Genomic DNA, 72,089 nt, shown 5'->3' with positions numbered 1-72,089 from the left:
TCCGCATCCTGAACATTGGGGAAAAAGAAGTCCATTTGCCCCAGTACGCAACCCTGGCTAAACTATTCACCGTCAGCCAGAATGCTATAAAGGCAGTGGAACCCTTACCTCCATCCCAACAGGCGGAGGGTAATGGCTCCAAGGGACAGTTGGAGGACTGGTGCCAGAAGCTGCATGTGGGCACCGACTCCACCCCTCAACACCAAAAACAAGGAGTATACCGGGTGGTACAGGAGTATGAGAGGGTCTTCAGTAAACACCCACTCGACTTCGGGCAGGTAAAAGGGGTTCAACACCATATCCCCACGGGAGACCGTCCATCCATTAAAGAAAGGTACCGGCCTGTACCTCCAGCACGCTACCAAAATGCCAAAGGGATGTTAAGAGAGATGAAGGAGGCTGGGGTAATAAGAGACAGTTGTAGCCCCTGGGCAGCTCCATTAGTTCTTGTAAAGAAAAAGGATGGCACGATGAGAATGTGTGTAGACTGCAGGCAAATTAACCGCATAACACATAAAGATGCATACCCGCTACCCAGGGTAGAGGAGTCACTGGCTGCATTAAAATCTGCTAACTACTTCTCTACTTTTGATCTTACAAGTGGGTACTGGCAGGTTCCTGTAGCAGAGGCGGATAAGGAAAAGACCGCATTCACCACCCCAATGGGACTCAGCGAGTTCAACTGCATGCCGTTCGGGCTCTGCAGCGCCCCAGGAACCTTCCAGCGGTTGATGGAGTGCTGCCTGGGACATAAGAATTTCGAGACGGTCCTGCTGTACCTGGATGACATCATAGTATACTCCAAGACGTATGAGGATCATCTGGAGCACCTGGCGGAAGTGTTTGAAGCCCTGGCCGGCTTTGGCCTCAAGGTGAAGCCGTCAAAGTGCCACCTGCTGAAGCCCAAAGTACAGTACTTGGGACATGTGGTAAGCGCTGACGGTGTAGCGCCAGACCCCTACAAGATCACAGCAATCAAGGACTGGCCGAGACCCTCCACCATCAAAGAAGTGTGGCAGTTCCTCGGGTTAGTAGGCTACTACCGAAGGTTTATACCAGGCTTCACCAAGATGGCGGCACCCATGCAGGATCTCCTGATAGGCCAGTCCAGGAAGGCCAAGAGCCAGAAACCACCATTCAAATGGGACAAGCTAGAAGATGAGTCCTTCGCCAGGTTGAAGATTGCTCTCACAGGAGACGAGGTCCTGGCCTACCCTGATTATGGCCAGCCCTTCATCCTTCACACGGACGCGAGCAACGTGGGACTAGGAGCGGTGCGGTCCCAGATCCAACAAAGCAGAGAAAGGGTGATAGCCTACGCCAGTAGGAAGCTCCGGCCTACAGAAAGGAACCCAGAAAACGACAGCTCCTTCAAGTTGGAGTTCCTTGCCATCGTGTGGGCCATGACAGAACGCTTCAAACATTATCTTGCCTCCTCAAAATTCACCATGTTCACGGATAATAACCCGCTGACACACCTGGACACTGCAAAACTTGGTGCCCTGGAACAAAGATGAATGGCCCGACTGTCTAACTATGAATTCACTATCAAGTACCGGGCTAGGCACAAGAATTCAAACGCAGATGCACTGTCCAGAATGCCTCATTTGCCAGACGGGGAAGAAGACCCAGAAGAATTGGCAGAGATAGAGATCCCCGCTTTCCACCGCCATGGAAAAAAGCAGTGCTCCCATTGCGTGAAGAACAGATGCTCTGCCAACAGGGAGGCCACCTTCAATCCACTGCCCCACCACGGATGGGCAGAAAAGCAAGACAGTGACACGGCTGTCCGCCTAGTCAAAGAATTGCTGACACAAGCGGACTCATACCCTGATTCAGATGCTCCTGAAGAGACCAAACAGCTGTGGAAAGAAAAGAGCAAGCTGTTCATCTATGAAGGGAAGCTGTGTCGAAGAACTGTCAACTCCCGGACACATGAGCTGGTCTGGCAGGTGGTAGTTCCGAGGCGCGATGCGTCTATGGTCCTAGAAGCGTACCATGAAGGCGCAGGGCATTTTGGGTGGAAGAAGCTGGAAGTCCTGCTACGTGAATGGTTCTATTGGGTTGGCATGAGGACAGCAATCAAGAGGTGGTGTCGAGAATGCGGACCATGCAACCTGAGAAGGAAAGACCGTGACAGCCAGAGGGCTCCCCTGCAACCCATCATCACCAAGCAGCCACTCGAACTGGTAGCCCTGGACCATGTGAAGCTAACCCCGAGCAGGTCAGGCTATGTCTACGCCCTCACCATCGTAGACCACTACTCCCGGTTCCTGGTAGTAGTGCCAGTCAAGGACCAAACGGCTCAGACAGCAGCCAGAGCTTTCCAGCAGCACTTCTGCCCCCCCATGGTTACCCAGAACGCGTGCTAACTGACCAAGGTCCGGCCTTCGAAGCGGAGGTATTCTAGGAATTCTGAAACCTGTACGGCTGCAAGAAGATCCGGACAACGCCTTACCACCCCCAGAGCAATGGGATGTGTGAAAAGATGAACCAGGTGGTGATAGACCTACTGAAGACGTTGCCCCTGGAGGAACGCAGCCTGCGGCCAGAAAAGTTGCCAGACCTGGTAGATCTCTACAATCACATGCCAGTGTATTCCACCAACTGCACACCTGCTTACCTGATGAGGGCAAGACCTGGTAAGCTGCCCGTCGACCTGGATATGGGAGTTCTGAAACCAGAGAATGCCTCATCAGATGCAGATTGGGATATTGAGCGGCAACAGCAATACCGCAAGGTACAGGAAAGTGTTGAAAGAAGTCTGTCCCAAGCAAGAGAAAGGCAAGAGAAGACTTACAATCAACATGCACCTGCTGTTCCCCTGTCACCTTGAGTGCAAGTGCTAAAGAGGAAGAGGCGGCTCCACAAGTTGGATGACCAGTGGGAAAAAGAGCCGTATACCGTTCTACCCTCAAACCATGATAACCCTAAGGTGTACCTCATAAGTAAGGACGGAGGAGAAACAACAGCTACAGTTTCCAGAGACCACCTGAAGAAATGTCCCGAGCAGCTGCAGCATGCTAAAGAAGACCAAGATATCCCTCAACCCGCAGAGGAAAAGGAAGAAATGGTCAGCACGGTACTCGGAGAATTTCCACGGTCATGGACACAGGTGAATAACGCCATTGTTGTACCAGTCCTTACATTCCTCCAGCCAGCCCCTCGAGAAGCTGAAGAAGCCCCAGTAGAGTTGGAAGAATCATTGGCCCCGGAGACAGAAGATTCCTCATCAGCAGACCAGGAGAATCTACCCTCTGCTAGTAGTGAAACTGTCACGCCCACGGTAAGCCAAAGGATCCGTAGGAAGCTGCCCAACCTACCAGAGACACCTTCACACACCTGTAGTGCAGTCCATGCAGAGCCCACCACACCAGGGGTAAATACAGGGGACCAAGGTAGAACACAGTTAGACAGTGTGTTACGCAGGTCTACCAGAAGCACCAGAGGTCAAATTCCTGCTCGCTGGAGAAACTAAATGTAGCTATAACTGTAATGTTGAATTGTTTTATGTGTGTGTTAACCATGTTTTCCCAGTTAACCGACAGGTTTCAAAGACTTTCAGGTTATGGACGATGGGTAACCAAAATCTTACCTTGTAAACAGTTGCACCTGTAAAGTGCCCCTTTTCAGCAGACCACGGAACAAAAACCTGTCTGGCGTGGTCCCCTTGTGGTCCAACGGGACTGCCTAAGCCTTGCAGCCACGCCCAAGGCCAACGTTTGGGGTTTGCTTTTGACAGGTCCCCATATCTACTAAAGTACAGTGCCAAGGAAAATGGACACCTGGTTGAGGATGATACCGTGCCCTATAGAGACTCTAATGGTTGTAAATATGTTAATGTATTGTTACCTGTTGTATTTTTGAAAAATCTGCTCAGTCCCGGAGTACTGAAATTTACTAGGGGGGAATGTGGCACCCCACAGGGTCTGGTTGCCACAGTGGTAGTAATACCATGTCTGGGAGCAAAACAGGGGTTTCCTGGTCAGGGAACACACTACATACAACACCTCCTGCCCAGTCCAGAAAGGGGAGGATCCTGTCCTTTATAACTGGATCTGGAGGCGGGGTTAGACAGTCTAGTGTGAGGAGTGAAGCAGGACACACAGGAACTAGAAGCCAGGGACTGGAGCTGGAGAGAGCTCGCCCTGGATAGTTCACACAGAGAACTGGACACCGGAGTCCAAGGCTGTGGGGATTGTATACCCAGCAGCAGATACCGCAAGGCAGGAGATTGCAGGTCTCCTGGCCCCATCAGAAGCCCGGAGGCTCAGCCACACGAAAGGACCAGTACCGCCACAGAGGAGCGAGGAATACACAGGGTCCGAGTCGCCAGCCATACGGGTGAGCACAGCACATTACACTCAGGGACGTGGGCTACAACACGACTATAAACGGGATAGCCAAAGAGTACAGTTAGAACGGAAGGCCTACAACTCTACCTGGCCAGGAGGACTCTAGGATTGCTCCCAGACTGACCAGGCCTTTATCACTAGCCAGTACTCCCGTTGGTGCCTATATCATTGCCAACAGTAAAGACCCTGGGACTGCACTGCAAAGACTCTGTGTTGTTATTACCGATGCCTTGCACTACTACCATCATCATCCCTACACGCTGCCCTGAAGCTACACTCCACCTGTGGGGAGTCACATCACCTTGCTGCACACACCACCAGCTTCAGCGGACTGCTCCGCAGCGGCGGTTAACAATAACCGCAATCCACAGGTGGCATAGTCGGACATTGACCTTTGTACACATAAACTACCCCCTTGGTTTGACCGCCCTGGGTCAAGGACCGGGTCACTGCCACGGTGACTACAACCCCCAGCATCTACATAGGCCCGGCTCCGGGTACCCCACGGCCCAGGGGGCGCGTCACTAGCCTGGGCCTGTCCTTGTATGAGAGCAGGTGACTCCCACAGGTAACTGGCAGGAGCCTTCGGGTAGGCACGGCAGGTAACACACAGGAGCCTCCAGGTAGGCTGACTGATAGGCACGGCAGGTAACTGGTAGGAGGCTCCAGGTAGGCAGACAGATAGGCACATCAGGTAACTGGTAGGAGCCTCCAGGTAAGTTGACAGATAGGCACAGCAGGTAACTGGTACGTTCTCCGGGTAGGCAGGCAAGCCAGGCCATAGACAGACTGGTGGGTTTGGATCGTAGTCAGATCGTCGGGCTGGAAAGTACACTTGGTAGGCGGAGACAAGTAGTCAGGCTGGCGGACTGGACTGGTAGTCAGGCTGGCGGACAGGACTGGTAGTCAGGCTGGCGGACAGGACTGGTAATCAGGCTGGCGGACTGGACTGGTAGTCAGGCTGGCGGACTGGACTGGTAGTCGGGCTGGCGGACTGGACTTGTAGTCAAGCTGGCGGACTGGACTGGTAATCATTCAAGCTGGCGGACTGGACTGGTAATCAGACAAGCAGCGGGACCTGAGGGCTGAAGCGGAGTTTAGGGCACAAAGCTACAACCTTGCCATTGGCCGTGGACTCCTTAGGACGGCACGCGCGGCCCCTTCAAGAGGGAGGGAGCCAGCAGCAGGAGAGCCGGAAGACGCCGGGCCGGGAGCTCGGCGGTAAGAGGGACGGCGTCTCTGCCTGTCAGGGGGCAGAGACGGCGATACTGCACTATTATTTTGAACACTACTGTATATAATGATATGTCCGCTGATGGAGGATGGGAAAGCTTTTTTTCTGATGGATGGGCTGATGGACTGGTCTTCTGGTCAGTTGCTGCCCCATCAGCAATCAATTTATATCTAACATGAGAGGACTATGTAATAAAAAAGGGTGCTGTACATGACAAGAGATGATACTATGTAATAATGGGACGGCGCTGACCATAACAGAGGATGTCACATAATAAAAGACCTCCCTATACATACTGTAACTAGTCAGGATGCTACTTAATAAGGGAATATGTTATATGAGGAAATCATTAAAGATGGCGCTATATATAACAAGAATGTACACTATATACTAAGGAACGGTACTATATATAACAAGTCAGTGCACTATATACTATGGCACTGTGCTATTCATAATAAGGCTTCATTCCTTGTAACAATGTGAAGTGTCGTGTGCTTCCCGATTTTTTTCTCGGACAGCACACAGACCCATTGAGTTTCTCCTATTTTGATCCTCAAAATCGTATCAGAAATGGACATGCTATGAGTCTCGCAAATCTCATTCTGTGATTTTTATGGATATGTGAATAGATCTATGAAACTCTGAGTCCATGTGCCATCCGATAAAAAAAATCTGTCAGCACACGGACATATCACATAAATGTGTGTCACCTGCATGTTTATCAGATGTATGGGCCCTTATAGTGTCCTATAAAGCCATATGTGTTCACCCCCCATATAATGATATCCCTCATTCTGGCCCCTCCCTGGTATAATGTCCCCCTTCCTGGGCCTCTTCCAGTAATAATGTCCTCCTTCCTGGTCTCCTTCTTGATATAATGTCCTTCATCCTGGGTCCTTTCCAGTAATAATATCCCCCATACTGGACCCCTTCCTGGGATAATGTCTCCCAACCTGGACTCCTTCTTGGCATAATGTGCTCCGTCTTGGTCCCATTCGTTGTATAATGTGCCCCATCCTGGCCCCTTCCTGGGATAATGGGCCCCATGTTGGTCCCCTTCCTAGGATAAAGTGCTTCATCCTGGGGTAATCTGCCCCATCATGGGTAATGTGTTACATCCTGAGCCCCTTCCTGGGATTAATGTGCCCCATCCTGGTCCCTTTATTGGGGTAATGTGCCCCATCCTGGTATAATATGTCCCATCCTGGTTCCCTTCTTGGGATAATGTGCCCCTTCCTGGGGTAATCTGCTACATCTTAATCTTTTTCTTGGATTAATGTGCCACATCCTGGATCCCTTCCTGGGATAATGTGCCCCATCCGGATCCCTTCCTGGGATTATGTGCCCCATCCTGGATCCCTTCCTGGGATAATGTGCCCCTTCTTGGGATAATGTGCCCCATCCTGGATCCCTTCCTGGGATAATGTGCCCCATCCTGGATCCCTTCCTGGGATAATGTGCTCCATCCTGGATCCCTTCCTGGGATAATGTGCCCCTTTCTGGGGTAATGTGCTCCATCTTGGGCCTCTTCCTGATATAATGTGTCCTGTTCTGTTCTTTTCCAACACATAAAAAACCTGATTCTTCCCTTCCTCCGCTCCCAGGTGACGTGGTGTCCTCTTCTATATCCAGAGTAGGAGTCGGCAGCTGACTTCGTCGTCCTAGCCATGGCGAATCACGTCACTGCCACGTGCCCATAGTCACAGGCGCCAATGTCAGCTGCCGGCCTCTGACTGGCCAGCGGGTCTCTGCGTCCCAATACATTTCAGCAGAATGTGCGTCCTCTAATGTACATCCATCTGGAATAGTCATTAGTGTCGGCGGGCCCCCCTCCACCCCGGGACCCTGATGCAGCTGCACCGGCAATATGTCCCCCCTGCATTACTGAATCCTTTACACTCAAGTGGTGTCAATAATGGCCGTTATCCGGGCTGCAGTTTCTGATGCAACACCTCTATTACATCTCTGGATAGTTTGTGCTAATTTCAAATCAATCACTAAATCATTTGTAATACTTCTAATGTGATTTACTGCTACATGTGATTGTCCAAACATATGGGCCTGACATCTGGAGAACGAAAAGTCCTCACACGGGAACATGTAGGAGATATTAGAGCAGGTAAGACAATCCCATAACATTTTAGGATGCACCATGGGTGTAAATCCCAAATCCTTCATGGTTACACAAAGTGATAAAAGTTACTGTAACATTAGAGGGGTGGATATAAAGCAGCATGATTGTAGATGGACGGTGACTCTGGACACATTAGCCCCCCATCATCTTAGTGAACCAATTACTTTTACTTTTCAGTTTTTCAATCCTGTCTTTTACTCTAATTTTTTTTTCCCTATTTGTGGTCGTCTGTCCTTTCCTGAAGTTCATCTCATACATATTATTCTCATCTTATACCACTGGCTCTTTATGGATAATCATGGACAATTCTATCAACCAAAGAATAAAAAAGTATGAGCTCTGGGAAAACAAGAAGGAAAAAGTAAAAATAATCAAAGAAGGCAAGAAGCAAAACTCAAAAGCCAAAAGGACCCAACAAGAATCCAAGAGTCGGAATAAAGCTGGAGCTGAGCTGGCCCTGGTGGCAGAGGTCCGAGTCCTACCCCGGCCATCAGCAATATGTCATCACTTCTCATGGAAATGTTCCTCTGACAAAGTCTATCCCCCATCTAATAGCCGGTATGAGGACATGTGGTCCTGGTGATGGTCGACCTGGAATCAGATGATGACACAGTTCCCAGAACACTGCCCCCTATCAGTGGAAATGTGAGACAATCCAATGACGCCAACAAATGTTTAAAGACGTTCTCCTGAGCACTAGATTATATAGCTCAATGTATCTTTCTACTCAGAATGAGAAGATAAAGGAAACTGTCAGAAAAAGATGAAATGTGATATAATGTCCATATGAAGAGAGCTGGAAATAGGAGAAGCTCAGCCAAACCTCTGTAACCACCGGCTGTCATCTATTAACTGGAGAACGGCCAGGATTTTATTTCATCCATCCCTCTTTGTGCCACCATCATTATCAGCTGCCTTATAAGGGGCAGGTAGTGGGAGAAAATGATTGGTTATTACACTGCATTGTGACATCATCACTTACCTTATATGGAAGCTGGCAGTGATGTCACACAGGTGAGTGATGTCACAATAGAGCGGCACCTTTAAACACTCCGTCCCGTCTCATAGAGGTCAGACTTGGTATTTGTCTGTCTCTTGATAGCACTTACCTAGATCTTCTACTTGTGGATTAGCGATTTACTTGCGAATTACTTGTGGACTAGCGAATTACTTGCGAATCACTTGCGGATTAGCAGATTATTTCTGGATTTTTCTGAAGATCATTGACGAGGAGTCTTCTCCATTTGGAGGTAAGTCTATTGTGTGCTGTTATGTATAAAACTAGATGTTTTTTCCCAACATTATTTTTCATGTATTCTGATCTATGGGAAGCTGACAACCATTTTTTCCTCGTCTGTTTTTCATCCGTTTTCGGTCAGAATGGTCGTTTTTACCCTCCAGGTGTCATCAATTTTTTCTCATATACAAAAAAAAGAAAAAAATTGATGGAGGCCAATTTTTGTTTTTCCATTTTCATTTTTTTCTCCACTTTTTTAAAGAGACATGAATTCTTATTTTCCCATTTTATTTATTTGTCATAATTTTCCGAAATTGGAATTTTTATGTCCTTAAACCATTAGTCATAGCACACAAATAGTTAATAAAGAACATTTACCACATGTTCAATGGAAGGGGGCAATAATACAAAATGTGCCCCCATCTGTTTGCAAGGGGAGGGGTGATAGATAGCTGCACATTATAAGGTGGGAGGGGGATAATGTGCAAAAAGTGCATCCAGCTATTAACAAGGGGGGGGGGGTGTGCACCCAGTTATTTACATAGGGAAGGGGGTGATAATGTGTGCCATCAGCTATTTACGAGGGGTGGGGATTAATATCACAGGTACATCCAGCTCTTGCTGAACTTTATATATAATGTGAACCCTCTTCACATGTACGGCTCTCTGGAATTAAAGGGGTTGTCCGGTCTTAATCTACAAGTCTGCAGTCACCCTATGATCCTCCGGCGGTGGGCATGATTTGTAAACCTGTGGTCACATGCCGACTAGATGACCATGGCCTCTCTTAATGCAAGTTTACTGAGCGAGGTCAGATATAGTCTAGTCGGAATGTGGCCGGAGATATGTAAGTCACATACTTGCAGGCACATGACCACCTGCTTCCGGCACCAGTGTGTGTGATGTGAGGATTCATAAGTTTGCACTCACATAGAGTGCCTGCAGACTCCTACCTTAAGACCAGACAACCCCTTTACTGGTGCTTACCTGATTCATGCTGCCTAAGTCACAGCGATCATAAATCCATCTGCACCATCAGTGTGACACATATCAGCATCTGGGAAAAGCAGTACAGTTTGCATTGTTCCCAATCACCAGGCACTGAATCCACCTCTCATCATTGTCGCATGGTCTCCCTGCGATCAGCGAGACCAGGCGACGCTGATGATGTTGTGAGTATTAAATAAATAAATGTAATAAAAAACAGCCTGGGGTCCCCCTTATTTTCTTAACCTGCTGAGGGAAAGCAGACAGCTGGGGGCTGGTGTTAATATTCTGGGAAGAGGCCAATAGCCATAAAGGTTCCCAACCTATTAATAACAGCTCACAGCTGTTTGCTTAGCCTTTACTGGTTAGTAAAAAGGGAGACCCAAAAAAATTCATGTGGGGATACCCCTCCATTTTTACTGAACAGACAACTGCAATAGGCTGGGTAGGGGCCATGGATATTGACCCCCTCCCAGATTAAGAGCATTAGCTCTCAGCTGACCCTGAAATGGTCCATCCATTAGATGCCCAATACTAGTGCTTAGCCTCGGCTTTTCCCACTTGTCCTGGTGTGTTGACAAGAGGGGTAATAGATTTGGGGTTGATTTTAGCTGTTTTATGACAGCTGACATCAAGCACAGAGGTTAGTAATGGAGAGGTAACAGCTTCCCTTTAGAAATAAATAATAGTAACAATAATGGACAGCCGGCGATCTAATTATTACAGGGGCATGGCAAGCTGCCCAAGGTATTATGGCACGATGTATTATGGCACGATGTATTATGGCACGATGTATTATGGCACGATGTATTATGGCACGGTGTATTATGGCACGATGTATTATGGCACGATGTATTATGGCACGGTGTATTATGGCACGATGTATTATGGCACGATGTATTATGGCACGATGTATTATGGCACGATGTATTATGGCACGATGTATTATGGCACGGTGTATTATGGCACGATGTATTATAGCACGATGTATTATGGCACGATGCATTATGGTACAAGGTATTATGGCACGATGTATTATGGCACGATGTATTATAGCACGATGTATTATGGCACGATGTATTATGGTACAATGTATTATGGTACAATATATTATGGCACGATGTATTATGGCACGATGTATTATGGCACGATGTATTATAGCACGATGTATTATGGCACGATGTATTATAGCACGGTGTATTATAGCACGGTGTATTATAGCATGATGTATTATAGCATGATGTATTATAGCACGGTGTATTATAGCACGGTGTATTATAGCACGATGTATTATAGCACGATGTATTATGGTACAAGGTATTATGGCACGATGTATTATGGCACGGTGTATTATAGCATGATGTATTATGGCACTATGTATTATAGCACGATATATTATGGCACGATGTATTATGGTACAATGTATTATGGTACAATATATTATAGCACGATGTATTATGGCACGGTGTATTATGGCACGATGTATTATAGCACGATGTATTATGGCACGGTGTATTATGGTAAAATGTATTATAGCACGGTGTATTATAGCACGGTGTATTATAGCACGATGTATTATAGCGAGATGTATTATAGCACGGTGTATTATAGCACGGTGTATTATAGCATGATGTATTATAGCATGATGTATTATAGCACGGTGTATTATAGCACGGTGTATTATAGCACGATGTATTATAGCACGATGTATTATGGTACAAGGTATTATGGCACGATGTATTATGGCACGGTGTATTATAGCATGATGTATTATGGCACTATGTATTATAGCACGATATATTATGGCACGATGTATTATGGTACAATGTATTATGGTACAATATATTATAGCACGATGTATTATGGCACGGTGTATTATGGCACGATGTATTATAGCACGATGTATTATGGCACGGTGTATTATGGTAAAATGTATTATAGCACGGTGTATTATAGCACGGTGTATTATAGCACGATGTATTATAGCGAGATGTATTATAGCACGGTGTATTATAGCACGGTGTATTATAGCATGATCTATTATAGCATGATGTATTATAGCACGGTGTATTATAGCACAATGTATTATAGCACGGTGTATTATAGCACGGTGTATTATAGCACGATGTATTATAGCATGATGTATTATAGCACGGTGTATTATAGCACGGTGTATTATAGCACGATGTATTATAGCACGGTGTATTATAGCACGGTGTATTATAGCACGGTGTATTATAGCACGATGTATTATAGCACGGTGTATTATAGCACGATGTATTATAGCACGGTGTATTATAGCACGGTGTATTATAGCACGATGTATTATAGCATGATGTATTATAGCACGGTGTATTATAGCACGATGTATTATAGCACGATGTATTATAGCACGGTGTATTATAGCACGATGTATTATAGCACGGTGTATTATAGCACGATGGATTATAGCACGGTGTATTATAGCACGATGTATTATAGCACGGTGTATTATAGCACGATGTATTATAGCATGATGTATTATAGCACGGTGTATTATAGCACGGTGTATTATAGCATGATGTATTATAGCACGGTGTATTATAGCACGATGTATTATAGCACGGTGTATTATAGCACGATGTATTATGGCACGATGTATTATGGCACGATGTATTATGGCACGATGTATTATAGCACGATGTATTATAGCACGATGTATTATGGCACGATGTATTATGGCATGATGTATTATAGCACGATGTATTATGGCATGATGTATTATGGCACGATGTATTATGGCACGATGTATTATGGCACGGTGTATTATGGTACAATGTATTATAGTGAGATGTATTATGACATCAATATTTTTCATCTCCTTCAGTTCTCACTCCTGACTCTGTCTGGTCAAGGACCACAGAGGGGACGTCAGTCACCACCGTACATAGACTGAGAAGAGACCTTCAGCGTGTACAGGACACAGCAGAGAGCCGGACATCTTTCCAGTGAGTATAATGGCGGAGGTGCTGGGCTCCGGGGTCCTTCTTCCTTAGACTAATTAGATAAGTGGAGGCGGCCGGACCACGGCTGTTGGCACCGACCACTGAGTGAGGCCAGAATTGCATCTGACAACTTGCGCCATTTATCGACTATCAATCCCCTACTTGTTGGCCGATTGTTGGATCTTTAAAAGCCCTTTTAGGCATTTCTTACTGCTGTAAAATACTGACCAAATACTGAACGTGTGAACGTGGCCTAAAGATGAACATTATTTGGTTTAGATCTAATATAAAACCTGACTCAATTAAGTGGTGTGTGGTGATCGGGTCTACCATCGCTGTACACACAGAACTGGGGAAAATAAAATGCCAAAAACTAATCTGTTACTTATATTATAGGTTGGAATAACACTCTACTCTTGGAAAGTTATCAAAGTTTTGCTTGTTGAGTGTTGAAAACTCAAGTTTAAACTTTGGTTTTGTCTAACAAATCTGATTTACATTGGGGAATTCACCAGCTATTACTGTAAGTATTCTGAGGATAATATAAGAAACATTTCCTGATTAAAAATAAAAGAATAAAATCTGACCGATCTATTGTTCATTTTAGGGTTGATAAACTATTCCCTGTCTATTACTTAGATACTAGCTACATTCTCTAGTATTACTATTGACAACGACTTTCTTGGATCGACTATTAGGGTAAAGCAGTTAGAGGGTAACTATACTTTTATGTAATATTTAAGCATAATTTGCAATATGTGCACATGATGTGAGGAATAGCGTTATTTCTGGCCATTATTTGGCTTTCAGGGTATTTTGCATTGTTCTCCAGTTATCAACCTACTGGCACTATCTCTAATTTGCAATTGGCTTTGAACTAGTGTCTCCCATGCAAAAAGTATTTTAGATTTGTCCTCAGGTAGCACAAAGAAAATTATATAGCAGTAGTGAGCATTGTAGCTGTGAATCCTGCTCTAGTATAATCTAATACACCTGCAGGACAATGATTTTGTGCTTCCTCCTCGCTGTTCTCCTTCTCTTTTTCCTAATTTGTGAAATCTTTGAGCAAGACGGATTTGTGCAGTTTATTTAGAGTTAATAAGTTCAGGAGACGGGGGAGAGGAAGAATTGACTCATAAGAATAGAATGAAGCCAATTCTTCTGATATGAGATGTTACAAAATTTCTTATATTCACTTATACTGTTGATTTATACAATTTGTTGAAGGTTAATTTCTTATGAAAACTAAATACTTTCTATATGTGTTGCGGTTTCAGGTTGTCCGCCTGCTTTATCTTCTCATCTTGAGATACTACTTATTTGACTGTTACAAGGAACATATCTTGTTGGATGTAAGTGTTTTATTTTACTCAAATGAGAAAAAAAATCAAATCCCAGCTCTACAATTTACATTGCCTTCTATTCCGGACAATCTGTGACTTATACAATGTTTGGCCTATAACTAATACATGCCTGGATTTAAGAGCATCTGCTGATTATTTTAGTTTTTTCCTTTTTTGGGGGGATGGTGTAAGGGCCCATTCAGACTTTTGCTATGGGGTCCCATGATTTCTATGTACGCCCCTGCACATGTCTACTTTACATCCTCATCATTCTTGAAAAATGTTCTTTTCTTTGCTAGAACTAGTGATGGGCGAGCGTCCGACCTCCTCGTTAGCAGTAACGAACACTCCAGCATTTTAGCGCTCGATCATCACTATTCCTTACACCATTACACATCATTGCAAGAAATTTCTGAAATTTAGGTCGAATAATGACAACACCTGCGATGTGATATATCATTTTATTATTTACATTTATATTGCATAAATAGTTGTAATTATAATGGGTATTAATTCCATTGACTATTTACATGTCGTTTCCTCTAATATCATATTCCATTCTTGGCAGATTTCCTCTTCTTATATGATGAAGCATTCCAGCATGGCATCCAGCCATCACTATAAGGACCTGTTGGCCTCGTTGGACCGGCTCGCTGTCCCGCTCCTGGAGGACACTATTCCAGGCATTGTCACATCATTTCAGCCTGGAGAAATGAAGACCATGACCAGCGTGCTTATAGAACATCTGCACCATCTGGATGGACAGGATTTGGTGAATGCCCTCCTGTTCTTGACAACCGTAACATCTGCCAGAGCGGACGCTGACAACTTTCTGAATAACGAGCTGATTGATAAGACCTATCAACACCTGCTGAAAGCAGAGAGTGAGAAACATCAGGGAATAACTGGTGCAGCTATGACGCTCCTGGCTAACATTGCTGTATACCGCTCCGAAGAAGTCATGGAGCGCTTGGAAATCGATGAGGAACATCCACAGAGCAGCGCGCTGAAAACAATGGATCTCATTTCCACCAAAACCATGGGAGTTTGTAAAGAGAAAAGTGCAGCGCAGAAAATACTGACCGTGGATCACTTGATTTCCCCTACACAATACCAAGCTGGACCATCTGAAAGCTTTGGTTTTTGTTACCATCTTTTGCACCCTAGCTATGGGTTCACAAACCATCTGGAAGAGTCTGATGTCCTCCATGACACAGACACAACCCAGACTGCGATGTGTCGTTATATTACATCTGTCTTAACTGATGAGGAAAGAAGAAAGGTCATCCATTACCTGCTTATAGCAATGAGATCTGCTGTCAGAACAAGCAAACTCATCAGTGTCATGTTCTTCTCGGAGCTCCTACTCCACCCTGAGCTCCTGGAAGGGAATATGGCAAGAGATTTAATCTTATCAATGGCTTCAAAGATGGACAGCTCGGACGAGCTTGAGGTCTGTCTTGCTGTAGAAGCTTTTGGAAGTGCCTGTAAAGGAGCACCAAGACAGGTGCATCAACTGAAAGACGTCATCTATGACTGCCTTTACAGAAAATTATCCGGTCATCGGAAGATAAAAGTGGTCATCAAAAGCTTACAAGCCCTGTCAAAATTTGTTACCCTGCTGAAAAAATCAAAACTTGGCAGGACATTTGGGAGGATTGTTAGTCTTTGTGCTGACTACCTAAACGAACAGAACCTTGTGATCCGGACATACTCCACTTCATTATTTGCAGATCTCGCCCAGAACTGCAACCGGAACAAGAGAGGCTTCAGCGGACACGTCAGGAGATGCCTACCTGACTTACTGATATCGTTACACAGCACAGATCAGCAGGTTAGGGCATCCGGGACTGCAGCCCTATTGCATTGTCTACCTTACATCGGATGTAACAACGTAGAAGAGCTGTTAAGTGCTGATGGCGAAAAGTCCTGCAAAATATACGAACAACTCGGGCAAAAAGAACCTGCACTTCTGGTACAGATGATGATCCACTGTACTGAAATGCTGTATTTGGTAGACGACGTAGAGGCTGTTCTGAAACACCTCACTATGATAAGAGATGCTTTACCCTATGAAGAACTCTACCCAATGGATTTATGTGACGTGTTTAAGGGTTTGAGGAGACTCATTACTCAATCCTATAATCCAAAGGTGCAGGAGGCAAGTAACCGTGCCACGGACATCCTGGGCACCAAGTGGAAAAGCATTGGAACTGCTAAAGTTGTGAAAGTTGGAACACGCAGTAACTTAATCTATGAAAAAGTGAAAAGAGTGGAAGAAATATTTTACGAGACTTCATTGTGAAATATCCATCAATAGAAGTCTAAGTAAACCTAATGAAACCTACAAAATGAAGATACGTAGCCATGCACTGAACATCCTGGATGGCGAAAACGTGACATTTCCCAAATTTATAAAAACTTAATATAAAGATTATAAAAAAACTCTTATTTTGTTTTTATACAGATAGTTAGTAGCCATAAGTTTTCCACATTTCCAAATTGTACCCATATACTAGAGTTGAGCAAATTAATTATAGTGGAATTCTACTTTAAATTTACAAAAAAATCAATATTCACCGAAATGCGGATTTTTTGTAATTTGCTTCCATGCGGATTCAGCAAAATGGACGGCCGGTTATTTTACAGAACCAAAAAAGGTCATCAAAATGTAAGAAAAAAAATTCTCACCTTACTGCTCACCTCTCCGGCCCCTCCGCTCCTCGCCACAATCTGTTCTCGTTGAATTCCCTGGAGTCTTCAGTGCATGCATACAAAGTCATGGCGCATGCCATAACCTCGTGACTCTTGGCACGAGCTTCGTCTGATGAGTCCTTCCCGAAACTCATCTGACCAGAAAGTCCGGGCCCAACATTGAAGGCCCAAGGAATTCAATGAGATCTGAAGATGCAATGAGGGCCAGATGGGTGACGGTGAGGTGGGACAGTCTGGAGATGTGAGCGGTGAGGGGAGTCTAAGTATTTTATCTTTTTTACATATTACGTTTATTATGTTCTCAAGGATTTAAATTCTCTGAAAATAACTTCTTGAATCAAATTTCCTGAGAAAATGCACAAAAACAGGCTTATTTGTAATATTGCCTGATCCACTCATGTCTACCAGATACAGATGTTTTGACGATAAACATCTAGGGAGATTGATCCTGCACTGTCTTGATTATTCTGCCTATGTATGTTAAGTCCTAAAATAGAGGCCCAGGAACTAGGATATTGATGACATATAAGATAAAAAAATCGATTTCAGATCACTTGGGGTTCGAAGACCGATACTACTAGAGATCAGATGTTAGCAGGTTCCTGGTAGCAGAATTCATTCAGCGTACAGAGCTGGAACAGCACAACTCCATACATTGTGTAGTGGCTGTTCAAATGCTGAGGGTCCTGATAACAACTAATCCGGTTTTGCATGTGAATTAGGTATTGCAATACTGCCAAAAATACTATAGTTATAAGTTCTTATCTTATTAGTACTATTATTATTTTGATCAAATTGTCTATCAATGACAAGCTGACCTAGACCTAATTTCAGCCTAAACCTAATCAGATGTAGGTCTAATAACGTAGCTCTATCACTAGCCCTATATCTGACCATGCACCTTGGTGTAACAATAACTCTAGCTAGGGTTGGAAAAGGTGTGTAAAAACGACAACACACTGCAGTATCACACATTTTATGTTACCTAAATTGTGTAAACAGTCTAAAAATTATCCTTTTTTTCTTGGAGGGGGTGGCCACTGCATGCATTGCTGCAGTTCATAGACAGGTGGTGCACACGGAAGTAGCCGTGGCATTTTCACTTGGTTGACTGTAATAATTATCCCTGTTTGGGTGGCTTTGTACTTTGCTAAATGAAGAAGTGATAGTTTTTTTAAGAGCTGTCCAAATATTATCTGTTTAACAGGGAAACAAAACAGGTGTACTGTACTGCTTTAATTGTGAATAAAAAAATGGCCTCTCAACCAGAAGTGACAAGAATATCCTTTTTTCGTGGCCTGCAATTGGTTTGCTAGTCACAAAATCATTTGGTAATTACAAAGGCTTTTTATCAAGTCATCCAAAAATTATAGAGAAAGTATTGTGAGACCCGTCGGGGTCCACAGAAAATCAGCTCACCCATGGATAAATGGATCCATATTGCCCGGATGATCTTGTATTGCAAGGTTCCACCATGAAGAAAACGTGTAAATCCAGCAAAGGGTCCAATAAAAAGTGATTCTTTATTTAAAGTCCATTAAAATCCATCATCATTAATAACCGCAGACACGTTTCTGACTGATGTCCTTATTCATTGCAATGGATGTTAAAGGAAGAAGAATTTTTTATTGGATCCTTTGATGGATTTACACGTTTTATCCAAAAATTATCCTCTTATTTCTGGAGACATAACAGTGGCACTATTTTGAGTATGAAAAAAAGCCATTTTAAATATTAGCGCTATTTTCCGAACTGTTTCTTGAGGGTAAAAACACATGAGGGTACGTTTCCCAGTATCAGTAGTACAGTCAAGCACTATGAAACACAGTGGGCAGCCAGGAGGTATACGCACCTATAGCTTGTATCTCCTAAACTCCCACCTGCCTATTTTCGGTTACACCTCAGTATGCAGGCCTCATAGCTCAGCTTCAGCTGTGGCCCCATATCGAAATGAATGAGGGGAGAATCTGACTCTCACCCCAAATTTCGCAATCACCACTGAAAACTGATACCGGGACAAAAAGAACTATCCCTATGTGTTACTAGTGCGCCTGTATGTGCCCTTCCTAAACCCAAGTATCATTTAGAGCAAGCCAATGGACATATAATGGACCCTTCTCAACGCACCCAAAATGAGTCTTTAGCCATCTTCTGCTCCTTTTTGGAATGGCGCAACCAAAATTCAACAAAATCTCCAACCACCACAGCATCTTCATGCAATAGAGCCTCCTATATATCTGAAGATGTTGACACCAATTCTCCTTACCCTATGTTATTAAATTATTAATTATTGAATTATCGATGATATCCTGGCTACATCACATGCAACAAAGTGCACGAAATTCAGCAGCTCTTAGAAAGGCACCTATCCACAAAATAAGCACTTCAAGGGGCTCACTGGGAGAGGTGGATCCTATATGCCAAAGGTCCACGTGGGCACATGGGTTACGGGCATCAGTGCAGCATGTTGGTGAGTAGAGGGTCTGGAAACAGTAGGTAGATAGGTGGAATGCTGGAAACCACAGGCAGGCAGGTGGAGGACATCAGGAAATCGCAGGCAGGTGGAGGACATCAGGAGACAGCAGGCAAGCAGGCCGAGGATGTCAGAAAACCACAGGCAGGCAAGAGGAGGCAGTCAGGAGACCGCAGGCAGACTAAAAAATGCCCAGGCCCAGGCCGGATCTACAACGCCTGCACCCATCATATGGCAGTATGGACACAAGTTGTAGGAGTTACTATTCACCTTATTCAGAAGCTCTGTGTAATATAGGCTACGAACTCATTTAACCCTTTCACAACCTTGGATGTATCTATACGTCCAGGTCGTTAAGTACTTACCAATCTTGGACGTATGGACATGTTTAGGCGATTTTGCGTACATAGGAGCTGTGTGCGTGATCACCTGATTCTGACAGCTGACATTCGGCTCTCAGTGCCAGGAGTGGTGCTGACACGCCCCCTGGGCCGTGGGGTACTCGGCAGCCGGGCCTTGTGGCTGCTTTTGGGGGAATATCACGGTGGCTGGCCCGGTCCGTGACCCAGGGCGGTCAGTAAAAAGACAAAAGGGAAAAGTTTATATGGGATAGGGGAAATGTTCATGACGCCACCTGTAGATTCTGGTGAGGTTCACCAGTGCTGCGGCAGTCCTCTGAGGCCGGTGTTCTGGCAGCGTAGTTGGTACAGCTCCACACAGGTGGACAGAGGGGACCCAGCCGGGTCGGAGGAAGGATAGGCAGACACACAACGGTTCACTTCAGTACCTTTACTGGACATATTCAGGCGATTTTGCATGCATAGGAGCTGTGTGCGCGATCACCTGATTCTGACAGCTGACACTCGGCTCTCAGTGCCAGGAGTGGTGCCTGCACTGCTTCCAGCACTTTAACCCCCTAAATGCTGCCATCAATATCGATCACAGCATTCAAAAGGCAGACAGAGGGAGGTAGCCCCCTCTGCCCAACCTAAGACTTCGCGGGGACCCGATCGTTGCCATGGTGACCCGATGTCGTCATGGCAACATCCGGGTTACCAGGCACTAGCAAGTTAGTTAGATCATGTGCAGTGCATGATCTAACTAACCTGTTTCTGCAGGGCTGACAGGTTATAAAAGCTCGTGCATTGCTATGCTGTATAACTGCAATCTGACTGCAGAAAGTGAAAGTCCCATCGTGTGACAAAGTAAAACATAAAAAAGGTAAAAAAAAGTTGTAAAAATATTTTTTTTAAAAAATCACAAAATAATAATAATAAAATATATATATATTGTACCCATAAATAAAGATTTTTATGAAGAAAAAAAAACAAAAGTACACGTTTGGTGTACCTATAAAACTGTCCTACTAGATACACCTTCAGTGAACACTGTAAAAAAAAAAGAAAAAAAAAATAAGACAAAAATTGATGCTTTATCATCATAACACCAAACAAAAAGTGGAATAAAACGTGATCAAAAAGATGAATCTAGATAATAATGGTCTCTCTAAACACATCATATTGTCCGGCAAAAATCAAGCCACCAAACAGCTCCATAAGTAGAAAAATAAAAAAAGTTATAGCTCTCAGAATAAAACAATGCAAAAATATGTTTTTCTATAAAATAGTTTTTATTGCGTAAAAGCGCCAAAACATAAGAAAGTTATAAATGTTGTATCGCTGTAATCGTACTGTTCATCAATTTTACCACACGTGGAACGGCATAAAAAAAAATCCTGAATTGTTGGTTTTTGTTCATTCTGGCTCCCAAAAATCAGAATAGAAAGTGATCAAAAAATGATATGTGACCGAAAATGGTACCAATAAAAACATCAACTCAACCTACTGTCTCCTCCCCATTCCCGTAGAATGTAAGCCCGCAAGGGAAGGGTCCTCTTCCCTCCGTACCAGTCTATCTTTGTTAGTTTGTTTACTGTAGTGATATTCTTATTTTCTATGTAACCCTTATGTACAGCACCATGGAATCAATGGCGCTTTATAAATTAATAATAATAATAATAATAATAATCATCAACTCATCCCGCAAAAAAACAGCCCTTACATGACTCTGTCAGCAGAAATATGGAAAAATTATAGCTCTCAAAATATGGTAATGCAAAAACTAGTTTTTGCAATAAAAAGCGTCTTTTAGTGTGTGACAGCTGCCAAACATAAAAACCTGATATGAAACTGGTATCGCTGTAATAGCACAGACCCGAAGAAAAAAGTCGTCGAATCCTTTACATCACACGAGGAACGGCATAAAAAATAAATAAAACCAATTCTTCACCTCCTGTTGATTTGTTCATTCTGCCTCCCTAAGATTGCAGTAAGGCTCGGTTCACATTTATTCTGTGCTCTACGCTGAGCGCTAACACCAGGATTTCTGTGTAAATCTTTGAAAGTCCATCTTTTTATTAGGTCGCGCCATTAGCCACAGTTTTCTTCACTTCTGAAAAGAAGGACAATGCTGAACAGAGGCCAGACGGAGTCCAGAGTAACTCTGTTGCCTCACTATAGTGAATGGATCCCTAGGGGGTTTTATCTGAGTCATGTCATTAGAGTCACATAGAGTGCCAGATAATTGTGATTCAAAATATTATGTAAAATGTTCCTAACAAAAGCTTCAACTCAATCCACAAAAAAAGCCCCCACTCACGTATGTCATCTGTTAACAGAAATATAGGGGCTTCCACATTACTGATAATACAAAGGCTCTGGAAAAGTGAAATGGCTCCTCATCCCCCAAAAGAAATTCAGCAAATTCTGTGCGCCCAAATACCCCCCTCCTTTCTGAGGCTCACAGTGTGCCTAAACCACATTTAGCATCCACAAGTTTGGCATTTCTGTAGTAATGAGAGCCCGCATGTCTCCAAAAGCATGAGCTGGGCACAAGGCACTGGTCACCACAATGTACTGGTCACTACAACGTACTGGGCTCTACAATGTACCAGTCACTACAATGTGCTGTTCACTAGTGAGTGAACATGCTAGCCACTGTTAGGTACTCGCCCGGGCTGCTCGGGCGGGAACTCGGGTCCCCTCCCTGCATGTTTGGTGCTCTTTAGAGAGCCAATGAACATGCAGGGATGGCCTGCCATGCACTGTAATGCCGTAGCCATGTTGGTTGTGGCATTACAGTGATTGGCTGGCCACAAAGCGTCATCAGGTCTATATAAGACCTGGCGCCGATATTCTCATCACAGTGTGGCGCCCAGGGGATGGGGACTACTCAGCGCCCGGGCCTTAATGCCTGGTCCTGCGGGATGTCGCAGTGGTCGGCTCCCGGGCCCGTACCATGGGGTCTCTCTTAAAAAAGGGCAAAATGAAATGTCAAAGTTCGTGACGCCACTTGTGCTGTCTGGTGAGGATCACCAGTTCTGCGGCAGTCCACTGAGGCTGGTGTTGTGGCAGCTTAGATGGTATCGCTCCCCACAGGTGGAGCAGGCCTCAGGGCAGTGATGTTTAACGAGGTGCACGATATGGCGGTGACCCAGCCGGGTCCAAGGAAGAACAGGGGACACACACACGGTTTGCTTCTGCACCTTTTACTGGTGGAAATGCAGGTACCGTCTGGAGCACTGTAGGGTGAGGGGTGCACTGCAGGACTCTCCCCAGTGAGCAGGTGTAGGGCCTCCTGTTTCTTCACCGCTTAGTGTTAGTCTCTGGCCTGCCTGGAGCTAGGCCTAACTTAGTCTCTGTTCTGCACCGGCTGTCTTTGTGATAGGGCCTTCTCTTGGAGAACACTCTCCCGGTTTGCGGGGCCTCTGTGACTCCTGGCTCTGTTACGTAACAGCTCCTGGGTGGTCCTGGGACCTGAAGTCTTCCAGGAAAATCCGGTTTTCTCTACAGGGGGTGTACAGCTCTGTAGACTCGGACCCGGTGTCCGGTATATTTTCTGGGGTAAGCTTGTGAAGCTCCTCTGCCCCAATGCTACTACTCCTCTAGCCTTCGGCCTACTCTGGGCCCTAGCTAGGCTACACACACTGGCAGTTAGCTGGCTGCCTCTTCTGCCACTCTCTAGAGCGTCGGCACGCTCCTAGCTCTGTGGCCTGAGCTACTTGAGTCTAGCTTTCAGGAGCCTGGTGCTCCACTGCTGAGCTATTAGCTGTGCTCTCTCTAGACTCCCCTGCAGACTGACCTGTTTCTGTGTCTCACTCTGCAGGAACTCTTCAGCTAGACTCCCCACTTCATGCCTCCACCCTCCTTTATATATCCCTATCTGGGCTCCCTCTGGTGGTCTGAGGTCGGGTGGAGGTGTGTGTATGCTCTGAGGGCCTCTTGTGGAGAAATCCTTTAGTGCACCCCTCTAGGATCTGTGGCACTATTGCAGAGCAGGGCGCCACAACAGTCTACCCCGGAAACAGGCAGAGTAGGGAGAGATGCTGCTACGTCAGGGAGAGATTTGCTTGTTTATAGAGGTGCATCTCACAAAATTAGAATAACATAAAAAAGTAAATTTATTTCAGTTCTTCAATACAAACTGTGAAACTCATATATTCTATAGAGTCATTACACACAGAGTGATCTATTTCTGTTTAATCCTGTTAATGTTGATGATTATGGCTTACAGCCAATGAAAACACAAAAGTCATTATCTCAGTAAATTAGAATACGCTATAACAACAGCTTTAAAAATGTTTTTAAAATTTGAAATGTTGGCCTACTGAAATGTATGTTCAGTAAATGCCCTCAATACTTGGTTGGGCTCCTTTTGCATCAATTACTGCATCAATGCGGCAATGTGGCATGGAGGGATCAGCCTGTGGCACTGCTGGGTGTTATGGAAGCCCAGGTGGCTTTGATAGCAGCCTTCAGCTCGTCTGCATTGTTGGCTCTGGGGTCTCTCATCTTCCTCTTGACAATACCCCATAGATTCCCTATAATAGATTCTCTATGGGGTTAAGGTCAGGCGAGTTTGCTGGTCAATCAAGCACAGTGGTACTGTTGTGTGTAAACCAGGTATTGGTGCTTTTGGCCGTGTGGACAGGGGCCAAGTCCTGCTGGAGAATGAAATTTCCATCTCCAAAAAGCTTGTCGGCAGAGGGAAGCATGAAGTGCTCTAAAATGTCCTGGTAGACGGCTGCGCTGACTTTGGTCTTGATAAAACACAGTGGACCTACACCAGCAGATGACATGGCTCTCCAAACCATCACTGATTGTGGAAACTTCCCACTAGACCTCAAGCAGCTTGGATTGTGGCCTCTCCATGCTTCCTCCAGACTCTGGAACCTTGATTTCCAAATGAAAAGTGGAACTCTGGGACCTTGTGGAGTGTGTCAATGACTGCCTTCTGGACATCTGTCAAGTCAGCAGTCTTTCCCATGATTGTGGAGCCTACTGAAACAGACTAAGGGACCTTTGTAAATGATTAGGAAGCCTTTGCAGGTGTTTTTTGTTAATTATTTTAATTTACTGATATAAAGAATTTTGTGTTTTCATTGGCTGTAAGCCATAATCACCAACATTAACAAATAAAGTAGCACTCTGCAACGCTAAGTATGTAAATAAAAGGATTAAATATGAATAGCATTACTACTGTAAAAAATGCGATTCATATTTCATACTTCATATTTACATACTTAGCGTTTCAGAGTGCTCCTTTATTTGTTAATTGTATATGGAGGTAGCTTCTCCTAGTAAGCACCTGTTCACACCTATTTCTTGTATTGGAAGTGCCGTCAGTTTTTTCTGTTTCTATAATCATCAACATTAACAGAAATAAACACTTGAAGTAGATGACTCTGTTTGTAATGACTCTATATAATATATGAGTTTCACTTTTTATATTGAAGAACTGAAATAAATTAACTTTTTGATGATATTCTAATTTTGTGAGATGCACCTATAGTTAGTATAGGTATTCCACAACAGATATATATATCCATCTGAACTAACAGTCCTTCTGAGGACTAATCCAGCTGCATATATTCAGTGGTGATAGCAGGAGTTAGGCAGGCAGGTAGGCAGGGTATGTGGCAGACAGCAGTGCATATAGTGCAAGAGGGTCCATTGAACGTCCTGTTAGTATAGGTATTCCACAACATATATATACTGTATATATTTATATATACATATATCCATCTGAACTAACAGTCCTTCTGAGGACTAATCCAGCTGCATATAATCAGTGCTAGGCAGGAGTTATGCAGGCAGGCAGTGTATGTGGCAGACTGCAGTGCACATAGCGCAAGAGGGTCCATTGAACGTCCTGTCTGCTGCTGCTGTAATAATTACAAATATTTGTAGACATAGCCCCAGATATCAGGGGCAAGGGCAATTTTTTTTTTATCTTAATCTTCCACAAGAGCCTGAACTTAATATCTCCAAAAATGAACTTCTTCGGTTTCCTCCCTCTACTAACCTACCTATATCTGCAATTTCCTTTAGGTGCTGCCACCATATCTCCCACTCGGTACGCCTGCTCTCTTAGAGTCATATTTGACACACAACTTTCCGTTATTCAATGTGTAAAATCAATCACTCGCTCATATCACCTGCACCTTTAAAACTTCTCCAGAATTCGACCTTTTCTCACCTTTGATACTGTAGAAACTATTACTGTCGCTCTTATTCACTAGTGCAACTCTCTTCTAATCGGTCTCCCGCTAAACAAACTGTCTCCTCTCCAATCCCTTCTGAATACAGCAGCCAGGGTCGTATTTCTATCAACCGCTTCACCGACGCCTCTACCCTGTGCCAGTCATTGCACGGGTTAGGTTAAACAATCACTACAGAATACAATAAAGACATCCTCCTTAATCAGAACCTCACACCTCCATCTCCAAGAATTCTCTCGTGCCGAGCCAGTTCTCTGTAATGCCCAAAATGCGTACAACACGATGCTCACGGTAAAGGCAAGGTAACATAAAGTCGGCCTTGTGTGCCAGACTGCCAACAGCCAAGACTTCCATGATCTCACCAAGAGTATGACTGTCTATGTTCTCTTCCTCCTCCTCCTCCTCATTATCACCCAATCCGCGTTGAGATGAGATGAGGCTGGGCTTGGTAGCATCACCCTGTATAGTTCCTTGCTCCGCCTGCAACACCTCCTCTTTAATTGTGAGTAGAGAGTGTTTCAGTAGACAGAGAAGCGGGATGGTGATGCTAATTATGGCATCATCGCAGCTCACCATCTTGGTGGAGTCCTCAAAGTTTTGGAGGAGGGCACAGATCTCAGACATCCATGCCCACTCATCAGCTCTTATGTGCGGAGGCTGACCTGAATGCCGACGGACGTGTTGATGCTGGTACTCAACAACTGCTCTCCGCTGCTCAAAATCATTCCAAACATCTGCAACATTGATTTCTAATGCGTAGTTACATCGCACACCAGTCGGTGAGCTGGAAGCTGCAAATGCTGCTGTAGCACTGCAAGGGCGGCGGAAACTGTAGCTGACTTTCTGAAATGGGCACACATGCGCGTACTTTCACAAGCAGCTCTGGCAGATCCGTATATATTTTGAGATTCCGCAGAACCACTAAGTTGAGCACATGGGCCAGGCATGGTACATGTGTGAGCTTGCCTAGCTTCAGAGACGACACCAGGTTCTCTGATACAGCTTTCAACAACTCTGCAACAGTGTGTGGTTTGTTGCCTAAGCATACAGTCCTGCTTATTGTTATTGGCACACACGAAGTTTAAGTAAATAATCTGGAATATGTCCTGAAAAAATGAATCAAGTGATGGAGATGGAGGCTAAAGAAGAGGAGGAGGAGGAGGTGGTACAGGAGCTGTAGAATGTAGGGATAACCCTGATTGACCCAGGGCCCACAATCCTCTCCGTTGGGAGGACGTGTTCCCTCCTAGGGTTCCACTGGGTCTTGGCTTCCACAATATTAACCCAGTGGCATGCATCAGTGAGATGTACCATGCCTGGCCACATTCATTTGTCCACGTGTTTGTGGTTAGGCAGTCCTTCCCACTTAAGTGCACTGGGGAGGGCACGGGTAATGTTCTGGGACTCGCGCTTGTGGAAGGCGGAGACAGTTCCAGGAGAAATAGTGGCGGCTGGGGACCGAGTATGGACACCCGGCTGCTGCTGCCGCCATAAAGTTGTGGAAAGCTTCTGCCTCCTCAAGCCTAAAAGGCAACATTTCAAGTGCAAGCAGTCCAGAAATGTGGCAGTTTAGTATTGCAGCCTGTAAGTGGGTGGGTGATGGCTGCATACTTGCACTTGCATTCCAAGGACTGTGGTAGGGACTACTGAACGCTGCAAAGGGACGAGGATGTGGACGATGATGGCTGCAAGTCTGCAATGACAAGTGCAGGGCAGAAAGCATCTTCGCATGCACCATGGACAGGGGATTGGCGTGCACAGACAACAGCAGAAGAGGCAGTGGTGTCACCTGCAGACACTATTTCTGGACCCTGGTGTTCGTCCCAGATAGTCAGGTGCTTTTTCTGTCTTGTTCCTGAGCATGCTGGTGGTGGTCAGACTGGTAGATTTGGTGCTCTTGCAGAAGCTGACCTGGCAGATGTTGCAAATGGCCTTTTTGGGGTTATCTAAACAGTCTGTAAAAAATAACCAGACTCAGGAAGACCTAATAGTTGTACTGGCAACTTCTGTTGTGTTGGTGTTCCGGAGAGCATTTGCCCGCCTTGTGTCTGTGGCCACCACACTTCTTGTTCCTGCCTGTTGTGGTGCTACGCCTCCCTCCCCCTGTGTGCTGCTGTCCTCACTCTGCATGTCCCCATGCGAGGTTGGGTCAGTGACTTCATCATCCACTAGTTCGTCTTCCGCACCCTGGTCCTCCTCCTGACTTTCTCTCCATTGTGATTCATCATTATCCACCTCTTGCGACAGTAATTGCACTTTCCCTCCTTCACCTTCGGGTGACCATGGCTGCTCAAATCGCTACATGCGATCTTCTGTTGCCCTGCTCGAAGCTGGTCCATTTTCCCCAATTACCCTTGTGAAAATAGAAAAAACTGGGCCTAAATTAATATTTTTGGGAAAAAAATCTTAAATGCTATTTTCTTCCGTCCACATTGCATTAATTCCTGTGAAGCACCTAAAGGGTTAATAAACTTCTTGAATGTGCTTTTGAGAACCTTGAGGGGTGCAGTTTTTAGAATGGGTATTTTCTGTCATAAAGACCCCTCAAAGTCACTTCAAATGTGATGTGGTCCCTAAAAAAATGATTTGTAAATTTTGTAGTAAAGTTGAGAAATCGCTGGTCAACTTTTAACCCTTATAGCTCCCTAACAAAAAAAATTATGTTTCAAAGATTGTGCTGATGTAGGCTGCTGTTGGGGGTACCATCATAGTAAATGGAGAGCTGTGGAGTGGACTGGACTATCATACTATATGGGGGATTGTTGGGGGGACGATCATACTATATGGGGAGCTGTTTGGGGGGACCATAATATTATATGGGGAGCTGTTGGGGAGGCTATCATAGTTTATGGGGGGGCTGTGAGGAGACAATTATACTGTATTAAGGCTATGAGGGATCATCCTAGTGTTTGTGCTGGGGGGGTGCTGTGGGTGATGCATCATATTGTGTGAGATGACTGTGGGTGACCATCATGCTGTGTGGGGTGACTATGGTGGACTTTATACTGTGTGGGACCATCATATTGTATGGGGGGCTGTGGAGGCCATCATACTATGTGGATATCTATGGGGTCCATTATACTGTGTGGGGGGTTGTGGATGCCATCATACTATGTGGATATCTATGGGGTCCATTATACTGTGTGGGGGGCTGTGGATGCCATCATACTATGTGGATGCCTATGGGTTCCATTATACTGTGTGGGGGGCTGTGTTGACCATCATACAGTATGGAGTGGTTATGGTTGAAATCATACTGTATGGGGGGACGTTGCTGGACATCATACTTTATATAGGGGCCTGTGGTGGACATCATACTGTGTGGGGGTCTGCTGTGCACCTCATGCTGTATATTAGGGGCTGTGGTGAATACCATAATGTGAGGGAGGGCTTTGGTGACCATTTTACTGTGTGGGGTGTTGTGTGACATCATGTGTTGAGTGGGGTTTGTGGGACAATCATACTGTTGGGGTCATCCTACTGTGTGGGGGAATAACACTAAATGGTGGTCATGAAAGGGGTATCATAGTGGGCGAAGCCACTTAGGGGCCTCAGTAGGGGCCAAATAATTGTGTAAATGCTGCAATTTATATCCTTCTCTCTTTCTTAAAAATTGTGAGATATGCCCTTTTTTGATTGTGACGCAAAAGGACTTTTCCTATAGGACGCCTATTCTTTCTATCTACATCCATGTTCAGGAGCATTATTACATTAAAGAGACACTGAGGATCAGGGGAAGACACTGACAGCTTGAGGCCCCTGGTGACCAAGCTGTAAATTTTATATACAGTACAGACCAAAAGTTTGGACACACCTTCTCATTTAAAGATTTTTCTGTATTTTCATGACTATGAAAATTGTACATTCACACTGAAGGCATCAAAACTATGAATTAACACATGTGGAATTATATACTTAACAAAAAAGTGTGAAACAACTGAAAATATGTCTTATATTCTAGGTTCTTCAAAGTAGCCACCTTTTGCTTTGATGACTGCTTTGCACACTCTTGGCATTCTCTTGATGAGCTTCAAGAGGTAGTAACCAGAAATGGTTTTCACTTCACAGGTGTGCCCTGTCAGGTTTAATAAGTGGGATTTCTTGCCTTATAAATGGGGTTGGGACCATCAGTTGTGTTGTGCAGTCTGGTGGATACACGGCTGATAGTCCTCCTGAATAGACTGTTAGAATTTGTATTATGGCAAGAAAAAAGCAGTTACTGTAAGTAAAGAAAAACGAGTGGCCATCATTACTTTAAGAAATGAAGGTCAGTCAGTCCGAAAAATTGGGAAAACTTTGAAAGTGTCCCCAAGTGGAGTTGCAATAACCATCAAGCGCTACAAAGAAACTGGCTCACATGAGGACCGCCCCAGGAAAAGAAGACCAAGAGTCACCTCTGCTTCTGAGGATAAGTTTATCCGAGTCACCAGCCTCAGAAATCGCAGGTTAACAGCAGCTCAGATTAGAGACCAGGTCAATAAAAAACAGAGTTCTAGCAGCACACACATCTCTACAACAACTGTTAAGAGGAGACTTTGTGCAGCAGGCCTTCATGGTAAAATAGCTGCTAGTAAACCACTGCTAAGGACAGGTGTGGCGCCCCTGAGGGTTCGGTCGCCACAGGGGTACTGCATCTCTTTAATGAGGTGCGGTATCTCCTCTCCGAGGTAAGGATGGAGTGCCTTTCAGGACCCCACCTCTGCATTCAACACTACACCTCTCCCACCTGTAGGGGGCCTAATATGCACCAGAGTGCTGCCCCAGCCGGGATAAGAGGAGATGGGGGAACCAAAGATAGGGGGAACCTAGTAGTGGGTGAGGGTGGAGGACACACTTAGAGGTTACACTTGCTAATTCATATTTAATTAACGGCCATCTTGGGTTCAAGGTCTTTGATTGTGATCTTCATCACTGAACGTGGCTTTCTTTGTGAACCTGCAGTTGATGGGGACACGGTCCTCGTGTTCTGGCCTTGAGGCGAGGAGCAGGCGGGAGTTAACTGTTGTCTCTACCCGGTCAAGGTTCCTACCTAAGAAGGCCTGGAGGGGAATAGAGGAGAAAAGCTCCACAGGCAAAAGGATCCCAGGAGGATGCAGACGGAGCGGCATACGCCACCTGTCCTCGCTATTCTGGCCTAGCCAGAGGGACTCCTGCTGCAAAAGGGGTACCAGCCCCCGATATCTGACTCTGTCACTTCAAGTCTTAGTCGGAGAAGCCCGGAGGCTCAGTGGATCCCAACGGGTAACGGACGAAGCGGAGTCGCCACCCGTACCTTTGTTCTGTGCAAAGTCCAGAGGGAGACCCGGCCTTAGTACACGCATCACACACGGACAGGATAGGACCTAGTGGAACATTCTAGGAACACCTGGGTGCTTGGGATCCTGATTAGCGCACCTGAATTATCCGGAGTGTGCCAAACGCCCTTTCCTGGTGGCCGCAGCACACCGTGAGGAGCAGGGAGAAGCCTTGCAGCTGTGCATTCTATCGTGAGTAAAGCTTGGAAGTCTACCCCTATGGCCTCCGGTCCTATATTTCTGCGCTGCACTGCACTACACCGCACCTCATCTCCCACTACTACTCAAATCCTCCACCAGTCCTTTCCTCTGCCCGGAGGCCCTGCTCCGCCTGTGGGGAGTAGTACCATCTTCTGCTCCACTACATCCCGCCTCAGAGGACTGAACGCAGCGCTGGTGGTGGATCACCAGAAACCACAGGTGGCGTAGTCAACACTACCACTCGATTAACACCAACTCTGAAAGCCCATTACATCTTTTAATGTGACCGCCCTGGGCACGGAACGGGTCCAGGCCACGGCTACAACCCACCAAACATCTGACCCGGCTCCGAGTAACCCCACTTCCCAGGGTGAGGGCTGTGAGCGTCACACAGGCAACAAGCAGAAGAGACTTGTTTGGGCTAAAGAACACAAGGAATTGACATTAGACCAGTGGAAATCTGTGCTTTGGTCTGATGAGTCCAAATTTGAGATCTTTGGTTCCAACCACCGTGTCTTTGTGCGACGCAGAAAAGGTGAATGGATGGACTCTACATGCCTGGTTCCCACCGTGAAGCATGGAGGAGGAGGTGTGATGGTGTGGGGGGGCTTTGCTGATGACACTGTTGGGGATTTATTCAAAATTGAAGGCATGCTGAACCAGCATGGCTACCACAGCATCTTGCAGCGGCATGCTATTCCATCCGGTTTGCGTTTAGTTGGACCATCATTTATTTTTCAACAGGACAATGACCCCAAACACACCTCCAGGCTGTGTAAGGGCTATTTGACCAAGGGTGAGAGTGATGGGGTGCTACGCCAGATGACTTGGCCTCCACAGTCACCAGACCTGAACCCAATCGAGATGGTTTGGGGTGAGCTGGACCACAGAGTGAAGGCAAAAGGGCCAACGAGTGCTAAGCATCTCTGGGAACTTCTTCAAGATTGTTGGAAGACCATTTCCGGTGACTACCTCTTGAAGCTCATCAAGAGAATGCCAAGAGTGTGCAAAGCAGTCATTAAAGCAAAAGGTGGCTACTTTGAAGAACCTAGAATATAAGACATATTTTCAGTTGTTTCACACTTTTTTGTTAAGTATATAATTCCTCATGTGTCAATTCATAGTTTTGATGCCTTCAGTGTAAATGTACAATTTTCATAGTCATGAAAATACAGAAAAATCTTTAAATGAGAAGGTGTGTCCAAACTTTTGGGGACACATACCTCCCGTCCACGACCTGTCCGGCAGCCACCTTACATACCTTGCACCTTCTGTCACCATACAATAAACCCTTGACAAGGCATCAGCATTCTCATGTTGTTTCCCAGGCCTATGCTGTACCCGGAAACTAAAATCTTGTAGAGCCAGGAACCACCTAGTAACTCTGGCATTGTTCCCCTTCTTTTCTTGCATCCACCTCAGTGGGGCATGGTCTGACACTAACCTGAACCTTCTACCTAACAGGTAATATCTCAGAGTGTCTAACGCCCACTTAATGGCCAAACATTCTTTTTCTACAATGGAGTAGTTCTTCTCACAAGTGGAGAGCTTCCGACTGAGGTATATTACAGGGTGTTCTTCTCCGTTAATCTCCTGGGACACGACTGGTCCCAACCCGACATCCAATGCATCCGTCTGGACCACAAACTCCTTGGAGAAGTTGGGCACCACTAAAACTGGCTGTTTACAGAGGACAAGTTTCAATTCCTGGAAGGCCTCTTCTGCTTCTGAGGACCACTTGGCCATAGCCGACTTCGTCCCTTTCAGAAGAACCGTCAGTAGGGCTGCTATCAGGGCAAAGTTAAGGACAAATCTTCGATAGTAGCCCACAATGCCTAGAAACACCCTGACCTGCTTCTTCGAGAGGGGCTGTGGCCAGTTCAAGATCGCCTCGACCTCATTTATTTGTGGTTTTATTTCCTATCTATCAACCACGTACCCTTGGTAATTGGCTTCCTCCATCCCCATGGCACATTTCTTCGGGTTGATAGAAAAGCCTGCCTTCCTTAGGGCATCGAGTATGGCTTGAACTTTGTCCAGATGACTTTCCCAGTCCTGGCTGAATATGACGATGTCATCTAGGTAGGCCGCTGCACACTTTTTGTGGGGTGCTAAGATCCGGTCCATGGCTCTCTGGAAGGTGGCCGGAGCTCCATGCAACCTAAATGGCATCCTGACGTATTGATAACATATGTCTGGCGTCAAGAAGGCTGTCTTCCCCTTGGCCTCTTTGGACAGGGGAATTTGCTAATATCCTTTGGTGAGGTCCAGAGTGATGATGTACCAAGTGGGTCCTAGCCTTTCGATAAGCTCATCTACCCTAAGCATTGGGTAGGTGTCGAACTTCGAGACCTCGTTCAGCCTCCTACAGTATAGTCGTTGCAAAACCGCCATTCCCCATCTGGTTTCGGCACTAAGACTATAGGACTGGACCATCCACTTTTGGACTCTTCAATTACTCCCAGGTTGAGCATCCGCCTCACTTCTTTTGAGATCACCTCGCTGCGGGCCTCGGGTGTCCGGTATGGTTTTAGATTGACTCGAACATGAGGCTCTGTGAGAACCTCATGCTCTATGACCTGAGTGAGTCCTGGCTACTCCGAAAACAGGTCTTTATTTCGCTGTAGCAACTCTTTGCACTGTTGCTTTTGGGCATGTGACAGTGACTCTGCCACCTTAACCTCTTTCACATCGGCCTCAGCCTCACCCGCTAAACAGGGAGCTTCTGCGGGCTCTCTATCTTGCCATGGCTTAATCAAGTTAACATGGTAAATTTGGTAGGGCTTCCTCTTCCCCTGTTGGTGGATTTTATAGTTGACTTCTCCCACTTTATCTACCACCTCATAGGGGCCCTGCCACTTGGCCATGAACTTGCTCTCCACTGTGGGTACTAGCACAAGCACTCGATCTCCTGGGTGTAACGATCTCACCCTGGCCGACCTATTATACACCCTGGACTGTCCCTTTTGTGCCTTGAGGAGGTGCTCCCCCACAATGGGCATCACGTGGGCAATCCTCTCTTGCATCTGGGCAACGTGCACCACCATGCTCCTATAGGAAGTGGCCTCAGCTTCCCAGGACTCTTCCACCACATCCAGGAGTCCTCGAGGGTGTCGTCCATAGAGTGGTTCAAACGGGGAGAAACCTGTGGAAGCTTGGGGAACTTCCCTGATGGTGAACAACAGATAGGGAAGCAGACAGTCCCAGTCTCGGCCATCCTTTTCCACTGCTTTCCTCAACATTGCTTTCAAGGTTTTGTTAAACCTCTCGACCAGTCCATCCGTCTGGGGATGGTACACAGAGGTTCTCAGTTATGCAATCTGCAATGTCTTGCACAATTCCCTCATGACCTTCAACATAAATGGAGTTCCTTGGTCTATTAGGATCTCCTTAGGCAAACCCGTTCTTGAAAACATGTGGACTAACTCCCGGTCTATACACCTGGCGGAGGAGTTTCGTAGTGGTACAACCTCCGGATACCGTGTAGCATAATCTAATACCACCAGGATATACTGATGCCCTCGGTCGGACTTGACCAGAGGCCCCACTAGATCCATTGCTATGCATTCGAATGGAACCTGTATGACGGGTAGAGGCACTAGGGGACTGCGAAAGTGGGCCAATGGGGAGGTTATCTTGCATGTGGGGTAGAAATGACAATAACTCTTTATTTCTCTATAGCAACCTGGCCAGTAGAATCTCTGGAGGACCCGTTCCTGAGTCTTGTCTGCACCCAGGTGACCACCCAACACATGAGAATGAGCCATGTCTAACATCCTGTGTCTATAGGGCCCTGGCACCAGCAACTGTTCTATTACCTCACCCCGTGGCTTGGTTACTCTGTACAGTAAATCCACATTCACAGCAAAATGAGGGAACCGAGTGTCAGCCCTTGGTTCCTGAGGCACCCCATTTAACACAGTAACATTTTCAAAGGCTCCTTTCAGAGTTAAATCCCTGAGTTGGGCAGTTCCAAAGTTTCCATCGGACACCTCCAGCTCAGGGATATTGGCCTCAGGGGATGTTGCCTCATCCTCATCGCCCACAAACACACACATGGGAAACTCATCTACCATGTTCTGCGGGTAAGTTTCCATAAGGGCGATTTGGCTGTCGTCCGAGCAACCAGGTGTCCCCGCTTTCCCCCACATTTCCCAGAATAATGCAAAGTCACGTCCAATTATTATGGGATACAATAGGTCCTTAACGACCACCACTTCGTGAGATGTGCTGCCACAGTCCGTGTTTGCATCCACCTGGGCCACAGGATAGTTCTTAGCGTCCCCATGGATACACCGAACACCCACCACCTTCCCAGGAACCAGTCGATGAGGGAGTGTGGCCCTTATCAGGGTCACCAAACTTCCTGAGTCCAATAGTCCAGAGACTTGTGCCCCGTTTACTGACACTGAGCATGCCTGAGGGCCCTCGCCATGCTGAGGAACCGCGCTGCAGGCATGGTAGGTAAAATAAGAGCAACGCCGGCCCATGTTGCAGTCCATTGGCTCAGAGTTTATGGGACACTGGGCGGCAATATGGCCAGGGGTATGACATCTCCAACACACTATATTATGGGGTGGGACTTGGGCATCAACTCAGACCCCTCTTGAACTCTAGGACGCCCCGCAGGTGTGGCTTTAGCTCCCTTTTTTTGGGTGTCCGCCGCCTTTTGGGAACCCCAGTATTGAGAGGCTATGACCCCTTGTTTTTCCAACGGACTTTCAACCGCCTGGTATCTTTCCACCAACCCCACCAAGTCATCGGCATTATGGGGATCTCCCTGGGCAACCCAGGATTTCACCAACTTCGGGAGAGAGTGTGTAAACCTGTCTATAACGACCTTCTCCACCATCTGTGCTGGGGAGGAAGATTCAGGTTGCAACCACTTTTGGACCAGGTGCAGGAGGTCAAACATCTGGGTCCAGGGAGGTTTGTCACTGCAATAGGCCCAGTGGTGCACCCGTTGCGCCCTGACAGTCAGAGTCACTCCCAAGCTTGCCAAAATCTCAGTTTTCAACTCAGTGCCTACAAGGCTAAGTCATAATAGGCCTTCTGCGGCTCGCCTGTCAAATATGGCGCCAGTACCTCCGCCCACTGCTCTTGAGGCAATTTCTCCCTCTCTGCCACCCTCTCAAAGACCGTCAGGAATGCCTTAACGTCATCACTCGGGGTCATCTTTTGTAATGCTCTTCTTACTTGTTCCTGACGTGTGAGTCATCACCTGGATCTGAGGATGTGGCGGTCGTCCTGCCACGGATCTGCTCTGCCAAGATTTCCATTTGTCTTTGCTGCTGTTGGATCTGCTGCATCAGAACTTTATTTGTTTCCTGCTGCTGCTGCTGCTGCATGCTCTGCTGGCTCTGCAGGTACTGCTGCTGGTGCCGCGCTTGCTGCTGCTGGTGCTGCGCTTGTTGCGCCTGCTGTGCTTGCAACAGATGTTTAAGCAGGTCCTCCATTTTGTCCGGTGACACTTGCTGGCTTATGGCTGACTTCACCCAGGATATATACATCTTCTTGTAGCAGTCACACTGCCGCTTGGGATCTGTGCCCGTGCTTCTAGCACCAATTGTAGGGATTTGTACTCACTGAGCCACGTTGGAGGTAGGCACAGGTTCACACAGTGATGCAGTCCACGGGTTCAAACAAACTGGTGGTTTATTTAGGGTCCATACACCAGTGAGGAAACAAAAGTAACAGCCTTTTCCTGGGACAAAAAGGAATAACAGAACAAAGCTCAAAATAACAAGTCCATGCGGCACGGCCTCAGCCGTTTAAACAAAGTGCTTTTTCTCTGCCTCCAGCAGAGTCTGAGAAGCACATGTGTGTCACCCCAGGTCTGGGTCCCACAAATGTCTTTTAATGTTGTGTCTGAGAGCAGGAGGGAGGTTCCCTGGTCAGAGACAATTAGCATACAGCACCTCCTGTCCCAGGCCAGCAGGGGGAGCTGGCTGCCCCTATAAAAGCTGGAACTGGGGGCAGGGTTAGAGAGAACTGGACGACCTAGCTCTGGAGTGAGCTGTGCCCCAGAGAAGGAGGGACAGTTCAGCTGCAGCTGAGGAGTCCGTGAGGCAGAGGAGAAACTGCAAGCCAGGGACAGAGGCGACGAGAGCCGGTCCTGGCAGAGAACCAATCCAACCGGACATTTTGGTCCGAGGCTGTCAGGGTTACAAGCCCAGCAGCAGAGAACCAACCCGCGAGGGATTTCAGGTCCCTTGGCCTAAGAAGCCTGGAGGCTCCGCCACACAGAGGGACCGGTACAGCGAGGAGCAAGCAACAGGTACCCAAGGCCCGAGTCGCAAGCCATTCAGGCGAGAAGTACACGGCCAGCTCAGGGACGTGGGCTATTACACCACGAAAAGGGGGATAGTCAGAAAGAGCATATAGAGAACGGTAGGCCTACACACTCACCCTGACCAGTGGGGTTCCCCGAATGCTCTCAGACACCCAGGCCCATTCCTAACCGGTACTGCTGGGTCATTAACAACAACTGTGAGTAAAAGACCCTGGACTGCATCATTGGACTCTGTGTGATTTCTGCTGCGCCTGCACCATCACCCCCAGCATCCACCTACACTGCCCTGAGGCTACACTCTTCCCGTGGGGAGTTATCCTACCCCTGTGCTGCACACCAACACCAGTCTCAGCGGTCTGCCTCGCAGCGGCGGTTACCTCTGACCGCAATCCACGGGTGGCGTAGTCGGACATTTAAAGCAATGATTGATAGACTGCCACAACTTGGTCTGACCAACCTGAGCCATGGGATCGGGTTGCCACTACTACCCCCATCAGCACCGTACACTAGAAGGCCCGGTTCCGGGTACCCCACGGCCCAGGGGGCGAGTCAGCTTTGGCGTAGTCGGCAGTATTGTGACCAACCCGCCACAAACGGGTATTGCGTGCCTGAAAAAGACTCTATACCATACCTGAGTGAAGTTTCCCGCCATTCGGGGCCATTTCCCGCCAATCGGAGCCGTTTCCTGCCATCGGGCGCCATCTTCGGGACGCCGCCCGGGAAGAAGAGGGGCGTGGACGTCAAAAACGCGCGAGAACTGAAGCCCCGCCCTACGCTGAGACGCTGCGCAAGGTCCTGGAAGGAGATCCAGCGGACGCCGACGTCATCACCGAGCGACGCAAGGTCCTTGCCCAGAGCATCGCGAGCGGAGCTGCGGCCTACAGAAGAGGATCGCCGGAAGGTAGGCCACAGTTAACTAGGGGGGAGGAAGATGTCGGACGCGGAGGGACCCTCTACCACCAGCGTAGCCGCTGCAGCTGTGATGCCGTTTTCCATGCCCTATATCCCCGGAGCGGCCTGGCTGCCACAGTATGCCGGCGAGTCGCATACCTTGGGCGACTTTAAAGAAAGGCTGTATAGCCTGTTCAAAGTTTATCCCCTGACAGAAGAACAGAAAGTAAGCATACTGATAGGGCAGCTAACTGGTGCGGCCCAGCGGGAGGTAAAGTCTTGGACAGCTGAGGAGAAAAAGACTGTAAGGGGGGTTCTGACCCGTCTACGGGACACCTTTGATACCCGTACCTCAGCAGAAATCAAAATGCGGTTCTATGGATGTAAGCAGCGAGCTCAAGATAGCATCAGAGATTATGCCCTAAATTTACAGGAAGCCTTGGGAGCAATTAAGCAAGCTGACCCTGGCAGCGTGCAGGATACGGATAAACTATTGACTGACCAGTTCATAGAAGGTCTGCTGTCCAGCGCCCACAGAACCCAGCTGCGCCTCATGGCCCTACAGAACCCCGATTTTACTTTTGCACAGTTCAAAGATAGGGCCATCCGGGTGCTCCGAGAACCTGCACCGGGTGGCGCTGTAGCTTCCCGGCGCCCTGCCATCACTTACCATCACTTACCACCAGGGGGCAGCGCCCCATCCCGCAGACCATGTGGGGGCTGATGCGCAGGCCCTAAATCCATCCCCGTCTGCAAACCTGCACCATCAGGTCCAAGAACTAACAAAGAGTGTTGCTGCATTGACCAGGACCGTACAGTCGTTACAGGTGGACCCGTCAGGACCAATCAAGCTGGATTCCAGTCCGGAGGATGTCCCATGGCGTCGACAGAGGAGGATCCCGTCGTTCAGAGGGAGGCCCACCGACCGTTACACTGAGGATGGACAGCCGATTTGCCGCCGTTGCAGCCAGCCGGGACACGTAGCCAGGTACTATACTTTAAATGGGTCCGACCTGGGGCAAAGGGCCAACTCCCAGGCATAAGGTCATCAGGCCCGTCTAATTGGCATGATAAGTACGTAGGGGGATGCCCGGTTTTACCCGTAGTGCTGGACGGTGTCCCCATGTGTGCACTGCTGGACACCGGGTCCCAAGTGACTAACATCCCCTATGTACTTTTCAAGCAGTACTGGAGTGACACTGATATAACTCGTTATCCAGACGATGACTTGAACCCTTGCCTCCATCTCCCCAGGCGGAGGGTAATGGCTCCCAGAAAACCAAGGAGGACTGGTGCCAGAAACTCCACGTGGGTGCTGACTTCACTCCCTTGCACCAAAAACAAGGAGTCTACCGGGTGGTTCAAGAGTACGAGAGAATCTTTAGTAAGCACCGGCTAGACTTCGGCAGAGTGAAAGGGGTAGAAGACCACATCCCCACGGGGAACCACCCACCAATAAAAGAGAGACACAGACCTGTACCCCCTGCACATTATCAGAACGCAAAGGGCATGCTGAGAGAAATGAAAGAAGCTGGGGTCATTAGAGATAGCTGTAGCCCCTGGGCAGCTCCCTTAGTTTTGGTAAAAAAGAAAGACGGTACCATGAGAATGTGCGTGGACTATAGAAAGGTCAATTGTATCACCCATAAAGACGCGTACCCGTTACCTAGGATAGAGGAGTCTTTAGCCGCACTAAAATCAGCTAACTTCTTCTCCACTTTGGATCTTACAAGCGGGTACTGGCAGGTTCCTGTGGCAGAGGCTGATAAGGAGAAGACCGCCTTCACCACCCCGATGGGATTAAGTGAATTCAACTGTATGCCATTCGGGCTCTGCAACGCACCCGGGACCTTCCAGAGGCTGATGGAATGCTGTCTAGGGCACCGAAACTTTGAGACGGTCCTACTTTACCTGGACGACGTGAATGTCTATTCGACGACTTACGAGGACCATCTAAAGCACCTGGCCGAGGTGTTCGAGGCCCTGGCAGGCTTTGGCATGAAAGTGAAACCCTCCAAGTGCCATCTGTTAAAGCCGAAGGTACAGTACCTGGGACACGTGGTGAGTGCAGAAGGAGAAGCCCCCGACCCTGACAAAATCACGGCAATAAAGAACTGTCCAAGCCCCTCTAACATAAAAGAAGTGAGGCAGTTCCTCGGGTTGGTAGGCTACTACCGAAGGTTCATCCCCCGGTTCACCAAGATGGCAGCCCCTATGCAGGACCTCCTTATAGGACAATCTAAGACCCGAAGCCAAAAGCCACCCTTCAAGTGGGACAAGCCGGAAGAGGAGTCCTTCCGCCAGCTGAAGATGGCCCTCACGGGGGGATGAGATCCTGGCCTACCCCGATTATGGCCAGCCTTTTTTCCTCCACACAGACGCCAGTAATATGGGGCCGGGAGCCGTACTGTCACAGAACCAACAGGGCAGAGAAAGGGTGATCGCGTACGCCAGCCGGAAGCTGAGGCCCACCGAGAGAAACCCGGAGAATTACAACTCCTTTAAGCTGGAGTTCTTGGCAGTGGTGTGGGCCGTAACGGAACGTTTCAAGCATTACCTGGCCTCTGCGAAGTTCACTGTGTACACGGACAACAATCCGTTGACGCATCTGGACAATGCAAGACTTGGTGCCCTAGAGCAGCGGTGGATGGCCCGGCTAGCAAACTATGACTTCACCATCAAGTACCGGGCAGGCCGAGCCAATACCAATGCAGATGCCCTATCGAGAATGCCCCACTTGCCCAATGAGGGAGAAGATCCAGACGAGTTGGAGGAAATAGAGCTCCCTGCATTCCACCGTTATGGGGACACTCAGTACTCCCACTGTGTAAGAGACAAAGACTTGACCACCGGCATGTTCAATCCCTTACCTCACCACGGCTGGGTTGAAACGCAAGATAGTGACACTGCAATTCGCTTGGTGAAAGACCTGTTGACCCAGGCAGACGCTAGCCCTGGCTCGGACGCTCCAGAGGAAGCCAAGCAGTTATGGAAGGAGAAAAGCAGGCTATTCCTCTATGAGGGTAAGCTGTGTAGAAGGCTTGTCAACCACCGCACGCACGAGCTGACCTGGCAGGTAGTGGTCCCGAGACGAGATGCAGCAATGTTCCTGGAGGCCTACCATGACAGAGCGGGACACTTCGGGTGGAAGAAACTGGAGTTCCTACTGAGAGAGCGGTTCTACTGGGTCGGTATGAGAGGGGCCATAGAGAAGTGGAGCAGGGACTGCGGCCCATGTAACCTCAGAAGGAAGGACGGTAACAGCCAGAAGACACCCTTGATGCCTATCGTCACCAGGCAGCCTCTTGAGCTGGTAGCTCTGGACCATGTGAAACTGGCTCCAAGCCGGGCGGGCTACGTCTATGCCCTGACAATAGTGGACCACTATTCCCGGTTCCTGGTGGTGGTTCCTGTTAAAGACTTGACAGCCCAAACAGCGGCCAGAGCCTTCCAACAGCACTTCTGCCGTCCACACGGGTATCCGGAACAGGTCTTGACAGATCAAGGTCCAGCGTTTGAGGCTGAAATCTTCCAGGAGTTCTGCAACCTCTACGGCTGTAATTAGATTCGAACAACGCCTTACCACCCGCAAACAAATGGGCTGTGTGAGAAAATGAATAATATCGTCATTGATCTCCTCAAAACTTTGCCCCTGGAAGAACGCAGCCTGTGGCCGGAGAAGCTGCCAGACCTGACAGACTTATACAACCATATCCCGGTGAATGCTACAAATTGCACCCCGGCTTACTGATGCGGGCAAGACGAGGTAAGCTGCCGATCGACCTGGAGATGGGAGTCCTGACACCCGAGGACACCTCCCCAGACGCGGACTGGGATACGGAACGGCGGCTACAGTACAAGAAGGTACAGGAGAGTGTGGAGAGGAGTCTGGCTCAAGCGAGAGAAAAGCAAGAGAGGCTCTTCAACCAACACGCCCCTGCTGGTCCCCTTGAACCTGGTGAGCAGGTCCTGAAGCGGAAGAGAAGGTTACACAATCTAGATGACCAGTGGGAGAGCGACCCGTACACAGTACTGCAGTCCGACCACAACAACCCGAAGGTATGTGTAATTACCAAGGATGGAGGAGAAACCACTAGCACCGTCTCCAGAGACCACCTAAAAAGGTGCCCCGAGCAACTACAGAGTGCAGGAGAATATCAAGAAGACCTTGAACCCACAGAGGACAAGGAAGAAATGATCAGCACAGTACTTGGAGAGTTTCCCCGGTCCTGGACTCGGATAAATGATGCAATAGTGGTACCCGTCCTACACTTCCTTCCACCAACCCAGCAGGAACCTACAGGAGAGCAGTGGGAATCAGAAGACCAAGCAGCCCCAGAGGCAGAAGAACCCATGCCAGCAGCCCAGGAGAGTCAACCCTCTGCTGACAGTGAGCCTGCCATACCTGCGGTAAGTCAAAGGACCCGCAGACAGCTGCCTGCACTGCCTGTAAACCCAGCTAGTAGCTGTACCCTAAATGCTAGTGGGGAAAGCCAGGTTAGACCACCACCAGACAGTGGGTTACGCAGGTCAACCCGGAGCACTAGGGGGCAGATACCCGCTTGCTGAAAAATATAGGGTTTATTAAGAACTGTAAATAACCCTTGTAAATAATTGTCAAATGTTTAAACAGTTAATTGCATGACCAGTTATTATGTTTTTTCAGTTTCTTTCAGTTGATTAAATGGACTAACAGGTTATGAACTTTGAGTAACCGGGACTTTCTTGTAAAATATGTTCGGAGCTTAACCAACGGAATGAATAAAGACTGTCAAGGACTCGGGGCTAGGACAGACCCCCACCTGGTTAGGGCTCCCCTTGTGTTGGTGATATGGACACCTGGTCACAGACCACACTGTGACCCTAAGAACTCAATTTGTGCTGTTGTTTGCTATTTTCTTTCCGTGTAATGTTTTATGGTCATGCATATTTAACCTGTTTGTTTTTTGGCCAAAAAGGCTTAGTCCCGGAGTACTAAACTTTTACTAGGGAGGAATGTGTCACCCCAGGTCTGGGTCCCACAAATGTCTTTTAATGTTGTGTCTGAGAGCAGGAGGGAGGTTCCCTGGTCAGGGACAATTAGCATACAGCACCTCCTGTCCCAGGCCAGCAGGGGGAGCTGGCTGCCCCTATAAAAGCTGGAACTGGGGGCAGGGTTAGAGAGAACTGGACAACCTAGCTCTGGAGTGAGCTGTGCCCCAGAGAAGGAGGGACAGTTCAGCTGTAGCTGAGGAGGTCGTGAGGCAGTTGAGAAGCCACGAGCCAGGGACAGAGGCGACGAGAGTCGGTCCTGGCAGAGAACCAATGCAACCGGACATTGGGGTCCGAGGCTGTCAGGGTTACAAGCCCAGCAGCAGAGAACCAACCCGCGAGGGATTTCAGGTCCCTTGGCCTAAGAAGCCTGGAGGCTCCGCCACACAGAGGGACCGGTACAGCGAGGAGCAAGCAACAGGTACCCAAGGCCCGAGTCGCAAGCCATACAGGCGAGTAGTACACGGCCAGCTCAGGGACGTGGGCTATTATACCACGAAAAGGGGGATAGTCAGAAAGAGCATAGAGAGAATGGTAGGCCTACACACTCACCCTGACCAGTGGGGTTCCCCGAATGCTCTCAGACACCGAGGCCCATTCCTAACCGGTACTGCGGGGTCATTAATAACAACTGTGAGTAAAAGACCCTGGACTGCATCATTGGACTCTGTGTGATTTCTGCTGCGCCTGCACCATCACCCCCAGCATCCAACTACACTGCCCTGAGGCTACACTCTTCCCGTGGGGAGTTATCCTACCCCTGTGCTGCACACCAGCACCAGCCTCAGCGGTCTGCCTCACAGCGGCGGTTATCTCTGACCGCAATCCACGGGTGGCGTAGTCGGACATTTAAAGCACTGATTGATAGACTGCCACAACTTGGTCTGACCACCCTGAGCCACGGGATCGGGTTGCCACTACTACCCCCATCAGCACCGTACACTAGAAGGCCCGGTTCCGGGTACCCCACGGCCCAGGGGGCGAGTCACATGCAAGGTCTGCTAACCTTGCCCAACACACACAGACTGACATAGACAGGCGCAGCTGTCTTAAATCAGCCTTCCAAGACCTGGACTGGAGGTAAGTGAGCAGCTGTCCCCCCCCCCAGCTCTTTCAGCTGCTCGTAAAACCCAGCCCTGTAATCCGGGCCCATTAAATTCCTCTCAGCACTATGTGTGCTGGAGCCTGCTTCTCTGAGTCCTACATCACCGAAGCTTGGCACTTCGGGGACACATACCTCCCGTCCACGACCTGTCCGGCAGCCACCTTACAATATATATATATACTGTATTGCATAGACTCCTCTCATATGTATATTATTGTCCCATATTACACAGTGCCTTCTCTTTTTATGTTCAGCACCATTCCTTACACATCAGATTCTCTTGTTTTTTTGTTATTTATGGCTCCTTGTTCTTTATTACATACCGTCCTCTCTTGTTAGATATACAGTAATTTTCAAAATATTAGCAAAGTGTTCAAAAACATGAGTTAAGCACAAAATCTTTATCCTAGTTTTTATTTCCAGCATTGGGAACATTGCACGCTGTTTTCTGACTCAAAACATGAAGAGAAATGGGTATAATTTTTAAATACTTTGCAGAAAATAACAAAACATGAACATTGGGCTTCTCTAAAAAATAGCAGTGTCTGGATTTGTGCTTAGAAACTCACAATATGTCCTCTTCTTTTTTTGATGATTGAGCATTCCTGTCAATCACTAACCTAATATTTAGGTGTGTACCCACAGTTTTATAGAACTGCTTCACATCTATGTTGCATAGAGTCAACCAACGTCTGGCACGTTTCAACTGTTATTCCAGCCCAGGATGCTTTGATTACATCCCATAATTTTTTGGCATTTGTTGGCTTTGCCTCAGGAACTGCATTTTTGATGTCACCCCACAAGTGTTCTATCGGATTAACGTCCGGGAATTGGGCTGGCTACTCCAGAACCTCAATTTTGTTAGACTGGAACCAAGATTTTTCTCATTTACTGGTGTGTTTAGGGTCACTGTCTTGTGGAAAAACACCCATTTCAAGGGCATATCCTCTTCAGCATAAAGCAACATGACCTCTTCAAGTATTTTAATATATGCAAACAGGTCTATGATCCCTGGTATGTGGTAAATAGGTCCGGACCATAGTAACAGAAACACGCCCATATCATGATGCTTCACCACCATGCTTCACTGTCTGCAGTGTACTGTGGCTTGAATGCTGAGTTTGGGGATCGTCTGATGAACTATCTGTGGCCCTATTCGGCACCAACTTATAAATTGTTTGATATGTGGTGATATAATTTATACCAACAACAGTGATTAGTCTGGTTAGTCATATTGGACTGCTATTATTTTGAACACTACTGTATATAATGATATGTCCGCTGATGGAGGATGGGAAAGCTTCTTTTCTGATGGAGGGGCTGATGGACTGGTCTTCTGGTCAGTTGCTCCCCCATCAGCAATCAATTTATATCTAACAAGAGAGGACTTTGTAATAAAAGAGGGTGCTGTGAATAACAATAACGAGAATACGCTACGTAAGAGACGGTGCTGTACATAACAAGAGATGATACTATGTAATAATGGGACGGCGCTGATGATAACAGAGGATGTTACATAATAAAAGACCTCCCTATACATACTGTAACTAGTGAGGATGCTACCTAATAAGGGACGGTGTTATATGAGGAAACCATATCATTAAAGATGGCGCTATATATAACAAGAATGTACACTATATACTAAGGAACGGTACTACATATAACAAGACAGTGCACTACACAGTGGTGGCCAAAAGTATTGGCACCCCTGCAATTCTGTCAGATAATACTCAGTTTCTTCCTGAAAATGATTGCAATCACAAATTCTTTGGTCTTATTCTCTTCATTTAATTTGTCTTCAATGAAAAAACACAAAAAGAATTGTCCTAAAGCCAAATTGGATATAATTCCACACCAAACCTAAAAAAGGGGGTGGACAAAAGTATTGGCACTGTTTGAAAAATCATGTGATGCTTCTCTAATTCGTGTAATTAACAGCACCTGTAACTTACCTGTGGCACCTAACAGGTGTTGGCAATAACTAAATCACACTTGCAGCCAGTTAACATGGATTAAAGTTGACTCAACCTCTGTCCTGTGTCCTTGTGTGTACCACATTGAGCATGGAGAAAAGAAAGAAGACCAAAGAACTGTCTGAGGACTTGAGAAACCAAATTGTGAGGAAGCATGAGCAATCTCAAGGCTACAAGTCCATCTCCAAAGACCTGAATGTTCCTGTGTCTTCCATGCACAGTGTCATCAAGAAGTGTAAAGCCCATGGCACTGTGGCTAACCTCCCTAGATGTGGACGGAAAAGAAAAATTGCCGAGAGATTTCAACGCAAGATTGTGCGGATGGTGGATAAAGAACCTCGACTAACATCCAAACAAGTTAAAGCTGCCCTGCAGTCCGAGGGTACAACAGTGTCAACCCGTACTATCCGTTGGCGTCTGAATGAAAAGGGACTGTATGGTAGGATACCCAGGAAGACCCCACTTCTTACCCCGAGACATAAAAAAGCCAGGCTGGAGTTTGCCAAAACTTACCTGAGAAAGCCTAAAACGTTTTGGAAGAATGTTCTCTGGTCAGATGAGACAAAAGTAGAGCTTTTGGGGAAAAAGCATCAACATAGAGTGTACAGGAAAAAAAAGAGGCATTCAAAGAAAAGAACACGGTCCCTACAGTCAAACATGGCGGAGGTTCCCTGATGTTTTGGGGTTGCTTTGCTGCCTCTGGCACTGGACTGCTTGACCGTGTGCATGGCATTATGAAGTCTGAAGACTACCAACAAATTTTGCAGCAAAATGTAGGGCCCAGTGTGAGAAAGCTGGGTCTCCCTCAGAGGTCATGGGTCTTCCAGCAGGACAATGACCCAAAGCACACTTCCAAAAGCACTATAAAATGGTTTTAGAGAAAGCACTGGAGACTTCTAAGGTGGCCAGCAATGAGACCAGACCTGAATCCCATAGAACACCTGTGGAGAGATCTCAAAATGGCAGTTTGGAGAAGGCACCCTTCAAATATCAGGGACCTGGAGCAGTTTGCCAAAGAAGAATGGTCTACAATTCCAGCAGAGCATTGTAAGAAACTCATTGATGGTTACCGGAAGAGGTTGTTCGCAGTTATTTTGGCTAAAGGTTGTGCAACCAAGTATTAGGCTGAGGGTGCCAATACTTTTGTCTGGCCCATTTTTGGAGTTTTATGTGAAATGATCAATGATTTGATTTTTGCTTCATTCTCTTTTGTGTTTTTTCCTTGCAAGCAAATTAAATGAAGAGAATAAGACCAAAGAATTTGTGATTGCAATCATTTTCAGGAAGAAACTGAGTATTATCTGACAGAATTGCAGGGGTGCCAATACTTTTGGCCACCACTGTATACTATGGCACTGTGCTATTCATAATGAGGCTTCATTTCTGTAACAATGTGATTTGTCAGTGTGCTGCCTGATTTTTTTCTCAGACAGCACAAGGACCCATTGAGTTTCTCCTATGTTCATACTCAAAATTCTATCAGAAATGGACGTGCTATGAGTCTCGCAAATCTCATTCTGTGATTTGTGATTTTCATGGATATGTGAATAGATCTATGAAACTCTGAGTCCATGTGCCATCCGATAAAAAAAATCTGTCAGCACACGGACATATCACATAAATGTGTGTCACCTGCATGTTTGTCAGATGTATGGGCCCTTATAGTGTTCTATAAAGACATATGTGTTCACCCCCCATATAATGATATCCCTCATTCTGGCCCCTTCCTGGTATAATGTCCCCCTTCCTGGGCCTCTTCCAGTAATAATGTCCTCCTTCCTGGTCTCCTTCTTGATATAATGTCCTTCATCCTGGGCCCTTTCCAGTAATAATATCCCCCATACTGGACCCCTTCCTGGGATAATGTCTCCCAACCTGGACTCCTTCTTGGCATAGTGTGCCCTATCTTGGTCCCCTTCCTTGGAAAATGTGCCCCATCCTGGCCCCTTCCTGGAGTAATGTGTCCCATCCTGGCCCCTTTATTGGGGTAATGTGCTCCATCCTGGATCCCTTCCTGGGATAATGTGCCCCTTACTGGGGTAATCTGCTACATCTTAGTCCTCTTCCTGGGATAATGTGCCCCATCCTGAATCCCTTCCTGGGATAATGTGCCCCATCCTGGATCCCTTCCTGGGATAATGTGCCCCATCCTGGATCCCTTCCTGGGATAATGTGCCCCATCCTGGATCCCTTCCTGGGATAATGTGCCCCATCCTGGATCCCTTCCTGGGATAATGTGCCCCATCCTGGATCCCTTCTTGGGATAATGTGCCCCATCCTGGATCCCTTCCTGGGATAATGTGCCCCATCCTGGATCCCTTCCTGGGATTATGTGCCCCTTTCTGGGGTAATGTGCTCCATCTTGGGCCTCTTCCTGGTATAATGTGTCCTGTTCTGTTCTTTTCCAACACATAAAAACCTGATTCTTCCCTTCCTCCGCTGCCAGGTGACGTGGTGTCCTCTTCTATAACCAGAGTAGGAGTCGGCAGCTGACTTCGTCGTCCTAGCCATGGCGAATCACGTCACTGCCACGTGCCCATAGTCACAGGCGCCAATGTCAGCTGCCGGCCTCTGACTGGCCAGCGGGTCTCTGCGTCACAATACATTTCAGCAGAATGTGCGTCCTCTAATGTACATCCATCTGGAATAGTCATTAGTGTCGGCGGGCCCCCCTCCACCCCGGGACCCTGATGCAGCTGCACCGGCGATATGTCCCCCCTGCATTACTGAATCCTTTACACTCAAGTGGTGTCAATAATGGCCGTTATCCGGGCTGCAATTTCTGATGCAACACCTCTATTACATCTCTGGATAGTTTGTGCCAATTTCAAATCAATCACTAAATCATTTGTAATACTTCTAATGTGATTTACTGCTACATGTGATTGTCCAAACATATGGGCCTGACATCTGGAGAGCGAAAAGTCCTCACACGGGAACACGTAGGAGATATTAGAGCAGGTAAGACAATCCCATAACATTTTAGGATGCACCATGGGTGTAAATCCCAAATCCTTCATGGTTACACAAAGTGATACAATTTACTGTAACATTAGAGGGGTGGATATAAAGCAGCATGATTGTAGATGGACGGTGACTCTGGACACATTAGCCCCCCATCATCTTAGTGAAGCAATTACTTTTACTTTTCAGTTTTTCAATCCTGTCTTTTACTCTAATTTTTTTTCCCTATTTGTGGTCGTCTGTCCTTTCCTGAAGTTCATCTCATACATATTATTCTCATCTTATACCACTGGCTCTTTATGGATAATCATGGACAATTCTATCAACAGATGATGACACAGTTCTCAGAACACTGCCCCCTATCAGTGGAAATGTGAGACAATCCAATGACGCCACCAAATGTCTGAAGACGTTCTCCTGAGCACTAGATTATATAGCTCAATGTATCTTTCTACACAGAATGAGAAGATAAAGGAAACAGTCAGAAAAAGATGAAATGTGATATAATGTCCATATGAAGAGAGCTGGAAACAGGAGAAGCTCAGCCAAACCTCTGTAACCACCGGCTGTCATCTATTAACTGGAGAAAGGCCAGGATTTTATTTCATCCATCCCTCTTTGTGCCACCATCATTATCAGCTGCCTTATAAGGGGCAGGTAGTGAGAGAAAATGATTGGTTATTACACTGCATTGTGACATCATCACTTACCTTATATGGAAGCTGGCAGTGATGTCACACAGGTGAGTGATGTCACAATAGAGCGGAACCTTTAAACACTCCGTCCCGTCTCATAGAGGTCAGACTTGGTATTTGTCTGTCTCTTGATAGCACTTACCTAGATCTTCTACTTGTGGATTAGCGATTTACTTGCGAATTACTTGTGGACTAGCGAATTACTTGCGAATCACTTGCGGATTAGCAGATTATTTCTGGATTTTTCTGAAGATCATTGACGAGGAGTCTTCTCCATTTGGAGGTAAGTCTATTGTGTGCTGTTATGTATAAACTAGATGTTTTCCCCCATCATTATTTTTCATGTATTCTGATCTATGGGAAGCTGACAACCATTTTTTCCTCGTCTGTTTTTCATCCGTTTTCGGTCAGAATGGTCGTTTTTACCCTCCAGGTGTCATCAATTTTTTCTCATATACAAAAAAAAAAGAAAAAAATTGATGGAGGCCAATTTTTGTTTTTCCATTTTCATTTTTTCCTCCACTTTTTTAAAGAGACATGACTTTCTTATTTTCCCATTTTATTTATTTGTCATAATTTTCCGAAATTGAAATTTTTATGTCCTTAAACCATTAGTCATAGCACACAAATAGTTAATAAAGAACATTTACCACATGTTCAATGGAAGGGGGCAATAATACAAAATGTGCCCCCATCTGATTGCAAGGGGAGGGGTGATAGATAGCCGCACATTATAAGGTGCGAGGGGGATAATGTGCAAAAAGTGCATCCAGCCATTAACAAGGGGGGGGGGATGTGCACCCAGTTATTTACATGGGGAAGGGGGTGATAATGTGTGCCATCAGCTATTTACGAGGGGTGGGGATTAATATCACAGGTACATCCAGCTCTTGCTGAACTTTATATATAATGTGAACCCTCTTCACATGTACGGCTCTCTGGAATTAAAAGGGTTGTCCGGTCTTAATCTACAAGTCTGCAGTCACTCTATGATCCTCCGGCGGTGGGCATGATTTGTAAACCTGTAGTCACATGCGAACTAGATGACCATGGCCTCGCTTAATGCAAGTTTACTGAGCTAGGTCAGATACAGTCTAGTCGGAATGTGGCCGGAGATATGTAAGTCACATACTTGCAGGCACATGACCACCTGCTTCCGGCACCAGTGTGTGTGATGTGAGGATTCATAAGTTTGCACTCACATAGAGTGCCTGCAGACTCCTACCTTAAGACCAGACCACCCCTTTACTGGTGCTTACCTGATTCATGCTGCCTAAGTCACAGCGATCATAAATCCATCCGCACCATCAGTGTGACACATATCAGCATCTGGGAAAAGCAGTACAGTTTGCATTGTTCCCAATCACAAGGCACTGAATCCACCTCTCATCATTGTCGCCTGGTCTCCCTGCGATCAGCGAGACCAGGCGACGCTGATGATGTTGTGAGTATTAAATAAATAAATGTAATAAAAAACAGCCTGGGGTCCCCCTTATTTTCTTAACCTGCTGAGGGAAAGCAGACAGCTGGGGGCTGGTGTTAATATTCTGGGAAGAGGCTAATAGCCATAAAGGTTCCCAACCTATTAATAACAGCTCACAGCTGTTTGCTTAGCCTTTACTGGTTAGTAAAAAGGGAGACCCAAAAAAATTCATGTGGGGATACCCCTCCATTTTTACTGAACAGACAACTGCAATAGGCTGGGTAGGGGCCATGGATATTGACCCCCTCCCAGATTAAGAGCATTAGCTCTCAGCTGACCCTGAAATGGTCCATCCATTAGATGCCCAATACTAGTGCTTAGCCTCGGCTTTTCCCACTTGTCCTGGTGTGTTGACAAGAGGGGTAATAGTTTTGGGGTTGATTTTAGCTGTTTTATGACAGCTGACATCAAGCACAGAGGTTAGTAATGGAGAGGTAACAGCTTCCCTTTAGAAATAAATAATAGTAACAATAATGGACAGCCGGCGATCTAATTATTACAGGGGCATAGCAAGCTGCACAAGGTATTATAGCACGGTGTATTATAGCACAATGTATTATGGCGAGATGTATTATAGCACGGTGTATTATAGCACGATGTATTATAGCACAATGTATTATGGCGAGATGTATTATAGCACGGTGTATTATAGCACGATGTATTATAGCACGGTGTATTATTACGAGATGTATTATAGCACGATGTATTATGGTACAATGTATTATGGCGAGATGTATTATAGCACGATGTATTATAGCACGGTGTATTATGGCACGGTGTATTATAGCACGATGTATTATAGCACGGTGTATTATAGCACGATGTATTATAGCACGGTGTATTATAGCACGATGTATTATAGCATGATGTATTATAGCACGGTGTATTATAGCATGATGTATTATAGCACGGTGTATTATTACGAGATGTATTATAGCACGATGTATTATGGTACAATGTATTATGGCGAGATGTATTATAGCACGGTGTATTATAGCACGATGTATTATAGCACGGTGTATTATTACGAGATGTATTATAGCACGATGTATTATGGTACAATGTATTATGGCGAGATGTATTATAGCACGATGTATTATGGCACGGTGTATTATAGCACGGTGTATTATAGCACGGTGTATTATAGCACGGTGTATTATAGCACGATGTATTATAGTGAGATGTATTATGACATCAATATTTTTCATCTCCTTCAGATCTCACTCCTGACTCTGTCTGGTCAAGGACCACAGAGGGGACGTCAGTCACCACCGTACATAGACTGAGAAGAGACCTTCAGCGTGTACAGGACACAGCAGAGAGCCGGACATCTTTCCAGTGAGTATAATGGCGGAGGTGCTGGGCTCCGGGGTCCTTCTTCCTTAGACTAATTAGATAAGTGGAGGCGGCCGGACCACGGCTGTTGGCACCGACCACTGAGTGAGGCCAGAATTGCATCTGACAACTTGCGCCATTTATTGACTATCAATCCGCTACTTGTTGGCCGATTGTTGGATCTTTAAAAGCCCTTTTAGGCATTTCTTACTGCTGTAAAATACTGACCAAATACTGAACGTGTGAACGTGGCCTAAAGATGAACATTATTTGGTTTAGATCTAATATAAAACCTGACTCAATTAAGTGGTGTGTGGTGATCGGGTCTACCATCGCTGTACACACAGAACTGGGGAAAATAAAATGCCAAAAACTAATCTGTTACTTATATTATAGGTTGGAATAACACTCTACTCTTGGAAAGTTATCAAAGTTTTGCTTGTTGAGTGTTGAAAACTCAAGTTTAAACTTTGGTTTTGGCTAAGAAATCTGATTTACATTGGGGAATTCACCAGCTATTACTGTAAGTATTCTGAGGATAATATAAGAAACATTTCCAGCTTAAAAATAAAAGAATAAAATCTGACCGATCTATTGTTCATTTTAGGGTTGATAAACTATTCCCTGTCTATTACTTAGATACTAGTTACATTCTCTAGTATTACTATTGACAACGACTTTCTTGGATCGACTATTAGAGTAAAGCAGTTAGAGGGTAACTATACTTTTATGTAATATTTAAGCATAATTTGCAATGTGTGCACATGATGTGAGGAATAGCGCTATTTCCGGCCATTATATGGCTTTCAGGGTATTTTGCATTGTTCTCCAGTTTTCACCCTACTGGCACTATCTCTAATTTGCAATTGGCTTTGAACTAGTGTCTCCCATGCAAAAAGTATTTTAGATTTGTCCTCAGGTAGCACAAAGGAAATTATATAGCAGTACTAAGCATTGTAGCTGTGAATCCTGCTCTAGTATAATCTAATACACCTGCAGGACAATGATTTTGTGCTTCCTCCTCGCTGTTCTCCTTCTCTTTTTCCTAATTTGTGAAATCTTTGAGCAAGACGGATTTGTGCAGTTTATTTAGAGTTAATAAGTTCAGGAGACGGGGGAGAGAAAGAATTGCCCCATAAGAATAGAATGAAGCCAATTCTTCTGATATGAGATATTACAAAATTTCTTATATTCACTTATACTGTTGATTTATACAATTTGTTGAAGGTTAATTTCTTATGAAAACTAAATACTTTCTATATGTGTTGCGGTTTCAGGTTGTCCTCCTGCTTTATCTTCTCATCTTGAGATACTACTTATTTGACTGTTACAAGGAACATATCTTGTTGGATGTAAGTGTTTTATTTTACTCAAATGAGAAAAAAAATCAAATCCCAGCTCTACAATTTACATTGCCTTCTATTCCGGACAATCTGTGACTTATACAATGTTTGGCCTATAACTAATACATGCCTGGATTTAAGAGCATCTGCTGATTATTTTAGTTTTTTCCTTTTTTGGGGGGATGGTGTAAGGGCCCATTCAGACTTTTGCTATGGGGTCCCATGATTTCTATGTACGCCCGTGCACATGTCTACTTTATATTCACATCATTCTTGAAAAATGTTCTTTTCTTTGCTAGAACTAGTGATGGGCGAGCGTCCGACCTGCTCGTTGCAGTAACGAACACTCCAGCATTTTAGCGCTCGATCATCACTATTCCTTACACCATTACACATCAATGGAAGAAATTTCTGAAATTTAGGTCGAAAAATGACAACACCTGCGATGTGAAATATCATTTTATTATTTACATTTATATTGCATAAATAATTGTAATTATAATGGGTATTAATTCCATTGACAATTTACATGACGTTTCCTCTAATATCATATTCCATTCTTGGCAGATTTCCTCTTCTTATATGATGAAGCATTCCAGCATGGCATCCAGCCATCACTATAAGGACCTGTTGGCCTCGTTGGAGCTGCTCGCTGTCCCGCTCCTGGAGGACACTATTCCAGGCATTGTCACATCATTTGAGCCTGGAGAAATGAAAACCATTACCAGCGTGCTTATAGAACATCTGCACCATCTGGATGGACAGGATTTGGTGAATGCCCTCCTGTTCTTGACAACCGTAACATCTGCCAGAGCGGACGCTGACAACTTTCTGAATAACGAGCTGATTGATAAGACCTATCAACACATGCTGAAAGCAGAGAGTGAGAAACATCAGGGAATAACTGGTGCAGCTATGACGCTCCTGGCTAACATTGCTGTATACCACTCCGAAGAAGTCATGGAGCGCTTGGAAATCGATGAGGAACATCCACAGAGCAGCGCGCTGAAAACATTGGATCTCATTTCCACCAATGCCATGGGAGTTTGGAAAGAGAAAAGTGCAGCGCAGAATATTCTGACCGTGGAACACTTGATTTCCCCTACACAATACCAAGCTGGACCATCTGAAAGCTTTGGTTTTTGTTACCATCTTTTGCACCCTAGCTATGGGTTCACAAACCATCTGGAAGAGTCTGATGTCCTCCATGACACGGAAACAACACAGACTGCGATGTGTCGTTATATTACATCTGTCTTAACTGATGAGGAAAGAAGAAAGGTCATCCATTACCTGCTTATAGCAATGAGATCTGCTGTCAGAACAAGCAAACTCATCAGTGTCATGTTCTTCTCGGAGCTCCTACTCCACCCTGAGCTCCTGGAAGGGAATATGGCAAAAGATTTAATCTTATCAATGGCTTCAAAGATGGACAGCTCGGACGAGCTTGAGGTCTGTCTTGCTGTAGAAGCTTTAGGAAATGCCTGTAAAGGAGCACCAAGACAGGTGCATCAACTGAAAGACGTCATCTATGACTGCCTTTACAGAAAATTATCCGGTCATCGGAAGATAAAAGTGGTCATCAAAAGCTTACAAGCCCTGTCAAAATTTGTTACCCTGCTGAAAAAATCAAAACTTGGCAGGATATTTGGGAGGATTGTTCGTCTTTGTGCTGACTACCTAAACGAACAGAACCTTGTGATCCGGACATACTGCACTTCATTATTTGCAGATCTCGCCCAGAACTGCAACCGGAACAAGAGAGGCTTCAGCGGACACGTCAGGAGATGCCTACCTGACTTACTGATATCGTTACACAGCACAGACCAGCAGGTTAGGGCATCCGGTACTGCAGCCCTGTTGCATTGTCTACCTTACATCGGATGTAACAACGTAAAAGAGCTGTTAAGTGCTGATGGCGAAAAGTCCGGCAAAATATACGAACAACTCGGGCAAAAAGAACCTGCCCTTCTGGTGCAGATGATGATCCACTGTACTGAAATGCTGTATTTGGTAGACGACGTAGAGGCTGTTCTGAAACACCTCACTATGATAAGAGATGCTTTACCCTATGAAGAACTCTACCCAATGGATTTATGTGACGTGTTTAAGGGTTTGAGGAGACTCATTACTCAATCCTATAATCCAAAGGTGCAGGAGGCAAGTAACCGTGCCACGGACATCCTGGGCACCAAGTGGAAAAGCATTGCAACTGCTAAAGTTGTGAAAGTTGGAACACGCAGTAACTTAATCTATGAAAAAGTGAAAAGAGTGGAAGTAATATTTTACGAGACTTCATTGTGAAATATCCATCAATAGAAGTCTAAATAAACCTAATGAAACCTGCAAAATGAAGATACGTAGCCATGCACTGAACATCCTGGATGGCGAAAACTTGACATTTCCCAAATTTATAGGAACTTAAAATAAAAATTATAAAAAAACTCTTATTTTGTTTTTATGCTGATAGTAAGTAGCTATAAGTTTTCCACATTTTGAAATTGTACCCATATACTAGAGATGAGCAAATAAATTTGAGTGAAATTCTGCTTTAAATTTACAAAAAATCAATATTCACCAAAATGCTGATTTTTTGTAATTTGCTTCCATGCGGATTCAGCAAAATGGACGGCGGGTTATTTTGCAGAAACATGAAAGGCCATCAAAATGTAAAAAAAAATCTCACCTTACTGCTCACCTCTCCGGCCCCTCCTCTCCTCGCCACAATCTGTCCGGTTCTCATTGCATCTCACGTTGAATTCCCTGGAGTCTTCGGTGCATGCACACAAAGTCATGGCGCATGCCATAATCTCTTGACCTTTGGCATGAGCGGTGGCAATCTGGATATGCAATGAGGACCAGATGGGTGACGTGAGGCGGGACAGTCTGGAGAGGTGAGCGGTGAGGGGAGTCTAAGTATTTTATATTTTTTACATATTAAGTTTATTATGTTCTCAAGGTTACTAAATTCTCTAAAAATAACTTCTTCAATGGAATTTCCTGAGAAAATCCGCACAAACAGGCTTATTCTAATATTGCCTGATCCACTCATGTCTACCAGATACAGATGTTTTGGCGATAGACATCTACGGAGAATGATCCTGCACTGTCTTGATTAATCTGCCTGTGCATGTTAAGGCCTAAAATAGATGGTCCAGGAACGAGGATATTGATGACATATTAAATCAGGAAATCAACTTCAGACCAGTTGGGGTCGGACAACAGATACCCCTAGAGATCAGATGTTAGCAGGTCCCTGGTAGCAGAATTCATTCAGCGTACAGAGCTGGAACAGCAGAACTCCATACATTGTGTAGTGGCTGTTCAAATACTGAGGGTCCTAATAACAACTAATTGGTTTTGCATGTGAATTTTTGTGGATTGCATGGACTTTTCAAAAGCTTTTGATACGGTTCCACACAAAAGGATGATACATAAAATGAGAACAATGGGGATAGGGGAAAATATCAGTATTGGGCCCGCTTCTTTTTAACATATTTATTAATGACCTTGTAGGGGGCATACAGAGGAGTATTTCAGTATTTGCAGATGACACAAAACTCTGCAGGGTAATCAATACAGAGGAGGACAATTTTATATTACAGGAGGATCTATGTAAACTAGAAGCTTGGACTGATAATTGGCAAATGAGCTTTAATGGGGATAAATGTAAGGTAATGCACTTGGGCAGAGGAAATAAAATGTATAATTATATGCTTAATTGTAAAACACTGGGCAAAACTGTCACTGAAAAAGACCTGGGTTTATTGGTGGGCGACAAGCTCACGTTTGGTGGCCAGTGTCAGGCAGCTGCTGCCAAGGCAAATAAAATAATGGGATGTATTAAAAGAGGCATAGATGCTCATGAGGAGAAGATAATTTTACCTCTATACAAGTCACTAGTGCGACCACACTTAGAATACTGTGTACAGTTCTGGTCTCCGGTGTATAAGAAAGACATAGCTGAACTAGAGCGGGTGCAGAGAAGAGCGACCAAGGTTATTAGAGGACTGGGGGGTCTGCAATACCAAGACAGGTTATAACACTTGGGGAAAAAAGAAGGCTTAGGGGTGATCTTATTACTATGTACAAGTATATGAGGGGACAGTACAAAGACCTTTCTACTGATCTTTTTACTCTGAGGCCTGAGACGAGGACAAGGGGGCATCTTCTACGGCTGGAGGAAAGAAGGTTTAATCATAATCACAGACGCAAATGATCCAAATCAAAGGCTCTTCGAATCCCATAGATGCCCTGAAAAAACATATATGACACAGCAGCATATTTCACAACACACTGCAGTATCAGACTTTTTAAGCTATCTAAATGTATAAGCAGTCTAAAAATTATTCCTTTTTTATAGGAGGGGATGGCCAATGCATGCATGGCTGCAGTTTATAGACAGGTGGTGCAAACGGAAGTAGCTGTGGCATTTTCACACGGCTGACTGTAATAATTATCTTTGTTTGGGTGGCGTTGTACTTTGCTAAATGAAAAAGTTTTTTTCTTAAGAGCTGTCCAAATATTATCTGTTTAACAGAGAAACAAAACAGGTGTACTGTACTGCTTTAATTGTGAAGAAAAAAATGGCCTCTCAACCAGAAGTGAAAAGAATATCCCCTTTTTTGTGACCTGCAATTGGTTTGCTAGTCACAAAATTATTTGGTAATTACAAAGGTTTTTTCATCAAGCCATCCAAAAATTATCCCCTTAGTTCTGGAGACAAAACAATGGCATTCTTTTGAGTATGAAAAAAGCCATTTTAAAAATTAGTGCTATTTTCAGAACTGTTTCTTGAGGGTAGAGACATCAGAGTACGTTTCCCAGCATCAGTAGTACAGTCAAGCACTATGAAACACATTGGGCAGTCAGGAGGTGTGTGGCTAGCATGGCTGTGCAGTGGCTGCGGCATGAGCAGCATGGTGGAGAGTTAGGACGAGTCAGTCAAGGACATGGTTAGCAGTTTAGGGCCAGAAATGACAGCTGTACGGTCAAGCACTATTAAACACAGTGGGCAGCCAGGAGGTATCGACGAACCTATAGCTTGTATCTCCCAGACTCCCACCTGCCTATTTTTGGTAGCACTTTAGACTGCAGGCCTCATAGCCTAGCCTCAGTGCTGGCCCCAATTCGAAATGAATGAAGGGAGAATCTATCTGACTCTGGCGCCAAATTTCTCAAGCACCACTGAAGACTGATACCGGTACAAAAAGAACCATCCCTGTGTGTTAATAGTGCACCTGTATGTGCCCTTTCCAAGCCCAAAAATAACATAACCTAATTCAACTTCCTCAGATTTTGGCACAAAAAACGCAGCAAAACCTGATACCTGTGTTTTTCAGTGTTTTTTCTACTACCCATTGCTTTCAATGGGTGAAAAACGCTGAAAAAAGACTGAAAGAAGTGACATGCTGCATTTTGGCAAAGCCAAGGTTTTGCTAAAAATACTGAAGACTAAAATACCAATCTGTGTACATGAGATTTCTGATATCTCATAGGCTTTGCTGGTACCGTAAAACGCAGGTAAAAACTAGCATAAAATAACATCAAGAAAACGCTGAAAAAACGCAATGTGTGAATACAGTATTATAGTCCTACTAATACTACAGTTGTATCACCAGAGCTGTCACTCACGGAGGAGGAGGAGGAGGAGGAGGAGAGCCCGCCCTGCAAGAAATCAGGAACTAAGGAAACTAAGGCGCTTGCACTGCTCTGACCTGCTCAACAGACAACTTCAGAATACCCCTGTAACTTTGCAGGTCTGTTTTGCCACAGCTGCTTTAATTAACAAACTGAAGACACTACACGCATACTGATATTACTGGCAGACTGTTGCATTAGCCTTTATGGCTGACACATGTACCTTGCCTACTATTTCTGGTGGATTCCAGCCTTTGATAAGTGTGGTCACATTTTTGTCCACACACGGTCCCCAGCCGCCCCTATTTCTCCTGTCAACTTCCCCCACACTTTTCTTAGCCTGGCCTGCTTTAGTAGGGCAGCATTTGACGAGCCCACCAGAGAACCAGACTCCTCCGGTGGGCCCTGGCTTCTCCATCAGGGGAGTTGAGAGTGCCAAAGTGAGGAGCATGATGATGATGATAGAAGTTAGCATCTGCTTTGTTTTCTTGGAATGCAAGCGTAAGTGTGCAACCTGCCACCCACCCACCCCCAGGCTACAATACCATACTGCTAGCTTGCACTTGAAATGGGGCCTTTTAGTTTGGAGGAGGCCGAAGCTGGCCACTACCTCATGGCTGCTTCGGCAGCGAGGTATCCATACTTAGTCCCCAGCCGCCCGGCGGCCGGGTGTCCACACTCGATCCCCAGCTGCCAGGGGGCGGCCGCGTGTCCATACTCGGTCCCCAGTCGCCCCGAGGCCGGGTGTCCACACATGTTCCCCAGCCGCCTGGGGGCGGCCGGGTGTCCATAAATGGTCCCCAGCCGCCCGTATTTCTCCTTGGAACTTCCCCCACACTTTTCTTAGCCTGGCCTGCTTTAGGGCAGCATTGGACGAGCCCACCAGAGAACCAGACTCCTCCAGTGGGCCCTGGCTTTTCCATCAGGGGAGTTGAAAGTGCCAAGGTCAGGACCATGATGATGATGATAGAATTTAGTGTCTGTTTTGTTTTCTTGGAATGCAAGTGTGGCACCCCACAGGGTCTAGTTGCCACAGTGGTAGTAATACCATGTCTGGGAGCAAACCAGGGTTTTCCTGGTCAGGGAACACACTACATGCAACACCTCCTGCCCCGGCCAGTAAGGGGAGGATCCTGCCCTATATAACTGGATCTGGAGGCGGGGTTAGCTCAGTCAGAGTCAGAGACAGAGAGAGACAGGGCCTGTAGTCGAGTTGAGGACACAGGAGAAGAAGCCAGGGACTGGAGCTGGAGATAGCTTGTCCTGGATAGTTCATACAGAAGACCGGACACCAGAGTCCGAGGCTGTTGGGATTGTATACCCAGCAGCAGATACCGCAAGGCAGGAGATTGCAGGTCTCCTGGCCCATCAGATGCCCGGAGGCTCAGCCACACGAAAAGGACTAGTACCGCCACAGAGGAGCGAGGAATACGCAGGGTCCGAGTCGCCAGCCATACGGGTGAGCACAGCACGTTACACTCAGGGACGTGGGCTACAACACGACTATAAGCGGGATAGCCAAAGAGTACAGTCAGAACGGCAGGCCTACAACTCTACCTGGCCAGGAGGACTCTAGGATTGCTCCCAGACTGACCAGGCCTTTAACACTAGCCAGTACTCCCGTTGGGGCCTATATAATTACTAACAGTAAAGACCCTTGGACTGCACCGCAAAGACTGTGTTGTTATTACTGCTACCCTGCACTACCACCATCATCATCCTTACATGCTGCCCTGAAGCTACATTCCTCCTGTGGGGAGTCACATCGCCTTGCTGCACATACCACCAGCTTCAGCGGACTGCTCCGCAGCGGCGGTTACCCATAACCGCAATCCACAGGTGGCGTAGGCGGACATTAACCTTTGTACACATAAACTACCCCGTTGGTTTGACCACCCTGGGTCACAGACCGGGTCACTGCCACGGTGACTACAACCCCCAGCATCTACATAGGCCCGGCTCCGGGCACCCCACGGCCCAGGGGGCTCATCAACTTTGGCGTAGCCGGCAGGATTACGTGCCCGCTACCACCGGGTAGTGTGCGCCTTTAAGAAACTGTGTCGCATACCGTAGTGAAGTTTTCCCGCCATTGCCGCTGTTTTCCTGCCATTGTCCGCCATTTTCGGGTCGCCGCGCGGGAAGAAGAGGGGCATGATCGCTGAAAACGCGCGAAGTCCAAAGCCCCACCCCGCACGCTGACGCAACGCCAGGTCCTGGAAGGAGCCCAGCGAGCGCTGACGCCAAACGCGTGCGACGCCAGGTCCTCAACGGCGTACGGAAAAAAAGAGAAAGAAGGTAGGCCACGGTTCACTAGGGGGGAGGAAGACGCCCGAAATGGAAGGAACTTCAACCACTGGCGCGGCCGCTGCCGCAGGAATGCCATTCACCATGCCTTATATACCGGGGCCGCGTGGTTGCCCCAGTACTCAGGAGAGTCGCACACCCTGAATGACTTCAAGGAGAGACTAAACAGTTTATTTAAAGTATACCCCCTGTACGAGGAGCATAGGCCAGTTGATTGGTGCAACCCAGAGAGAAGTAAAGTCCTGGTCAGCCCGAGAAAAAGGGACTGTAAAAGAGATACTGGCCCGCCTAAAGGACACTTTTGACACCCGTACTACAGCAGAGATCAAAATGAAGTTTTATGGGTGCAAACAACGGGCACAGGACAGTGTACGGGACTATGCTTTAAACCTGCAGGAGGCGCTGAGGGCCATCAAACAGGTAGACCCTGACAGTGTGCGTGATGAAAACAGACTGTTGACTGAGCAATTTATTGAGGGTCTACTATCCAGCGCCCACCGAACCCAGCTGCGCATAATGGCTCTGCAAAACCCTGACTTAGACTTTGCACAATTTAAGGACAGAGCCATCCGGGTGCCACGAGAACCAACACCAGGTGGCACCACAGCTCACCGGCGCCCAGCTATCACCTATCACCAGGAGGTGGCACCCGTTTCCCCAGAGCCTGTAGGAGCTGATGCACAGACTCTGAACAATGCCCCCTCTACAGACCTGCACTATCAGGTCCAGGAACTAACCAAAAGTGTAGCAGCACTAACCAAAACTGTACAGTCCTTGCAGGTGTCTCCCAGAGGAAAGATCCAGCTGGCTTCCAGTCCGGAGGACGTCCCGTGGCGACGACAGAGGAGGATTCCACCATCCAGAGGGAGGAACAGCGACCGCTACGACCAGGACGGACAACCCATCTGCCGCCGCTGCAACCAGCCAGGACATTATGCAAGGTACTGTCATTTAAACGAGCAAAACCTGGGGCAGAGGGCCAACCCCCAGGCATAAGACCACCAGGCCCATCAAGCTGGCGAGACAAATATGTGGGAGGACGACCGGTCCTACCTGTCGTGCTGGACGGCTTTCCAATGAGCGCGTTGCTGGACACTGGATCCCAGGTGACCACCATTCCCTACATTCTTTTCAAACGGTACTGGACTGATTCGGACATTACCCGCCGTCCAGATGAACATTTGAGTATATATGCTAGCAATGGTCAACCCGTACCCCAGGTGGGGTTTAAAGAAGTGACCATAAAAGTTGGCAAAGTCGAGCTGCCAGCACAGGGACTGATAATTGTTGACATTGACCGCCGAGAAAGTCATCCCATGATAACTTTGGGCACTAATGTTATTGAAAATTGTCTTGCAGAAATAATTGTCTTGTTACAGCAGGTTGCGGAGACCGCCAGTTCCAGCCAGCAGCGGGTTCTACAAAGGGAGATCAGAGCCCTGATGAAAAGAAAACAGGTAGAACTGTCTGGTGGTGAGATTGGCAGTGTTAGGATGAGTGACCCATTCCCTATTGCCATGCCCCCAAAAAGGGAAATGCTGATATGGTGCCGGGCAGCCATCGGTCTAAGGGGTAGAGATTACCAGGCCCTGGTAGAGCCCGTCTACTCAGATAGTAGGCCCACAATTTTGACAGCCAGGGGGGTGGTTGATGTCCGCCATGGGAGAGTGCCAGTCCGCATCCTGAACATTGGGGAAAAAGAAGTCCATTTGCCCCAGTACGCAACCCTGGCTAAACTATTCACCGTCAGCCAGAATGCTATAAAGGCAGTGGAACCCTTACCTCCATCCCAACAGGCGGAGGGTAATGGCTCCAAGGGACAGTTGGAGGACTGGTGCCAGAAGCTGCATGTGGGCACCGACTCCACCCCTCAACACCAAAAACAAGGAGTATACCGGGTGGTACAGGAGTATGAGAGGGTCTTCAGTAAACACCCACTCGACTTCGGGCAGGTAAAAGGGGTTCAACACCATATCCCCACGGGAGACCGTCCATCCATTAAAGAAAGGTACCGGCCTGTACCTCCAGCACGCTACCAAAATGCCAAAGGGATGTTAAGAGAGATGAAGGAGGCTGGGGTAATAAGAGACAGTTGTAGCCCCTGGGCAGCTCCATTAGTTCTTGTAAAGAAAAAGGATGGCACGATGAGAATGTGTGTAGACTGCAGGCAAATTAACCGCATAACACATAAAGATGCATACCCGCTACCCAGGGTAGAGGAGTCACTGGCTGCATTAAAATCTGCTAATTACTTCTCTACTTTTGATCTTGCTAGTGGGTATTGGCAGGTTCCTGTAGCAGAGGCGGATAAGGAAAAGACCGCATTCACCACCCCGATGGGCCTCAGCGAGTTCAACTGCATGCCGTTCGGGCTCTGCAACGTCCCAGGAACCTTCCAGCGGTTGATGGAGTGCTGCCTGGGACATAAGAATTTTGAGACGGTCCTGCTGTACCTGGATGACGTCATAGTATACTCCAAGACATATGAGGATCATCTGGAGCACCTGGCGGAAGTGTTTGAAGCCCTGGCCGGCTTTGGCCTCAAGGTGAAGCCGTCAAAGTGCCACCTGCTGAAGCCCAAAGTACAGTACTTGGGACATGTGGTAAGCGCTGACGGTGTAGCGCCAGACCCCTACAAGATCACAGTAATCAAGGACTGGCCGAGACCCTCCACCATCAAAGAAGTGCGGCAGTTCCTCGGGTTAGTAGTCTAGTACCGAAGGTTTATACCAGGCTTCACCAAGATGGCGACACCCATGCAGGATCTCCTGATAGGCCAGTCCAGGAAGGCTAAGAGCCAGAAACCACCATTCAAATCGGACAAGCTAGAAGATGAGTCCTTCACCAGGTTGAAGATTGCTCTCACAGGAGACGAGGTCCTGGCCTACCCTGATTATGGCCAACCCTTCATCCTTCACACGGACGCAAGCAACGTGGGATTAGGAGCGGTGCTAGTAGGAAGCTCCGGCCTACAGAAAGGAACCCAGAAAACGACAGCTCCTTCCAGTTGGAGTTCCTTGCCATCGTGTGGGCCGTGACAGAACGCTTCAAACATTATCTTGCCTCCTCAAAATTCACCGTGTTCACGGATAATAACCCGCTGACACACCTGGACACTGCAAAACTTGGTGCCCTGGAACAAAGATGGATGGCCCGACTGTCTAACCAGAGGCGGAACTACCGCCCGTGCAGCCCGTTCATTGAACGGGGGCCCCGAGGGAGAGGGGGCCCCTCCAGCCTCCAGCAGGGCCGCCATCAGGGCATGACTGCCCTGACTCCAGTATGGGGCCCAGCCGGTAGGGGCCCCCTCGGAGCCCCGTTGGGGGCCCCCCTCTTGTGCGTCTCTCTCCTCATGGGGCCCCCGGCCCCATGCTAAGCGCCGGGTCCGGGACATCTCAGCGCTGCGCTGCGCTGCTGCGGCAGCGCTTTCATGATTCCCCTGACTTCCGGTCATGTGACGGCGCCGTCACATGGCCGGAAGTCAGGAGAACCTGGTGTCAGCGATTTGGACGAGCGCCAGGATTCTGCAGGGATCGCATGGGGGTAAATATAACAAGTTTTATTTTTTTTTAAATACAATTAACTAGGAGTGGGGGGAGATGAGAGATGCACATGGGGGGGGATGAGAGATGCACATGGGGGGGGAGATGAGAGATGCACATGTGGGGGGGGAGATGAGTGATGCACATGTGGGGGGGGATGGGAGATGAGAGATGCACATGTGGGGGGGGGAGATGAGAGATGCACATGAGGGGGGAGATGAGAGATGCACATGTGTGTGGGGGGGGATGGGAGATGAGAGATGCACATGTGGGGGGGAGATGAGAGATGCACATGTGGGGGGGAGATGAGAGATGCACATGTGGGGGGGGAGATGAGAGATGCACATGTGGGGGGGGAGATGAGAGATGCTCATGTGGGGGGGGAGATGAGAGATGCATATGGGGGGGAGATGAGAGATGCACATGTGGGGGGGGGATGCACATGTGGGGGGGGAGAGATGCACATGGAGGGGGGGTGAGAAATGCACATGTGGGGGGGAGATGAGAGATGCACATGTGTGGGGGGGGAGATATGCACATGTGGGGGGATGAGAGATGCACATGTGGGGGGGTGAGAGATGCACATGTGGGGGGGGATGAGAGATGCACATGTGATGGGGGGGATGAGAGATGCACATGTGGTAGAGGGGGATGAGAGATGCACATGTGGTGGAGGGGGATGAGAGAGGTGCACATGTGGTGGAGGGGGATGAGAGAGGTGCACATGTGGTGGAGGGGGATGAGAGAGGTGCACATGTGGTAGAGGGGGATGAGAGAGGTGCACATGTGGTGGAGGGGGATGAGAGAGGTGCACATGTGGTGGAGGGGGATGAGAGAGGTGCACATGTGGTGGAGGGGGATGAGAGATGTGCACATGTGGTGGAGGGGGATGAGAGAGGTGCACATGTGGTGGAGGGCAATGAGAGATGTGCACATGTGGGGGAGGGGGATGAGAGATGTGCACATGTGGGGGAGGGGGATGAGAGATGTGCACATGTGGGGGAGGGGGATGAGAGATGTGCACATGTGGGGGAGGGGGATGAGAGATGTGTACATGTGGGGGAGGGGGATGAGAGATGTGCACATGGGGGGATGAGAGATGTGCACATGGGGGGGATGAGAGATGTGCACATGGGGGGGGATGAGAGATGTGCACATGGGGGGGATGAGAGATGTGCACATGGGGGGGATGAGAGATGTGCACATGGGGGGGATGAGAGATGTGCACATGGGGGGATGAGAGATGTGCACATGGGGGGATGAGAGAGGTGCACATGTGGGGGAGGGGGATTAGAGATGTGCACATGGGGGGAGATGAGAGCTGCACATGTGTGGGGGGGGAGATGAGAGATGCACATGTGGGGGGGGAGATGAGAGATGCACATGTGGGGGGGGGATGAGAGATGCACATGTGGTAGAGGGGGATGAGAGATGCACATGTGGTAGAGGGGGATGAGAGATGCACATGTGATAGAGGGGGATGAGAGATGCACATGTGGTGGAGGGGGATGAGAGAGGTGCACATGTGGTGGAGGGGGATGAGAGAGGTGTACATGTGGTGGAGGGGGATGAGAGAGGTGCACATGTGGTGGAGGGGGGATGAGAGAGGTGCACATGTGGTGGAGGGGGGATGAGAGAGGTGCACATGTGGTGGAGGGGAGATGAGAGAGGTGCACATGTGGTGGAGGGGATGAGAGAGGCGCACATGTGGGGGAGGGGGATGAGAGAGGTGCACATGTGGGGGAGGGGGATGAGAGAGGTGCACATGTGGGGGATGGGGATGAGAGATGTGCACATGTGGGGGAGGGGGATGAGAGATGTGTACATGGGGGAGGGGGATGAGAGATGTGTACATGGGGGGGATGAGAGATGTGCACATGGGGGGGATGAGAGATGTGCACATGGGGGGGATGAGAGATGTGCACATGGGGGGGATGAGAGAGGTGCACATGTGGGGGAGGGGGATGAGAGATGTGCACATGGGGGGGATGAGAGATGTGCACATGGGGGGATGAGAGAGGTGCACATGTGGGGGAGGGGGATGAGAGATGTGCACATGGGCGGATGAGAGATGTGCACATGGGGGGAGATGAGAGCTGCACATGGAGGGGTGAGAGCTGCACATGGAGGGGTTTGAGAGCTGCACATGAGGGGGTTTGAGAGCTGCACATGGGGGGGATGAGAGCTGCATATGGGGGAATTGGGAGTAGGGGGATAATGAGCTGCACATAATGAATGTGGGGTGGGGGAGAGTAAATGATGATGGGGTGGGGAGAGCACGGACATGATATAATAAATTGGGGCAGGGGGTGCATGTAAATAATGAATGCGGGGAGCAGGAAGTATAGAGTAGGGGGTATTGCGGATGCAGGAGTGTAACTGGTAACAAATTGGCGGAAAGAGTAGAGGTTCTAATTAAATTATATATTAAGTGCCTATTTACAGTTAATGGGGGCACCGTGGTGGATTACAATTTATATTTGGAATGGTAGGTTGTATAATAACTAACCATATATTGATGGTGGATGCACGTCTGTATTCAGCTGCGTAATGTAGAAGTTGGGGAATGTGCTCTAGATAACTGTGTTATTTTATGCAGAGACGAGTCCTGGCTGGAAGACGTGATGGCGGTCTGTGCTGGATGAAGGAGAAAAGCGTAGCTGAAGGACTTCACCTAGAGACGTCACCAGTGAGTCAGTGTATTACATGTACACTTACACTATATACTATGTACCGGGCTCCTGTGTATAATGTCACTGGTGATCACTGTATTACCTGTACACTATATACAGAGCTCCTGTGTATAATGTCACTGGTGATCACTGTATTACCTGTACACTGACACTATATACAGAGCTCCTGTGTATAATGTCACTGGTGATCACTAGATTACCTGGACACTTACATTATACATACCATGTATAGAGCTCCCGTGTATAATGACACTTATGGTAATATTAGTAATGTGATGGTAATATTAGTAATGTGGTGGTAATATGTGGTCTGGTCATGGTGTGGCAGTTTTTCTCCCTTCTGTGTGGCATTATTCGGTCACTATGTTGTGGTAATATGTGGTCTGGTCATGGTGTGGCGGTATTCCCTATATGTGGTATTATTGGTCATTTTAAAAAAAAATGTATATGACACATTCCCTTAAAGAAAACGAAATAAAAATATATCTAAAAAGAGTATTGGATATTTTAAGAAAATTTTAATAGGTTAGAGTAGGGCCCGGCCAGAAGAGTCTACCTTATCGTGGTGGCGGCTTTAAAAATCTTTTGGCCAAAACAAAAGCTGCTGGCTATGCATGTGGCGCCGTCACATGGCCGAACGTCAGGAGAACCTGGTGGCAGTGACGTGGACGAGCGCCAGGATTCTGCAGGGATCGCATGGGGGTAAGTATAACAAGTTTTATTTTTTTTAAATACAATTAATTAACTAGGAGCGGGGGGAATCAGAGATGCACGGGGGGATGAGAGATGCACAGGGGGATGAGAGATGCACATGGGGGGGATGAGAGATGCACAGGGGGATGAGAGATGCACAGGGGGATGAGAGATGCACAGGGGGATGAGAGATGCACAGGGGGATGAGAGATGCACAGGTGGATGAGAGATGCATAGGGGGATGAGAGATACACATGGGGGGGTGAGAGATGCACATGGGGGGGATGAGAGATGCACATGGGGGGATGAGAGATGCACATGGGGGGATGAGAGATGCACATGGGGGGATGAGAGATGCACATGGGGGGGATGAGAGATGCACATGGGGGGGATGAGAGATGCACATGGGGGGATGAGAGATGCACATGGGGGATGAGAGATGCACATGGGGGGGATGAGAGATGCACATGGGGGGGATGAGAGATGCACATGGGGGGGATGAGAGATGCACATGGGGGGATGAGAGATGCATGGGGGGGGTGAGAGATGCACGGGGGGGATGAGAGATGCACGGGGGGATGAGAGATGCACGGGGGGTGAGCTGCACATGGGGGGATGAGAGATGCACAGGGGGGGAGGAGAGATGCACGGGGGGGATGAGAGATGCACATGGGGGGGATGAGCTGCACATGGGGGGGTGAGAGATGCACATGGGGGGGTTATGTTTACATAACTTTGTTGCCTTACGAAGGGCAGGGGGGGGGCCCCAAAAAATTTCTTGCACTGGGGCCCACTACAGTCTGTGTCCGCCCCTGTGTCTAACTATGAATTCACTGTCAAGTACCGGGCTGGGCACAAGAATTCAAACGCAGATGCGCTGTCCAGAATGCCTCATTTGCCAGACGGGGAAGAAGACCCAGAAGAATTGGAAGAGATAGAGATCCCCGCTTTCCACCGCCATGGAATAAAGCAGTGCTCCCATTGCGTGAAGAACAGATGCTCTGCCAACAGGGAGTCCACCTTCAATCATAGAATCATAGAATCATAGAATGGTAGAGTTGGAAGGGACCTCCTGGGTCATCTGGTCCAACCCCCTGCTCAAAGCAGGATTCACTAAATCATCTCAGACAGATGTCTGTCCAGCCTCTGTTTGAAGACGTCCATTGAAGGGGAACTCACCACCTCTCGTGGCAGCCTGTTCCACTCATTAATCACCCTAACTGTCAAAAAGTTTTTTCTAATATCTAATCTGTGTCTCCTCCCATTTAGTTTCATCCCATTGCTTCTAGTCTTTCCTTGTGCAAATGAGAATAAAGATGATCCTTCTACAATGTGACAGCCCTTGACATATTTGTAGACAGCTATTAAGTCTCCTCTCAGTCTTCTTTTTTGCAAGCTAAACATTCCCAAATCCTGCAACCGTTCCTCATAGGACATGGTTTGCAGACCAGTCACCATTCTGGTCGCTCTTCTCTGAACTTGCTCCAGTTTGTCTATGTCTTTTTTAAAATGTGGTGCCCAAAACTGTACACAGTATTCCAGATGAGGTCTGACCAAAGAGGAGTAAAGACCGATAATGACTTCACGTGATCTAGACTGTATGCTTCTGTTAATACATCCCAGAATTGTATTTGCCTTTTTTGCTGCTGCATCACACTGTTGACTCATGTTCAGTCTATGATCTATTAGTATACCTAAGTCTTTTTCACATGTACTGTTGCTTAGCTCTATTCCTCCCATTCTGTATATGCTTTTTTCATTTTTATTGCCCAGATGTAGTACTTTGCATTTTTCCCTGTTAAAAAACATTCTGTTGGTTGCTGCCCACTGCTCCAGTTTATTTAGGTCTTTTTGAATCCTCTCTCTCTCTTCTCTAGTATTAGCTATCCCTCCTAGCTTTGTGTCATCAGCAAATTTAATCAGTTTACCCTCAATTCCTTCATCTAAATCATTGATAAAGATGTTGAACAATACAGGTCCCAGGACGGAGCCCTGTGGTACCCCACTTGAGACATTCATCCAGCTGGATGTGAAGCCATTTACAACCACCCTTTGAGTCCGATCACTAAGCCAGTTATGAATCCACCTAACAGTTGCCTGGTCCATTGCATACTTGGTCATTTTTTCAATAAGGATGGTGTGAGATACTTTGTCAAATGCTTTGCTGAAGTCAAGATATACTATATCTACAGCATTTCCCTGATCCACCCAGTCAGTGATTCTGTCATAGAAGGAAATTAAGTTAGTCTGACATGACTTGTTAGTTACAAACCCATGCTGACTCTGGTTAATCACTTCATTCTTATCCATGTACTTACATACATGTTGTTTAATAATTTGTTCAAAGATCTTTCCTGGTATAGAAGTCAGACTCACCGGCCTATAGTTCCCTGGGTCCACCTTCTTCCCCTTTTTGAAGATAGGAACAACATTTGCTCTTCTCCAGTCTTCTGGGACTTCTCCTGTTCTCCAAGAATTTTCAAAGATTATGGAGAGTGGTTCTAAAATTTCTTCTATGATCTCCTTCAGTACTCTGGGGTGTAATTCATCTGGACCTGGAGACTTGAACTCATTTATGTTAGCTAAATA

The sequence above is a fragment of the Phyllobates terribilis genome, unplaced genomic scaffold, assembly GCF_046119375.1.
Source record: "Phyllobates terribilis strain yellow unplaced genomic scaffold, ASM4611937v1 Scaffold_2__4_contigs__length_985480577, whole genome shotgun sequence".
NCBI lineage: Eukaryota > Metazoa > Chordata > Amphibia > Anura > Dendrobatidae > Phyllobates > Phyllobates terribilis.
The sequence above is the reverse complement of the archived record's forward strand: the minus strand, read 5'-3'. Positions refer to the sequence as shown.